Genomic DNA, 71,927 nt, shown 5'->3' on the forward strand with positions numbered 1-71,927 from the left:
TCATCCCTTCCCTGACAGCGCCATTTAGGTGTCCTACCGAGATGTGGGACAGTTACTGCGTCTTTTATTTTCGCTCAAAGCCAAATTTCAAATTTGCTAAGGAAAGGCCTGTCCCTCACACCGTCGGGAACTCGGCTTCTAACAGCGCAACCTGAGTTCAAATGGACATCAGCGGACTTGTAGCACAGGTGCAGCTGATAGGCCGCCTTCCAAGCCACAAAACCCTCCACAGTGCATGCACAAGTTCGGACAGCGTCATGTATACCATGCCCGCTGCAAGAAAGGAAAAGCAGCACAGAGCACCAGCCCGTTTTAGTGAGCCTCAAGTACTCGGACCTGCAAGTTCGACCGCAAGCGGCGCTTTACGCTGTCTCGCGAAATCCGTGCTGCGTTGTGGACGCTGGAGCCGGCGTCACCGAATCAGAGACCAGGTTCGCGAAGCGGTGCGCACGGGACAACGGCTCGCATCTGCCTCGCACCTTAGCCGCCTTATCATCGCCCAACGTGATTGGCCAACGCACGGGAACCTAACAGTCACACTTCGTCGACTCGGTCTCTGATTCGCAGACACCTGTTTGGCTCCCCACACCACTGCACCGACTTGTGTGGAGCACAGCCACAAGACAGGTGTATGACTGCGGCGCACAGAAAAACGGAGGCAGACAGAACGGTTTCCTCTCTGGGGGACCTCGCTCGCTTAGCGGCTATGAGCCATCCGACGACGACACAGCCTTGCTCGTCGCGAACGCGTGTGGCGGCGTTTAATCAAACGATTGACTTTATCTCCGGGCCCGCTGCTCTTGAGCAGCGGACGGCGGCGCAGCTCGGGGAGACGCCGGGAAGGCCGCAAAGCTCATTACACAGCCGGCGCCGCACAACGACTCTCAAGGCGGCGATAAAGCACGCGCTCATAAAGCTCGCTGTCATCGGAGACGCCGCCGTGATTGCGGCCGCGTGTCTCTGGGCCTACGTGGCTATAGGCCGCCCAAAACGGCCTGCTCCTGTGGTCTCTGTCCCGACCACACTTGGCGCGGAGGATCTCGAACGACGAGGCGTCGGGAATGTCTCGAGGCGTTCGAGAATCGTTCAGCGTAGAAGCTGCGGTTCAACTTTCCCACTTCCCTACGGCTTGTAGGCACTGGCATCTTACGAAGTGTCACGGTTTGCCATTTCTCGCTTGCTCGTCGGGCAACGCCGCCTTACCCTTTTTCTGAGCGGAAGGTTCTTCTTAGGTGCAGCGAGAGCCGTGATTGCAGTTCCCCTTGACAACAGTGCTGCCAATAAGGCAGAATAAGCGAGCTTTTGTTTCATTATTTTATGCCGCCTGCTCAAGCACTGGTCGATCAGTATGAGCACAAGCAAGTCGAGACAGCGGTTCAGATGTAATGCGAAACGCAAAAAAGGCCCGTGTACTCTGCTGGTCGAAATTTATGGTTGGTTGGTTGGCCTCAAATACAAATGGCACATACCCACTACGGGGGAGCGGCCAAGACAAAGGCGGTGAATAGCTGAAAGCAGAAGCGTTTAGAGGGGGAAAAAAGTATTAATAGGGTACAGGCTGCCAGATTGGACGACGCAACGACAGGGGACCTGCTGTTGATGATGATGATGATGAACTCAGGGGACCTGTTAGCTAGGAGCCCTCCTTCACGGCCCCTCTTCGTCTTCTCCATTCGCTCCATTTTTCATCCACTGCCTAAATCACTATACAATAATCACTGCTGGCCTACTAAGCAGTGCTGAACTTCCCTTTTCTCAAAACACATGCTTTCGCATTCCTCCACGTAAGCAGACTTAAGTACCCTCAGAATTTTTTACAATTACTTCAGTTTGAGCCTCCCCTTCCGTCGTTTAAGTGTGTGCACACTAGAAATATATTGAAAACAAAGTATTTTCATAATGTGACAGTCAATGCAGCAGCCCACTTTTGTGCTTTGCTGGCACAGGTGCAGCAGGGGACCAATTACTGTAACTCTGTCATTCTATATTTACATTTCGTTGTCGGTTCATCAGCTTGTCATCTTTGTGATGGCCCGCACTAAATGCAAGAGGGGTGGGGAATAGTTGGCTAGGACCTAATTTGGCGGGAAGACCAAGGAATGTGTGCGTTGAAAGAGGATGGTGTTTCTTTTGCCCTGTTTACTAATAAGTAATTTAAATGTAATGGCATTGCTTTTCGGAAGTACCTGTAATGTAATTCCATTACTTTATGCAAGCGGTAATTGGTAATGTAATTTAATTGCATTTCAAAAGTAATTTTCCTCTGTATGATCCACATGGCGATTCACAGCCGACGGCAACGATAAAAGGTAACGTCTCCAACATAATCTGCCAAAGCAAATGCACTGAAAGTGGTGGTAAACGTAGTCACTACTCATTGGTCCCAACTACAGAAATCATACCGGCAATACAAGATCATTTTACACGACCTAAAGGGATACGTGTGTGTCAATTCTGAGAAGCAGGCTATTTTGGTCTGCGCCTACTTCACTACCTGCTGCAAACTGAGGATACCATTTTCCAGTAAATCATAAGCATCATCAGATATTGTGTTATTTTTTTTCCACAGTGCTGATACTACTGAGCACCAAGCTGGAACTCAAAATCAAGGCAGTGCGTTTGATTGCAAATGCGTAATCACATGAACAAATTTGTGGAGCATAACGCGACCAATCGGCCCCTTCAACAGGCTGCACGGAACAAGCTCAGGCCACTGCGATAAAGAGCGAATCTGTAAGAAAGCTTGCACTCAAGACTTAATGTGCGTAGTTCGTCACCAAAAGCGAATAGTTGGGCACGAGCCGTCACCGAGTGGTGCCCTGTGGCGTTAGACGGATGTCGAAGATTGATGAAAATAAGATCTGTGGTTTTTTAGGAGCGACTGCAGTATTACCTTGTGGAGTTTTTTTTTTTTTTGTTTCATATTTCCACGAAGGTTTTTAATGCTTAATCTAAAGCCAATTGGACAGAGCACGGTGCAAACCGAAAGAGAGATTTGTTTCGATAGCGGAATGCGGCAAAGGATGGGCATTCTTTCGAAGGGCGGTTCGCTACTTCCAACATCCAGAATATTGTTGCACAGAAATACGCGGTGCGCACGGTAAAACACAAAAAGGCACGTCAGCCCAAAACAGGACCGAACAAAAGAGGACTCGTCAAGCAGAGCAAGGGGACGGGTAGTAAATGAAAGAGGGAAAGGTCACAATTCACCTGAGACGCGAGCTGCTCCACAGAAGCGCGTCGAGCGGAGGGAAAGGGTTGCCAGCCCGATTCCAGTGCCGCGCGTGCCACGCGTGCCTACAGCCCTGCGCAGACCGCGCCGAGGTTCGGAGGGGAGGCGACGCATCGCGGCTATAAATCTCCGGGGGCCTTTTCCTAATCCCCCAATCTGGAGAGCGCTCTCCCAATCAATAGGGCATGCCTAATGGGGAAATGAAAGCTCCGTTCGCCCGCGGGAACCTCTTTTGGCGAGGTCTGCCCAGAGGTCCCAAATCGGGTTAGGTGCCGCGGTTGGCCGGACTCGGCGGCGTCTTCGGACAGATTGCGAAACGCCGGTTAACGGAGTTAGCGCGCACACGCATTTGCATGGCGGGTCTTTGTGGCCTGCGCTACACTTACGCTGCCCAAGTATGCCCAGCGCAGGCAGATAACGGGGCAACTTGGCGGCCTGAGGAAGATGTCAAGGACGGTGGCCTCAAGCGAGCACGCGCAGCCAGCGTAATGCGATGTTTTCAGAGCACGAGACAAATCGCCTCAGGCGGAATGGTGTCCGCAGTAATGTTAATTGCGTTTATCCATGGCCACCCTACATAGCAGCGGCCAAGGGCAGAGTGTCGCATGTCAGCAGATGAGCCAGAAGACAATCCAGAAGACATCGCTCTGGAATCGAGGCTTCGAAGACAAGCTTCGCTTTTCGTGTGCTTGTCTCCTTAAGCGCTGTCATCAGCACCCTATACTTCCTTTAGTTCGACCTTCACACAGGTGAGGTATTTTTCTTTGAGCGAACTATATTCCCAGGCGTTAATTTTTCGCAACAAGGAGGTTCGATCAGCCAACGTTGTGCCGTAGAATATTTGCTCATAGCACACACGGTTACCTGGTGGCTCATTAGATAAATGTTTTACCCACACAAAATACTCGTACGTGGGCACCCCAGATGGGTGGTTGACGGGATAAAACTGGGAATTTACACCAACAGATTCTCAATCGTTATTTGCAAGAAGTGGGTCCCCAAGCTCTCTCTGAATGAGGCAATGACAACGACACTGCCACAGAAGTAATCGTTGATATATGGGCTGTACACGTGCCGCTCCACGTTTCACATCGAAAGTGGCCCATACAATTCACGTTAACGAGCGACGCGTCCTTATGGTCGAGTGCCTGTCACTCGGGTTTCTGTCACATTTTTCGGTGCTTTTTATATTATGTCTTTTTATGCGCCCTTCCTATCGGTGGGCCACAAGCTCCCGGGTGGAGGTAAGGATGGTCCTGCAAAGAGAGTCAGCGTTCTTTTTTCTGCCTCTTGTTAAAAGTTGTGGTGAAAAAGACCGCAAATTATAAGTGGGAAGGTGCAGGGAGCCAAATATGCAACTGCGTGCACCACTTCCCAGCGAGCACATCACCGAGGAGCGAGACGTAATGCAACGGTTGTCAAGCCGAATCACAGCCGCGTGCCACTCAGGGGCACGAACGATTCTGGCATCGCTTCACGTCTCGGCGCCTCCGGAGATGAAGTACAGCATTCCGCCTAAACACAATAGGGTTTACGTGGCGCTGCAAGAGAAGAGAAGAGAAGGAATAAGGAAAGGCAGGCACGCTAAACCGTCACAATGCCCGGCAGGCAACCCTACCCTACGCAGAGATATAAAAGAGCGACTAGTTGAGTCCGTCGTGTTAATGATATCGATTCGTAAAAACAAATCGGAGAAAAGTCGAAATTTGAGCATGGAGGCAGCTTGCGTTTCATTAAGATGTCGCAGCATCTGTGATTTTCCCACGAATCAAGATTAGCTCGGTAGCCATGGCGTTATTCTAGGCTTTGGAGAGCTGGAAGATTGGGTAAGTCCACGACTTGTAGAGCGCTTCTAACTGCTGTGGTCTGAAGTTTATCTATAATAATGCACGAATGGAAATAAGCAGCGACCTCAACATCAACCCTAGAGGAGAGTAGTTTTAAAACACGTTATCATCATCAACCTGACTGCGCCCACTGCAGGGCGAAGGCCTCTCCCATCTCTCTCCAGTTAACCCGGACCTGTGCCAGCTGTGGTCACCTCATCGACGCAAACTTCCTAATCTCATCCGACCACCTAACTTTCTTCGGCCCCCTGCTACGCTTTCCTTCGCTTGGAATCCAGTCCGTTATCCTTAAGGACCATCGATTATCTTGCTTTCGCATTCCATGCCCTGCCCATGCTCATTTCTTCTTGATTTCGACTAGGATGCCATACCCGCGTTTGTTCCCTCACCCACTCTGCTCTCTGCCTGTCTCGTAATGTTACACCTATCTTTTTCCTTTACATTGCTCCCTGCGTTGTCCTCATTTTAAGTGTAACCCTTTTCGTTGGCCTCCACGTTTCTGCCTCATACGTGTGTACCGGTAATATACAGCTGTTGTACACTTTTCTCTTGAAACATGCAGGTAAACTTCAATTCATGATCTGAGAGAACCTGCCATATGCGCTCCGCCCCATTCTTATCCTTCTAGTTATTTCCCTCTCATGATCCAGATCAGCTGTCACTACCTGCCCTAAGTAGACGTATTCCTTTACCACTTCCAGCACTTCGATGCCAATTGTGAACTGCTGTTCCTTTGCTAGACTGTTGAACATTACTTTTGTTTTCTGCATGTTAATTTTTAGACCCAGCATTCTGCTCTGCCTGTCTAACTCATTGATCATGATTTGCAACTCACCTCCTGAGTGACTCAGCAAGGCAATGTCATCAGCGAATCGCGGATTATTTAGGTATTCCCCATTTACTCTTATCCCCAACTGTTCCCAATTCAGGCCTCGCAATACCTCCTGTAAACAGGCGGAGAAAAGCATTGGCGAGATCGTGTCCCCTTGCCTGACGCCTTTCCTTATTAGAATTTTATTGCTGACTTTATGGAGGACTATGGTAGCTGTGCAGTTGCTATATATATCTTCCGGTACTTCTACGTAAGGCTCTTCTGCACCCCGATTCCGCAACACCTGCATGGCTGCTGAGGTTTCGACTGAGTCAAATGTTTTCTAGTAACATATGAAGGATATATACGTATATGTTTTTATATTCTGCGCATTTTTCTATCACCTGCAGCCTGACGGTGTGAATATGGTCTATTGTCGAGTAACCTTTAGGGAAGTCAGCCTGGTCCTTTATTTGATTGAAGTCTATGGCTGTCCTCATTCTGATCATGATTACCATTGTACATACCGTGTAAGAAAGGGACATTATACTGATCGGTATGTAATTGTTCAAGTCCTTGAAGTCCTCCTTTCTGACAGACTCAGATAATGTAAGCGTCCTTCCAAGCTTCTGGTACGCTAGCTCCAAGTCTTAAGGCATTGGGTATACATGTACAGGATGTTTAAATCAAATATGCACTGCTGCGCAATTCCCCTATTAAAGGGCAGCACTATTTGTCGAAGTAGACGACAGAAACACGAGCAAACTAAGACGAAGGCTCTGCATCTAATTTGTAAGAAGACGTTGCATGTAAAGAGACCTTACAATCCTACCAACATCGTGGAGCTTTCTTTGTAGAGTTAGTCAACCCTGCACTGTCTACGGCGCGTACACAGGGGGACGACGCCGTCAGACTGCGCGGCTGTGGGCAGCCCCAAGCTTCCGCAGCGCACGTGCTATAGGCGCGGTTCTGATTGGTAGCGCCCAGTATAATCACTGGGTGAGTGAAATGGGAGAGTGAAACGCGTTTTCGTCTCATCTTTTAATTTTGAATTATCTGAGTGGAATAACCTTTATTTGCATCTGCATGCTTCTATTTCAATAATAATTTTGCACTTGTCTCTGGAACGCATGTGGAATTTATTAAATCAAATTGACTGGCACTGCGGAAAACATCGTGGTGCCCCCCTTTAATGTCCACTCCAATTTTTTTTATGAAAAGCAATGCCTCAGAGGCAAAATGCCTACCCAACATGTATTATGTGCTTTAAAATGGCACCAAGTTCGTTCTGCTGGCAAAATGCAGAATCCAGGCGCCGAGCTGATCGGCCCACCGCAACTTCTCCTCGTTTACAAGAATTCTACAACTGGCGCATAGTATTGCATCAACTTTCTAGCGCATCGAATTCACGTAACGTCGAAAATGCACTAGGAAAGCTCGTCGCGGTGGATTGAGAAGAAAAAGCCGACTTTCGCCGCGCATGTAAATGCGATCGCATCGCATTATAGGAATTGTCAGAGGGGAATTTCCTGCGGGTTCGGTGCGCTCGCCGAGCTCCGAGACAGCAAAACCGGTGAAAAAATTGCGATTTCGATGGCGGCGCCGGATCCCTCCACAATGTGCGCTATACATACACGGGTGTACTTTTCTCCAACGACACGCTTGGCCTCGCGAAGACTTTGAGAATCTTTACAATGCATTTTCTTCGTGGCTCTACGAGCGCTAATCGTATGTTCTCACCCTGTAAAACAGCCCAATTTTTGATGGCCGAACTTGCCGCTAGTGTGGTTGGATGCAGACGTTCTTTGCGGTAAGCTAGCCATATCTGGCGGCGACGCTGCTGGTGCTGTGAAAGTCAGTCAACGTCGACAAAACCATCACAACGTACAAACGCAATGTTCCATTCAAGACCACGTGTGACAGAATCGGGATCATGACGCCACAGCGGTTGACGAGTTAGGCAGGAAGGATTTAAAAAAAAAAACGGAAACCGGTTTCGCCGCTGCTTTGCCTTCAATATGCGACAACGTGTGTCGCCGCCATTGCGCCAGAAATTATGCGCAACATGTAAACGCTGGCGCATCGCATAACCGTGATGAGCTAGGAAATGCGATGCGCTACTGTCGCATTCGGTCGAATCCACATAACCACGGCTGCCCGGCGCCCGGTGGCACCTCGCCCAAACAAGCTCGGACGTGCCCGGAGCCGGCGCGGACCGCCGCCGATGAGTCACCCTCCTGACGGAATGTATGCTGCAACCATTGGTCAGCAACCGATGGTTTAAAAAGCGAGCCCTAAGGTCGGAGAAAGAGCAGAGAGCGAGGCGCAGCGATCGAGTTCCATCGCTCGAGCGAGCCCGTCTCGAGAAGCCACTTTGTTGTCGGCCTCCATGCCGTACTGGCACGTGAATATTGTATATAAATCCCTTTGCATTTGCTCCTACGTCGACCTTCCTCGGCTGGCCTGCCCTTGCTTGGGCGCCATGCCGACTGCCCAGAAATTCGTCCACTGTATCGTGACGACCACAACGTCGCATCAAATAAGTCGAAGGTGGCGCCAATGGCCGACCGCGTCTCCTTTTTCCACGGATGCCGCATGAGCAACCTGCGGAGCGCTTCACAGCCTTTTGAGTGCATGCAATGTGCCTCAAAGGCTAGAAGATTCATGTTAAGCAATTCCCACACTCTAAGAAAAAAAGGAGTGGTCTTACTCCTTTAAGGGGGTAAATCCACTGACGCTGTGGCGACCCCCTTTGGGTGCAAAGTTACTCCTTCGTCGGGGGAGTAAGTGCGTACGGAGTAATGTTTAGGCTGTTATCGGGGTAATGTTACTCCGTTTGGTCAAGTGTAAGTATACGCCTTTGATGACTAACGTTACCCTTCCTCAGAAAGAGTAACGCTTAGGCCATGAAGGTGCAAACATACGTTTTATTTTCTGGTGCATATTTGCACCCACTCGGAATAAGCTTATGCTCAATCTCAGAGCGTAAACTTATCCTTGCAAGGGTTATGGTTAAGCCTATCTAATGAGCTTACTACAACACTGCTAGAGTACAACTTTGCACCTTATCAATGGGTGTAACATTGCTCGGCGAAAGCATATGGTTTTGCTCTTTTAGGTGCACCTTTACGCCGTGTAAGGAAGGGTAACCTTAAGCGTAAACTTACCCTCGCAAGGGCTATAGTCAAAACCTACCTAATGAGTTTATTACAACGCTTCTAAGGTACAACTTTGCACCGTGTCAATGGGCATAACATTGCTCTGCAAGTGTGCATGTTTTGCTCTTTTAGGTGCATCCTTACGTCTCTTTTGGAAGGGTAACCTTAAGCGTAAACTTACCCTTCCAAGGACTGTAGTTAAATTTATCTAACGAGCTTATTACAACGCTTCTAAGGTGCAAATTTGCACCGCATGAGAGGGCATAACACTACTCCGCAAGCGTGTATATTTTGCTCTTTTATATGTATCTTTACTACGACTCTTGCAGAAGGGTAACGTTACCGTCCAGAGGAATGTACTAAACCCTTATTACAGTGTATTGTTACATATTCTCGAAAGAGACGCACAGGCACGTTCACTGTGATGCGAGGCACCCATTGTTGTTAAAAGCAAGGTCGTTTCTGGGCCTGTTAAGGAAACCACTTCACTTTGTAGGTGCGCGCTAATGGTGCATCTACTGCAATGTATAACTCACATTGCAACTAAACTTAGCATTATCATACACCTGTAGAACGAAGCTGCTTGCCGAAAAGGCATAACCACCTCGATGGCCGGCAGTTCAGAGATGTTTTTCTCTCCCACATTCCTGGTTATGTTAGTGTTAGTGCGATAATCTGTGGCGTGCCGCGTAGCACTTCAGTGTGCACTTCTGCACGCCAGTGATAGAACATCAGTGCGCACGACAGGGTTTATTTTTTTAATGAATTTAAAATTGCAACATAACACAGAAGTCTTCTGCCAACGCCATGATGGCATCCATGCTCCAAGTGAACCTGTGTGAAAAAAAAAAAAGATCGTTGAAACATGACGGACAGTGCACACATTTAACGCATGAATTCACCATTAGCGGAAACCTGTCAGTCATCCTCTCTGTAAGGCTTGTTTTCCAACCAAAAGATCTCCAGCCCAAACGACACACTCTCATTCTTCGAGCGAATGAAAACTGCGGATGGTCGCAATCTGCCTGCAGCAGTCTAGGAAGGAAAAGGAGGGAGACCGTATTTTGTCATAGTGCTGTGGGGAGTAGGTTGTTCCTTGTTCTGGCCACGGGTGTAGTGGGGTAAAGGGAAGTTAGCGCGAGGGTGTTGTTCAGCAGGAAGTTTTAAGAAAGTGTAGTATGAGGTAGCTCAATACTGCTGGCACAGGAACAAAGGCCCAGTTTCTTCTAGTTCCTGCCTAGCCTCTACTGCAGTGCTACAGAAGGTTGACCTTGAAGTAAACTGGAGACATTCCTGAGTTTACTCAGAAGGGGGAACTTGACTATTTTCTTTTCCTCAAACAATGCGAGAGCGTCGTCTGGAAACGAGACCGTTTGGTTGGAAAACAAGCCTTGCGGAGAAGCAGATTTACAGATTTCTGCAAATGATCTGTTTCATTTATGAAATCAAAATTTAAGCTTCGGCAGTTTTGGCCAAAAGCGTGAAGGTGTATGTGTGGCGTTTTCGAATCGAGCATACTGTAAGGCGTAATAAACAAAAAAAAATGAACCCCCTTTGGACACCAAATCATCGCAGTGGCTCAGTGGTTATGGTGCTCGGCTGCTGACCCGAAAAACGCGGGTTTTATCCCGGCCGTGGCGGCCGAATTTTCCATGGAGGTGAAATGCTAGAGACCCATGTACTGTGCGATGTCGGTGCACGTGGAAGACCCGCAGGTGGTCGAAATTATCCGGAGCTCTTCACTACGGCATCCGTCATAGCCTGAGTCGCTTTGGGATGGCAAACTTCCATAGAACCAAACATATCTGAAATGCAGTGGAAGTTGGGCGCAGCTCCCACTTCGAAATGGCCTAGTTCTTTATCTACAGTGTTTTTCTGGCTTTGATTCAAAAGGGCATACTATGACCCTGGAACATTTTTACTAACAAAAACAAGCTGAAATAAACATTGTTCAGCTGATGAGCAGTAATGCTTTTGGCACAAGCAAAATACAACTTGCGTAACATCAAGCACCCTCTACAATTTTCCAACCGAAAACCCTCAATCACAGACGGAAATCTGACATTCTTCTTCGAATAGGGAGGGGAGATGTCCCTTTATCTGTTTGAGAGGGAAGTTGTTGGAAGGACACAATAGAGCAGGGCTGCGAACTTGAGGAGCGGGCTAGACAGGTACTCGTCAAGGAATGTATTATTAGACGCCTTTAGCATACCGGGAACACACCGGTTTACCCGACCCCTCCTGCGCACGCGCAGTGGTTCCCCCTAATTCCAACAATGCCACTGCGCGTGCTCAGGAGGGGTCGGGTAAACCGGTATACGTCTCAATTATGCTAAAAATGTCTATAACCTTTCGACGACTTCCGTTTATATCTACAAAGATGGTGATGAGCATCGACTTCAGGTTCTCCCACACTAGGGGGCAGTCCCCTTCACATTTTGGAAAAAGAATACAATGGAGGGCGACTTACTCATCTCCCCTCGCGCTAACTCTTTCATTCAGCAGAGCAGGAAGTGAAAACGCGGTTTGAACTAAAACATCTATGGTCCGCCTGGTCGGGTTCTTGAGATAGTTAAGAGAAAACTGACGCCAACCATCCGACTAATGAATTCAGAATCCAACCCCCTCGCCGACCACTCCGATCACCGGATAGCCTTCGAGAAGGTGAGCGTCTTGCACCATGGAACCAAACATGTTCAAGAGGCGACATGTTGAGTCATGGCACATCCGGCTCACAAAAGAGGCGATGAATAGGACTCCAAGAACGCTCCCCTCCGCGTACGTTAGTGGACTGTGCCACGTGCTAACAAAGGGAGAGCGAAGGCAGCAACCCGCTGCTGCGGCTGGCACAGAGTTTTTTTTATATAGTCACCCCTGAAGAAGGGACCGAGTAGGTCCAGAAACGTTGGGCAAAAATAAAAATATTGGTTGGCGTCAGTTTTCTCTCAACTTTGAAAACGTGGTCTGTGAACAAGGATTTTTGGTTAGAAAACAACTTCCCGTAAGTCAGCTTGCAATTTTGCAAGTTGTCCATATAAAAGGTTCAACTGCCTGCGTGCAACAAAATCGCATGCGCACTGATTCGTGAGTTTCTTTCTGCAACAACTTGCAAAAGTATATGTTAGCTTCTGCAGCAGGATATTTTCCGACTGAAACCTCTCGTATACAGACAGCAGTCCCGCATTCTTTTTAGAAAATGAAGGTGGGAGAAGTCCCTTATTGCATCTGGTGACCGACTGACGCATTTTGCATTTTGTGGGCAGGGGGAAGTAAGTGAAAACGCAGACTGCGAAAAATGTCGTCTTTGTTGGAAAATATCTTCTAAGCCAGGGGCAAATTTTGCAAGTTGCCAACTGTCATGAGGACTTAGTGACGTGAAACGGCGATAGAAAATTGTTTGCGGGTGAAGCTGAAGCAAGCCCTTAGGGCTTGGAGGGAATGCTAGAGTACGGGGGGAAAAATACGCCGTATTTTTGCATTAAAAGTGAAAATAATCCTGCGCGCGTATCTCAGCTTCATCTGGAACAAAGGCACCAAATGGATTTAGGCCTCACAAAAAGAGGCCTGCACTACAGTTCAATTAATTTACATTTAAACTATTCCGAACAATCATCAGGGTTCCGAAAAGAAAGTAGGACTCACCATTTGAAGCACAAAGTCAATATTAGCTGCGCTCATGCTGGAGGTTGCATGCATTTTGCAACGTACACCCGCCGTAAAGAGTTTATGAAAGGCGACTCTGTCGAAATTAAACATCTAATCGTTTTGCGTTCAAAACTTACTGCTGGAGATATAAGGGTGCACTGCGCAATTTTCACCGTGAAAATTAGTCTGCGTACGGTGGGCACAGCTGGCAAAGGAAAGGGTTAATTGGAGAGACAGGGGAGATGCCTTTGCCCTGCAGTGGACGTAGTCAGGCTGATGATGATGATGATCTATTCTAATGCATGGGAAGACGATGACAAAATTGAATCATTTTACTAAAAGTGCTAATAAAGTTTGACGACGGGTGTACGTGAGCATAAGTAATTTTTCACCCCCGCCCTACTACCAAATACGAGCAGATAAACGTTTGAAAGTACTTACCAAGATTGATGGCGTCATTGCGACCTATGTTAGCCTGTGGCAGGCTATCAAAACGCGTTATTCGCTCGGCGACTGCGCACCACAGATACAGAATCTGACAGCAGATAGTATGACGCATCGTCCAGAGACGCGAAGTGCAAAGCATAGCTGCCAGTACCAGTCAGTGCTCTCTTGTGGCTACATGGCCATGGGGGGAATGTGCTTGGCTTCTGCCAGGTGCCTCGATGCGCGCCCTCTCCCCACTGAGGGTGGTGCCACTCTTGGAAGGGGTCGTAGCTGCCAAAACCGGTTCTCGGGAGGTGCCGCCGCCATTTTCTTGCATTCCGCTCCCACCGTCCCGCCGACTCCCACGCTAGACACGGAAGGCGGCATTCTTCAAGGATGCTCTCATGGGAACAGCAAGCAATGAATATGCCTCTTTTGACAATTCTCAAGTAGTGTGTGAGTGATGGACGGAACTTGATTTATCCGAGCAGTGAAGTGATCCGCACTCTCAAGAACTAGGAGGAATACTTTACAGGCGCTGCCGCGTGGTGTACAATCAATATACACACGATGAAGTCCCCGATGAAATTGCTTACAGAATACTTTTCGAAGGTAGACCGGCCATGCGCAGATCACAAGGAAGCAATAGGCAAAATGCTGATAGCCACCTACACAAAATTGCGGCTGCGCATCCATCTGCGTCAGTCCCCAGCCACACGTGCTGGTGGTCATGGAAGCAAAACTTGTGCTGGTGTTAGTCTCCTGTAATCTGTGTAATCAGACGCTGTAATCAGTGCGAACTTTTCGTCTACATGCACAAAAGCATGAGACAAATTTAAGCGTCAGAATCATAAGCTGCATTATGCTTGCAGTGAATCGTCGTTCGTAATCGTTTTGAAGACATTGCATTTGTGCATTACGGTATTAAATCATTGTTCTTGCTTGCGCCTAAGTCTGTATTTTGATTGCATAGTGTATGCATGACACAGTTTTCCGCCATTGCATAATAGTGTAAGTGGACGTAAGCATGCCATGCGTTCGAACTTGAATATGCAGCTGTTCATTTGGCGTACTTCACTTTCTTTCCGCTATATCACACGTAAGCGCAATGATAGCAAGTTCATGGCGCCGGCATGACAACGACGGCGAGCAGTTGCCCGCCGTGATGGCCTATTGCAAAACAAAGAAAGATATCCACTATACTCTCGCTAATCGTCTCGAAATATCTACTGCATCACCGACTCTTTACTCTTACTTTTCATCTAAACTAGAAAAGGAATGATTATCAACGGTAAAGTCCAATTCAAGCTCTCACTGCAGGGGGGGGGGGGGGGGGGGGCACCTCATTCTAGGCGCGTCACGCAGCAAACGCGCACCTTGCGACCAGCGTATGCAAGAAAATGGCGGTCGCGCTAGCAGACGACGCGGTTGTCTGGCGGAAGGACGAAGGAGCGAACCCACGTGTCCCCTGCACCCTCTCTTCACCACCTCTCACCCTTCGGACCTTGTGCAAGCCGATTCTTTATTCTCTCCGTTTCCTTCTCCGAACCGATGTTGCTGGTTCTAGTAACATTGCCCGTGTATGCTTTCTTGGTATTTACTCACCTCTAACGTTTTACGTACCCTTAAAACAGACAAAATGAGGAAAGACAGATGAATTTGTAAAAATATCTTTCCCTTTTTTCCCCACCTTTTTCGTAATGAGCATAGGTACAAACCGCATTGCGTGGTTAACTATCGGCATTAAAAATCGCCTGTTTTCTTTACTTGCTGAGTGCTAAAAATAGTGAGAAGTAGGCAATATTAGAAATGTACACATGCTCTGCGCTTGTCGTCCCTAACATGGCACCACCTTGCACGCTTGCACCACCATGAAGGTGGTTCAAGAGTGCTTTAACATAAGTTTTCGGAGATATTGCACATAAATTAGAAAATGAGCTAGTCACGCACCTGTAGGGACAAGGCATGTTCTCGGATTGTGTTTCTGCCGCTTCTTACGTGTACCTCAATTGCTTTTACTACTGCTAGAAAGAAAACTAAAAGGTGACATAGCTCCATTAAATATTAGATTTGCACACGTTATAGAAAATAAGCAACCGATTACATTTAAAATGACTCCATCTGAAATGAAACTGATTATCGTGGCGAAGTACGGTCCCAGGAAAGTAACTTGGCAATTACAGAAAGGTAATCGACTACTGTTGCGTCACTTTCTTCCCGACATTTATATTACCATAAAGGGCCAACTCAAAGGGCCCTTCCTGGGCGTACGCGCTCAGCATTGGCGCTCTTGGCGTACGCCAGAATCGGTCTGCGCATGCGCACTGCAGGAGACGCCAGCAAACCTCATCTGACCATGCTAGATATCGGCGCCAGCGCACGGGCGCTCGCGTACGCGTCGAAAGCGGGGTCTGGTTTACAACAATAGGAGAGTCGCGGGGCTCTCGGTGGCTCTTTTCTTCATGGCTTTAAGCTTTTCAGGCCCAGCCCCCCCCCCCCCCCCCCCACACACACACACACACTTTTCTTCGCGGTTTAAGCTGTCCTTTCATCGCCCCCCAACCCCTTCTCTTCACGGCTTGAAATTTTCTCCGTCGGCTCGAGAGGGGAAGAGAGCCTGCGCCACGAAAATGGAGATGCATGCCTCTTTTCGACGCCCGTTCGGCGTACCCCAAGAGCGCCGACGCTGGGCGCGTACTTCCAGGAAGGGCCCTTGTAGTTTGCACTTAACACAAATTTACTGAGACTGGAGTGAACTACAGCGGCCTGCTTGATAATCTGTCCTACGCTGTTAATTTCCGAGAGTAGTTGTTTGTCGAAGCTGCGGTCGATAACCTTCCGATGTTTCCTTGTGAAGCGGTCAGCTGCTGCACTGAACACGCCCTCAATTCATGCGCTACACGGAAAAGCCGTACTATAAGTTAACATATGAACACCTTGCGCCGGTGTTGGGTGTAAGGGGGGGGTGTACAGGGCGGTCACATGATATTCTCGGGTGGAGAACTCCCGTCGACGGCGGTGGTAACCCGGATGTGGTCCGGACATGATCGTGCGCAATGCTTCTCTGCAGCCGGTTCGTTGTCACTCGATCACAAAGAAAACACGTCCCCTAGCACCAGTGCCGTCAGGAAAGCTGCACCGTTGGTTACAACTAATTTTTGAAAAAAAAAATAGCTGATTACGTGTGATGAACTGCAGAAAAAGTAACTGAATTACCTGAAACATCGTTTGAAAGAAGCAATCGATGCACACAAGTTGGGCTTCTACCGCACGAGCCGGATTTAGGGTTGCTGGACGGCGGAACTTAGCTCTGATCCGCCTTATCTCTGATCCGTCAAGACAGCGGTTTGGCCCAAGACCCTTTTCCCAAGCATCTCACCCTATAAGAGCCGAGCACAAGGCCGGGGAAAATCTTATAGCCATCAAAAAACAGGCGGGTACCCGGTGGCACTGCGGATCGAACCCAGTACACCCCGAATGTTAGGCTGATGCTCTACCACAAGGGCACCGCTTCGGTACGAAGAAAGCACATTCCAAAGTAACACGAAAATGCAACTGCTTACAAGTAATCAATTACATGTAACGCGTTACGTACAACTTTGGTACGTATCATCAGTTCTTCCATACTTTACGTAGTCTTCTAAGCGCGATTAATTAACGTCCAAGAGAATGTGACAGATGTCAAAAGAAAGCAAATCTCAGGACAGCGAATCAAGCCAAATGTATTAAAAATGCAGGTACTTGTTTACTCTCAGACACGAAGACTTAAGCACACATACATATATTCGAAAAAAGATGTATGAAGAGATGGTCTAATGGACCACAGGATGTGAGACACACAGAGATATGTGCGCTTATATGGACGCATTGAAATTTGCTCAATCAAATCATATATACATTTATGTCAATACATCCTAGCGGCAACTGCATTTGACGTCATCCTCGCGGAGCAACATGTAATTAGCAAGAACATAGATATAAAACATAAAACAGTTTCACAACGTCTATTTCATGCATTGTTTGCACATGATCTAGTATCCACACTGACTTGCGCTAGCATTACCACATCAGTCAAAAAGTTCGTAATGCGGGATAACTTCAAACCCCTGACTGTACTCGTACATGTCCAACGCATGATTGTCTAGTTCTTGTCCTGGACGCAAAAGCAAGTCTGTTCCAGACGGCGACACACCATAGCTTTGACGATGACGTGAAAATCCTTTTGTATGAAATTTCTCCAAGCAAAGAAAAAGGCAATTTCGAAAAATCAGCAACTTTTTCACTTCAGCAAAGACAGGAGCTTCATTTTCCCAGCCTATGTGTAGAACATCTGAACACCTGTACGAGCAAGCGTCGACGCTGGCATTTGCCACAGAGAACATTTTCACTTCCTGATCTGTGATGCCAAGTTCAATGCGCACGAACTCTGGTACATCTGCTGGCTTGACCAAGGACGCATGAGAAGTGCTCAAACTGTCACTGACGACCATAGCTGACTGTTCGTAGCATGCTCGCAGCTGATGCCTTTCGCACAAAGTACGACAGATGTTCCTGAAGTTCCTGCTGCGCGTGCCGATAGTCTTGAAGTAAGCATGCTTTGCTTCAAACCGCATGCTCCAGTACCGGCGTGGAGGACCGAACAATGAAATGAATCTTGGGTAATGGATTAAGTAGTGAATCTTGGGAATGATATGCACATTTGGATATCTGGTTCCAAAATTCTTTAAAAAATAAGAAATTCGGACCTCCAAATAACTGCAGCAATCTTCAGGAATTTCTTCTGCTAAGACTATATTAACTATCTCCCGGAACTGAAGATATATCTCCCAGTCAGGGTCACCTTCTGGCACTATGTCGGCGAAAAACTGCGGCAGTAAACGGAATAAGCACTGCTTCTGGCTTGCTGTGCCTTTGAGCACGATGCCCTTCCGAGAAATGCTGATTGCTACTGGGCGATTTCTCTTATCATTTTGTTGGAAACTATAGTTACAAATGTTCTTCAACTGCTCGGTCTTTAGCCCACCAGAAGACAATAAGCCCTGGAGCACATGTTTAACCACGAATCCTATTCCTCCCTCCAGAATATCGTGCATACAGTCGGGAAGCAACTGTTGTGTGACGTCGAAGTCAGGGATTTTCAGGAGGGAAGACTCCTCATTAACGCCATACAGTTGCGCATTGTCTCTGTCAAGCGTTACAGCCGTGAGGTGGCTGCTGTGTGCAGCTGCTGTTCGCACAGTTACATCTGCTTCCGACAGTAGTGTGTTCAACTTCCTTTTGTGAGCAAGGCAAAATCGGCAGACCCTGCCGTTTGCAAAAGATGCGCGGAACCCCCCTATCTTATGCAGTGACAGGTTGTCTCCGGTAAAACCAACTACAAAAACACGGAGTGCAATCTCGGAACTGTTGAAAAGAAATGTTAAGCCCTCCTCTTAAAGACGCTTTATGTCATTCACTAGCGGAGCGATTACTTGACATATGCCAAATCTTCGCACATCGGTGTATTTGGCAAGGAGCAGCAGGTGAATAGAGCTCAATTTGCTCCTGTATTTTGGGTGGAGATTCAGGATCGAAAAATACACTGCCAATATTTTGTGCGATCCGGCAGCCGAGCCGAGAGGATTGCAGATTTCGAATTCGTCAGTATACAATAACAGAAGTACTGATTTCGCTGAGCCTTCTATGAGTAAAGCGTGCTCTTTAACAAAAGCTCCGTCAAAAAAATTCCGAAGCTTTTGGCTGGAATCAATTCTTGCCTGATGCAAAACTGCTTCAACTACTTCATGAGACGTCAGCAGAGCTTTAAGGGAACGTTCCAAGGGTACATAAAAGCACACACCACAGACTCTCGGGTCAGTTTCTCCTGAAAGTTTAACTTCCTCTAGCTGAACATAATGAAGCCTTTTCTGCACGTATGCCAGAACGGCATGATCACTTTGAAGGTCAGCCCACAGAAAATCGACAATGTCAACTCCAAAAGTTTCCACTTCATCACACAGACTAGTGCGGCCGTTCTGCCCGGCCTTCAAAGTGCGCCGCAGAACTGCAGATAACAAAAGTTGCACAAACACCTTAATATCATCAAATATGTCATGCGCAACACTCCGTGGCTAACAGCGCGTCTCTGTCGTCTTCAAAAAAAAGAGCATCAAATGGCGCTTAACTTCGTCGAGCTCATATTCAGGGCTGTCGTCAGTAGGTGGATTTCCATTTGCTCGCCGAGTCTCGTCGGACGTGGTCTCGATGGAGTGAGGTGATGGGCCTTCGTCCACGCCGGTATCCGATGCTACGTTGTCACTGCCGCTGCATGGCTTGTAAACTTCGGCGGTCTTGATAAATTCAGAGTGCTTTCTGTTGAGGTGCTGGCGGTATGACTTGTAGGAGCCGTAGACGTTAGGACAGCCTTCTATCCCGCACACTACTTTAAAGTTCGGCTCTTGAGAGTGAACCTTCCCTATGTGGTTCACTACGCTCGCGTAGCTTGACGCATAGTAGGGACATCTCTCACAGCTGAAAACCATGACTACTTTAGCATTCCACAGTGCTCGACTTGTACATGCCTGTATTGACCAAAATGATCGTCTCAGCGAAGGAGAAATACGTTCTCATGAGCAGGGAGTCAGCACAGTGCACGGGCAGCAAGGTAATCGCACGGAGAGTGGAGAGCACGTAGCGGGTATGGGGGGTGAAACTAAAAGGCTCTGATGAACAAGAGGGGTTAGCATGGCTCCCGAGCTGCGCGTCCGCGTCTCTTTCCCTCCTGTGCTATTCTTTAGCGATAGAGTGCTTTGAATATTCGTTCGTTCTTTATTCGCCCCATCTTTATCGCTCGTCTTTTCTGGGAGATTTTCGGTGTCACTGAAAACTGCTGTTCCAAATGTGTTTTCTCTGGAAAATGTGTAAAGATTGTGGGAAGTCCTTCATCGTGGCGACCAGTTGTATGTAAGTGATTATTTATTTAAAATAACAAAAGGAAGGTAAAAGATGTTTGCTCACCCCGGCATCTGCCATCACTAATCGGTGGCACCTGAGCTGGGGTAGCGGAAATAAAGGATAGCAGGTAGTTTGAAGAAGTGAAACGAAAGAGGTGAGGGGATAGTAGGAAAGAGATAGGGGTGAGGGCGCCAATGAACATTGCGACCAGTTCTGGGAACAGAAATTTGGCCCGTTTTGTTCTTTTTCCTGCCTAGCCTTGGCTGCAGAGCCACAAAAAGCTGTCCAGGAGTACAATGGACAACTCGCAAAACTGCAGGAATGCTGACTTACAGGCAGATATTTTCCAGCCAAAAACCATTGTTCAATTACCGCGTTTTCACTTCCTGCTCTGCTGACTGAAAGAGTTAGCGCGAGGGCAGATGAGTCACCCAGTCGCCCTCCACTGTATTCTTCGTCCAACAGGGAGGGGATAAACGGAGGAGAGAATCTGAAGCACGACGCTCGCCGCCAGATTTGGAAATAGAGTGTAAAAGCATATGCCAGAACAGGCGTCGAAAAGGGGTATGCATCTCCATGTTCTTGGTGCTGGCTTGCTTCGGCTCTCGAGCAGACGGAGAGGATTTCAAGCCGGGGAGAGAAGGGTTTGGGGGCATTGAAAGGACAACTTAAACCGCGAAGTTCGTGGAACCTGAAAGAGCTTCAAACTGTGACGAAAAGAGTCATCGAGAGCCTCGCGATCCTTCCATTGCTGTAAACAGGACCCCGCTTCAGTCGCGCTGGCGGTGCGTGTCCCCAGGGAGCGATTAACATTCTTTCGTGTCTATTGAATGTGCCACGCCTCGAGTAGAAGCCTTCTGCGCGGGTTATACCTGTGCTACACGGGCGTTTCGAATGCCTCGAATGCCTTCCAAACGAATGTCATTCGACTCGACTGCCATAGCTGCGCTGCTACACGACGTCTTTTAACGGCATTCGGTTCACATGAAATTCGAGTCGACGGAGCTCCGCGGAGACATTCGAAATTTTGGAATGCCTTCGAGGCGCAAGCGCGACTACTCTCCACCGCAGCGTCTTCGCGCCATAGGTGGCAGCATAAGTTTTGAAGAGCAAATACGTTCGTTAAACAATGAAATTCTAAATACTATTTATATACACTACACGGATCTTTTCCAGACGTTGTGTTAGCAAGCAAATATTTTCCGCATATTCTCGTCGCAGCGTTTTGTTCAGTCTATCATGTCTTATCTTAATGTCACGAAGGCATTATAACCCTCCCCTCTCTCTACTTCTTTGCATCAGCTCACTGCGAATATCCTGGCGCCAAACCTATCTTCTGTGCGTCAGTAAGCAAAGAAGTCGTGGCTGCGTGACGCCAACAAAAGGCGGATTTTTCTCCAGTAATGGTTTATTTGCGTTCCTTTTCGTATCGTTTAAAAAGAATCTACAACTGGAGAAAAAGGCTCTTTTCATTTCCGTCATGCAGCCACATCAGCAAAATTCGTCACACTTGTTTCTGGGACACAATGTCGTATAGATTACTCTTTTTTTCCCCTCAGCTTTCGATGCAGTGGGGATGAGAGCTTGTCAGTCATGTTCACTAGCCAGCGTCTTCCTGCGCGCTTTACCTCAAACGTGGTTTTCCTACTAGCCCAGACCCATCTACAGCCCTGCCCGACGACTAACCGAGTTCGGCAGTAAGCCAGCGTCTTTTAGCAACTGGAGCAGACGGCTCCGCGGAAGCGAGTAAGGCGGCCTGTGTTGCGTCGGCTTCTCTTTGTTAGTGTAGCCTGGCGGGGACAACGGTATTCAAAATAAGTAGTTATCAGAAGCTGATTTGGGAAGTGTCTTTGTGAATCAGTCGATTTGAATGATTTTTCTTCGTGTTTTCGAATGAAAAAAAAATTGTTTAGTTAAATTTCCCTCGAATAAAGCGACTTAGTCGCTTCGAATTACGAAGACGTCGTCGCATCGCATCATGAGTCTACTTGTAGTCAACACCATCCAAAGGGAAACGCAACCATCTGAATTATTTTGTTGCGGTACAAGCCGCTAAGAGAAGCAGTTAAGAAGATATGGTCATTTGGTTTGAGACGCGTCCTCAGTTTGAATTCACTCCAGAGCAGTGCCACGACGGACCACTTGGAAGAGAAACTTGACATTGTTACGTGGAATACTTTTCACATACAGTGCAGTAATAAGACAAATGCACTTCAGATAAATCTGGAAAAGTGGGTGTTAACTACGCAAAAGTATTACATTTGGCAGGTCATCCTCCGCGTTGCTTGTATAAACGAGAAACTCGGGGCTTTGCGAAAAGTCCGTACGTTCAAAACAACAAAAGCCGCATAATTTAATGGAATTTGGGGACCCTAATATAGTCTATTTTATCACTATCAATGAAGAACAAATAACTGCCGTCGATTTTCAATGCAGCCATTAAAGAAACACAGCAATCCGTCATATCTTGTCGATTGTCATGTAGTCGGAGCGAGTGCAACATGCATAAAATACACTCAAAAGTGCTAAAACGCTACTGCCACTAGTGAAACAATTGTGTGCTATTTCCAGTTAAGTCGCATTATTGAAGTCGCCATACGCATAGCGCGCAGTACGCGACCTGCGAGTGGGAAACATGCCGCGGCGATGGGGGAACGGCGGCGCGGGGTGGTACAAAGCGCGTCCTCACCCTAAAAGCGGAGGTGAGCGGGCGTCCAGGCACCCTACACAAAATGCTCTACGAGCGCCCCGTCGTGACATACGAGCAAACTAATCTTCCCGCTGTTTTAGGGGCGGGAACGGACGCGCAGTTATCAACACTGGTAGGGAGGGTAAGTAGAGAGTAAGTTTTCTAAAAGGGGGTAAGTGATCAGGAGCATGCTATTGACGGGTGCAAAGTTACTCCTAGGGTCCTCTAAAGGGTGTAAAAGTCTTTTTTACCCCCTTCTCACACCCTTTTTTCTTAGAGTGCACCAGCCGATCAATAATCACTTTTTTAAGCCGGCTAATTAGCCAAGGTCACGTCATTAAAATTAGCCACGGCTGTGGATGCGCCCTCTTAATACTGTGAGCGCCTTTTGACGAAGGATATTGTTTTGATTTATTTCCACAAACAAGGAGGTACAAGGTTGTGGCGGAAAACAAGTGGAAAAGGCTGTCGCAACAGTCGTCAAATGCGATCACTGCCTCGCATACGCCGACCTCGCACTTAAACTGCAGTTTTCGTCAACGCAGCAGAGTGGACGGGTCGAAGTACAACGGCGGCGAGCGCAGCACTCTTCGATGTGGGAACAGTGATTTGCGACAGCAGCGGGAGCGACAAGCAAAGCAGCAATTTGGGCTGGTCGGTTGCAAACATGGAGCTCAATTAGCGCGCTACCACTGAGACACCACACGACGGTTAAGGGGACTGCAACGAAGGCAGCACAGAGACTGACTTCGCAAGCGAAGCAGCTGTGTACTCCAGCCTAAAATATCTGGAGAAGAAAATGAAAGCGTTCTATAATTTGCGGGTGACTGTGGTATATGCATCCCAATTCCACAATGCCGACTGCACGACAGACAAGACCCCCACTAAATACGAAACCTATAGCAATATTTATTTTTAAATTAAAAGCATATAAAACGACAGACTCAACTAATCGATTAAGGTCTCTTAGCCGGATTCAAAACTTCCACCGACGCTCAGCTTTACGCGCTCCCCTGCCAGCACATCGACATCCCAGGTAGCGCATGACAGCGGGCCAATATTAGAAAGCCACTGGAAAAGCGTGGCCCTAAGTAGGCCCAGAGTTGCCAATGAGCATCTGATATTGGCTGTGCCATCATCAAATTATGGCTATCATGGGCCATGTTAGCCAGAGTTCTCCCACTCTTTGCCAGAATTGGCTATGCCATTTTCGAAATCTGGCTATCGTGGGCCATGTTAGCCAGAGTTCTCCCAGTCTTTGCCAGAATTGGCTAAGCCATTTTTCGAAACCTGGCTATATTCGCCATGGCTTGCCACCCCTTATCCAGTGTTAAAAGTTTACTGGCAGATGTTGGTGAGCATTGTACCATCCATTATACTGGGTAGAAGATTGATTTTATTGTCGAGTACCATCTCGGCAGTTTATAATTTTCGAACGCGCTAAAACTCGTTTGAGCTCCTGGGCTGAGCTTGTGCGAGTTCAAAAATTTGAAGTTTATTCATCTTTTTCTTACCGAATACTTTCGCAGTATATGCGTGAGGTTGGATAAACAACGAATATTTTCCGACTGCGCAGTCGGAGATAGAGGAAAGTTATGAAAAAAAAACCAATGAAACCGAAGCTGTCAGCGTCTGCCGCGGGGTCCGTCGCTGATCAGTTGAGTTCTTCAACAATTTCCAAACGCATTCGGAAGCATTCTAAACGCATTCGCTCGCTGTATAGCAATGATGATGTCATCGACATTTGTTCTGTCCGTTCGCTGCAACTAATTATAGCATGCATGCGCAGAGCATGCATATATATATATATATATATATATATATATATATATATATATATATATATATATATATATATATATATATATATATATATATATATATATTAAAGAACCCAACAATCACCGAAACGAAGGTGCATAGGGGAATGTTTCTATTTTTTTTATATTTAGTGCCAATCAATTAGTTTTTATAGAAAATTACTCATAAAGCAGCAGAAAAAACAACCATGCCGCCGGTGGGATCCGAACCCACGACCTCCGAATATCGCGTCCGGTGCTCTTACCAACTGAGCTACGGCGACGGCTGTCCAATCTGCTGCTTTCGCCGACAGCCGTCGCCGTAGCTCGGTTGGTAAGAGCACCGGACGCGATATTCGGAGGTCGTGGGTTCGAATCCCACCGGCGGCATGGTTGTTTTTTCTGCTGATTTATAAGTAATGTTCTTTAAAAACTAATTGATTGGCACTAGATATAAAAAATAGAAACATTCCCCTATGCACCTTCGTTTCGGTGATTGTTGGCTTCTTTAATATGTTTGTCAAACGAGCCCCTCACTTCATATATATATATATATATATATATATATATATATATATATATATATATATATATATATATATATATATATATATATATATATATATATATCGAAAACGGTGTCTTTCAAACCGACGAACAATGTATTTAATAATGCAACGGAACTACATCGGCCTTCCGCCTTGTCATTGAACTCTGCCCTCACTGCGGGAAAATAGGCGGTGGTAGTGGTGATGCATAAAAAAAAATTGGATGTAAGTTTTGTAACTGAGTCAGCTCATAAAACCTGCAAACTCCAAACGATAATGCGGGAAAACACTGGGAAAAAAATCACCCACGGATTCGAAGGAACCGAATAACCAAGAGTGAAACTGGAATATGTACATAGGCGAGAACCATGTCGCCCCTTCTGCGACGGAGTACAGCGGGGAACAAAACGATAAACTCGACGCCCCCATCACGTGCGGAGAGGTCTTATGCAGCGGTTAGACGATTCCCAAGAAACGCGGCACGAGGAGGGGACCAAATCAGCAACCCGATTATCAGGAACCTCGGATCCGGACACCTAAAAGAACTCACAGAATTTATAATTATTCACTGGGAAGGAAGAGGAAAAATTTCATTCATCGGCAAGGGTTGGGAGGTGGCGGGCTGCTGGTCGCACTAGGCGGCCGCAAGCCCCTGGCTCTCAGGGACCTCTTTGGCCCGCTCGACGGCCCGGAGTTGTACCCTCGGCTCGGAGCTTAGCAGCAAGGCCTCCCACTGCTCAGAAGCAAGGAGCTGACCCAGGTCCGGAGGAAACGCGTGTCTTACGGACAGTTGTTATCTAATGTGGCTTTATCGCCAGCACTGGGAACTGGGCTGTCCCAGAGACGTGATAGCATGAAGAGATGGTCGCGATACCCAAGCCAGGCAATGAAACCTATAGTCTACTATATATGCAATCTAAGGCCCATATCACTAACCTCAAGCTTAGGAAAGCTCTTCGAAATGGGCCAGGCTGTATAGCTTCTTACGGAACTATGACTGCATATACCCAATACCATGTTTGGCTTTAGGTCAAAGCTATCAACACAAGATGTACTATTAGGATTAAAATGATAAATTTTGGACAGAGCCTGGAGCCACAACGAGAGCATAGTCCTGGCCATAGACTTAAAAGAAAGCTTTCAACAATATCAATCTCAAGGATATATCTTCGAGGGCCTGGTTTGGTTTGGTTTATAGGGGTTTAACGTCCAAAAGCAACTCAGGCTGAGAGACGCCATAGAGAAGGGCTCCGGAAATTGCGACCACCTGGGGTTCTGTGCAATGACATCGCACAGTACACGGGCCTCCAGAATTTCGCCTCCATCGAAATTCGACCGCCGCGGCCGGGATCGAACCCGCGTCTTTCGGGCCGGAAGCCGAGCGCCGTAACCACTCAGCCACCGCGGCGGCCACCTCTGCGAGGGGCGGTCAATAACTAATTGCGGGACAAAAACATTCAACGATGTAAAATCCTTCCTCACGAGCAACATCCGATCTGAACGGAAAAACCCACCAAACAAGGGAACGACGAAAAGCTCCATCATATCGCCATTATACTACTCAGCATCCCTATGATGTCTCTGGCAGAAAAGCTAAGAAACATCCTGCACGTAAATGACGCCCTTCATACGAACTGTATCACGGTGCGGGCCACTAAGGGGCCCACCGGAGAGAAAGAACGCAGCTTACTTGAGGTGGCAGACTGCACCGCGGATTTGGCACGAAACAGCGGTATGAAATGCTCATCTATCTGAGAAGTCGGCATTGATCCGAATTTAGTCGAGAAGGTTTCAACCTGCGAAGGTAACGCTAATAATGGATGGGCAAACAATAAAGGAAACGGATAAATTCCGGGCCCTAGGAATGTGGCTGCAGAACTATGCAGAAAAGACCACATGGTCAAAACAATGAACGAAACAACGAACCAAAAATGCGGAACGATCCGTAGAATAACAAATAAAAGAAGAGGCCTAAAGGAGGCTGATGATCAGTCCTAGACCAAAACAGCCCACGACAAAGTCGGACACAATGAGATAATGGGTGCTCTAATGTTAACGCATTAAAAACGGAATCCGTGACTGAAGTACAGTTCTTTTGCCATACTAGATGGCGTCACTTGTCAACAAGCGGCCCTCATCGCACAGAATGGGCCACTTTGCGCCAGCGTTCAAATTGAAAGACATGAATAGACACGGCAAGGGAAGAGTAAAAACGTACCTTTAGCACGAGTGGCCGCTCCCTGCACAGCATTCGTATGCGGAGCTCACGCTCGAAGCGACGGCGATACGTCGCACAGAAACGCAACGCCTTCTTGATTGTGGTGACGGTAGTAAAAAAAAAAACAGCTGGAAAAGCTTCTAAAAGAAACTTTATTGGGCAGACCTGCGTCCACAAAGAACTGAATGGCTTGGCGGCTGCGTAGTAACAAGCGCGCTCGACGGTCGTCGAACAGTTCTTGGCCGCGCTCAATTTAAAGCTGGCAAGGTACTCTCGAGATAAGGAACCAAAAGAAACAACACTGGAAAAATGTGGAAGCAGTGCGCGTGGCCGCAATCAATCGAGATAAGCCATGGCCGCATCTCGCGCCACAAACTGAATGAAAGCCGCATGCCGGCGGCTGTGAGCGTGGACATACAGAACGAAGATTCGCGGCACTATGATTTGGGGACTGGCGATTGCGTGCCGGAGCTTTGTGTTCCACTTTCTCCAGTTCTACGAGCAGGAGTTCGCAGCCGTTTTCAGTGCAGCATTCAATATGCGGCGGCCCTTAATTAGGACCACTTGGCATACTGCCTTCGACACTTGAAAACTCCAGCTGCGACAGCTCCTTTTGACATGATGGCATCGGGCGTGCACGTCCACATTCGTGCCCAGGCCGCAACAGGCAAGCGACAGTCGCATCTGACACAATGAGTGAACCGATGAAGGGTGGTGATTTTGGCTTGTTGGTTCATCACCTATTCTGTGACAATCGGTGTACTATAGTTGCACGGCAGCTGCCTTCAGCTAGGCGGCTTCACACTGCCGTTTAAGCGGATTCGTTACGCTCTATGCCCGCTTTCCTTCCGATCCACGACCACACTAAGTGATCGAAATCGGACGCACGACTACGACTCGCCGATGTGAATGTGCCCTTCCGCCAAGCCCCGGAGGCATGCAATGCAACTGACTCAACCTTTCATTTTCGCGGCATCCTTCTGACGTCATCTAATGGAGAAAAAAATATTGAAAGCCAACCGTGCCGCGTACGTGATGTGGCAAATCTGCATAGAACGTTCGCTTTCGCTTTTGCATTTTCGCCTTCTCCTATAGCGGCTTTCGCAAACATACTAGACGCAGAATGAAGTGGATTAAAGGTGATGAGGTCGACGATATCCAAAGAACAGAGAGGAAGGCTGCCTGTAAGAGAAACTGCGGCGAGGTCTCTTGTCTAAACAGGAAATAAAATAAAAAAAGCAGTGGTTTAGAGCAGCGGCAGGCGAAGCCGATCCGTATGCGCCGCCGTCGGTTTGTGCTCCCTCCCGTTTCTTATCCTGTCATTCCTTCGCCCAGACTTTGGCTTCAAACACACGTTGCCGGAATTCAGGGAAATACGAGAGACACCATGAGCCCTGCGCTCGTATGTCTAAATTTCCCCGTCCGTCAGCACTAAGCAGGTCGTGAAACGATTGCGCCGTGGTCTGTGTCCGAAACCTCGATCCACTCTCCAGGAGCTCAATTCACCTCCATGCTTCACCCACATCAACCCTCTGCAAACTTTCACCAGCCAAAAGCCCAGGCAACAGGGAAACAGAAAAGCAACAGCAAAACCAAATTCAAAAACGCAAAGGAAAGGCAACCATTGTAAAAGTGAAGCGAAATGTAAAACCAACGTGAAATCAATTTTTCTGCCTAATCTTTTCTTCAGGAAAATGCACTTGAAAACTAATTAAAATAGTTCCAAAGCCTTCGAACAGTTTCAATGCGTGAACATCCTTTGTAATCGCTATACCTGCGGAAACCTTCTAAGCTGAACTGAAATGAACTGCCACAGGTGACACGGCAATTTCAAGAATTCCAGTTTTCAGTCTATCAGTGCACTAATTTTGAAGACATAGGGCATGAGGGGAATTCCACAACTGGCATTATTTCCGCTATTCAACCTAGTAGTATATGACATCTCACTGAGCACCTGACTTCAGTCAATCGAGGTACGACTGTTCAGTAGAAGCTTCTAAACAAAAGTGCCCACAGCACATTCCAAAATTTCCTAAAATGCTCTACAATTGCAGCAAAAAGTCATTAATTCTGACTTCAAGGGAGCACGAAAAATATCCAAACATTACCTGAAGGTCCCAACTAACGAATGCTCCCCCCCCTCCCCCCCCTCCAGGAAAACTGCTAGAAATCATTCGCTCCAGAGTAAATTTATTTTGTGAAAACCTTCTCTCACTCCCACCTTCCTCCCTTACCTTATGGTGTGGTTCGGGTGTCCACTGAAATGTGATACAGTTACTGCGCAATTTCCTTTCCTCAAAAACCATAACACATGGCCAATGGTTGTCTGCTTGAGCTGAAAACTGTACAGTAATGATGATTTGGTAATGATGATTTCTTGCAGTTTCTGCATAATTTCAGTTCACAGAAAAAACGGAAGTAACACAGGGATGGAAATGAGCAACATGCATCGATACGCCTTCTGGTGAAAATGAAAAGGCCAGCAACGTGATAATCGCTGTCCAGAACTGTACTACTAGCTGTGTAGAACTGTACTAGAGCCACGGTCTAGAACGAAACTCGGAAAACTGAAACTGAACACAGAAAACAAACTACTGGGGGTGCACGGGCACCCCTGTTACGCGATATTTGACATGAAGGATATTTGGGTGATCACTCGCTGTGCCGTCCATACCACGGCATGGGCGTTGGCCAGGATCGCGTCAGCAGTCCGAATCATTCGGATTTCCGAATTAACAGGAGCCGAAATGGCTAGCTTTCACTAACTCTTCATATTTTATACAAAAATAAGCCTACCTTTGAAACACTGCTGATGTTGCTGCTATTTGTGTTTACAACTAGAAAAGAAACAATTGTCCATTTCTTGTACCTGCAGACCATAAATAAATATTACTATTTTAGACATTCAATTCAGCATTGTTTTCAACAACTTTAGGACTATTTGGCGGAGCGGATGAGCTCTCACTATTAGCCTGATGCAAACGCACGTGACACAAACACACGCATAAACATTTTCCAGTGCCATCCTGAAAAGTACATGCCAAGGAATCATGTAAGTATTAATTGCCTTTTCTTGAGAAGTGCTGCCAGCAGCTTCAGTTGTTTTCTGTAATGTTCACAGAAATGCATGATGTTCTGTTTCTAATTCAGAATAAACAAGTTTACCACATCTGAGATTTCATTCCGTGATATTCACTGCGCCTTTTAAAACGGTCAAAAATGTACAATGATATGTAGCGTAAACAGCAGCACAGTGAGAACTACAAATCCCAATTCGATGACAACACACATTTTTTGTTAGTAGCACAGCCACTAAGTTTATTCATTTCTCCAAGCACAAGCTCAACCAATGAAGTTTACATTCACTTGACCATGATTCTGTGTGTGCTATCACAGCACGTGACACTGTAAAGCTTCTTTGTCAATTATGGACTGGGCTGCCTGGTGGTCAAGCCCAGTTTTGGAAAAGCTGACAAATAGCGCAAACAAAGCAGTAACCTCTAACTAATGTACACAATTTCATATTTTCATGTTCATTGCTCACCGGCTACTTTACACTGAGGCTATTTACAAAAAAGTTGAACATGACAGCAATGTCAGTCTGTCCAGCACATTCATTGTCCAGTTCAAAGCACTTCCAAATCCACATGGCGAACTTCAGGGTGCCGCTTCTGCAATCAGAGATGCACCAACCCTGAACACACTGTTCCGAGCACTAGTAAGCATGCTAGAGCACTGTGAAGAGACCCCTCTTATGCTCCCCTACTTGAAAAATATTAGTTAAAGGATCCTGAACTGCAAATTGAGCATGGCGGATTAGCAGAAAAAACTTTAAAAGACAAATGTTCCTCATTTAATTCTTTGCTCTTTAGCACGTTCAGAAAAAATACTTTCAAAACGGCACTGCTTACAAAGCATGTTACCAATACAGTAAAAGCTCATTAATTCGAACTCTGTTAATTCAAACTTACGGTTAATTCGAACTGACGCCCGGGTCCCGGCACAGCCCAGTATATTTCAATGGGGAAAAACTTCCAATTCGAACAAGTCGGCATCCGCTACGGTTAATTCGAACTAGGAGCCGCTGGATGACACCGCTCCTCGTTGATAGAAGCTGTCCCATAGCAAGTAAAACATGCTCTAAATTTACCAGAGATGTAAAACAATGGAAAAGAAAAAAGCAGGGTGCACGAGGTACACGGAGCCAGCGTTCCGGTGCATGCCGTAGCAGGTTGTTGCTGCTGGAGCACTCGCCGGCGCCGCAGATGATTCTGTGCGAGCCGTTCCAGGTTTTCGTTGTGCCGCGGTCGCAGGGTCGCGGTCACGTGGTGTAAAAAACGTAGTATGGCGGTTTGGGCGATGACGGCTTTAGCGGCTTTAGTTGGTGCCGCGAGCGCGAGCTACATGGACAGCAGCGTGGAGACGTTGGGGCACTTGAATGAGGCCGATAATTGAGGCTGCATGCTTCCAGCAGACGTCGCAGGGCTCGCGTGTGGTGAGAACAGCCGACAGTGATGAGTCCGAAGGCGGCAACGAGACTATGCCACCGCCAAGTGCACATGAAGTAGCGTCGGCGCTCGATGTTGCAGCATGCCACTTCTTTGTCAATGAGAACTCTCACGTTGCACAGGAACTTTGGGCAAGCTGCAGTGATGCTGATGGAGTCTCGGCAGAAGAAACGCAAGCAAATGCCTTTCGCGGATTGCTTTTAATTTTGACAATCCTTCCCCGTAAATAAACATGTTTTGGAGCATAAATAGCATTATATATTCCAGCACTAAAGCTCGCTGATTACACGAATGCATTCCAGTACTTGTTTCTGGTGCATAACCGGCCGATCAATTTATTTCATTTGCCATTAGGACCGGATGAATTTAATTCTCAGAATATGCAAACCACAAGCGTATAGTAGCGCCTAGCTCGCGATAACGAGTCCGGATGTGACTGCTTCAGGTTCTGCCTGCGCAGCGGGGCGCTATAACCACTCATTCTAGCGCCCGTTCGATAATTCGAACTTCGCTTAATTCGAAGAATTTTCCGGTCCCCTTTGAGTTCGAATTAACGAGGTTTTACTGTATAAATAAATTTCAGTCAACAAACAACATGTTTCAGGGCCCTTTGAAAGCCTAACCATGTCAAGAGACAAAGCACTCAGTAAAAACTGCCTCAAACATGACAGTAGCTACAGAAATGTTCACACGATTACACAACGCCAAAACTTTTCAGTCAGCCCTTAACTAATACCATGATAACTCCTGCTGCTGCTGACAGTACTCACCTTTAAGTTGCTTTCAATTCTGTCCACCTGTGCCCCTAAGAGGTCCACAATGTTCTCACCATGTTTCAACATGAAAGCTTCCAACTGTTCAATGGTCTCTATGTTCATAACTTCCTGCAAGGACAACATTGAGTGGCATACTCTACTATTTCAACTGCAGTGTGCAATGAAAGCCTTGCTGTCAATATTCAAGAATGGGCAAAGGATAAACTTACTTCCAGAAGAAGCTCCATATCCTGTGTGTCTAGGTAAGACCTTGTGAGCTCACGCCCATCTATGTCAATTTCAGCTTTGTAGCGCACAACATAGTTTCCCATGTCTGTGGCTTTCACATCATGAATGGCCCTGCAAAAGATAAGCACAGGGGTGACAAAGAACCAAGCAAGTATATGCAGGTACTAGAAACAGCACAAAATGAAGGTACATGGCAGGAAAGCCATGGCAACCCACACTGTCCAGGCTGTATAAAATTAAAAAAGAAACACTGGCACTAACTTTCCCTCATTACAGTAAAACACTGTTAATATAGAATTTGCAGAACCTGAAAAAATGTTCAAATTAATTGGTTGTTGAATTATCAGGGGCTCCAAAAAAAAAAAACATAAAGTGTCTCACATCAACATATTTTAGTTCTTGCAAAAAATCCATAATTGTCGATTGTTCTGCCGATGAAATTTGTGGAAAACTATTTTTTTCAGTTTCACCAACCGGAGCAGTGCACACACTATCAGATGAACCAATACCTATCATCATCATCACCATAATCTATTTACTCTTAAAGGCCCCTGATGGGACATCACATAAGGGGATGAGAGCAGAAGGCTGCTCAGGAAATGAAGTGCCTCCCACACACGTGCACACACACTAACACACCTTGCAGAAAACTAACATGCTGCATACACACACACGATATATAATGTAAATGACTACAGTCCCGGGATAACACAAAGCATGCTGACAGCATGGTCTGCAATGCGTTTGCAGTGAAATACAAAGAACAAAATGGCAGAGCATAGCATAGGACAAAAGAGCATCTCGTAGTATTTTTTTTCAACTTACTGTGTTATGTTTCTGAGTTCCTACATTTGTTTCATCAATGCTCTGAGGAATTAGTGAGTGATGCGTATATATAATGCTGCATATGTATGTATATGAATGTACTATATGAAGGTGTATATATGCCTGTGTGATGCTGCCTCTCCCACAAGATTGTAGACCTGTCAAGCTGTCCAAGGACAGAATTTTTTCTACAGAACCCCCCCATCTGCAATTTTTTTTATAAGATGGCAAATAAACAATTTATTATTACTGCAAGATGCCAAGTCAATGTGCCAGCATCTGTAGTCCAAGCTGAAGCAGACTAGCAATAGGGCAGAGACGTACATAAGGCAAACACGGAGATGTGGCAAAGCAAACGCACACCCCTTCTAACAGCGCTTAGTAGACAGTGTTGCCATTTCTACAAGTGGCAAAATGCCTGCCACAACACCAATGATAGTACACTGCTTTTTCTGCTGGGAAGGCACTCCTGTCTACCTTACTTCACAACTTGTTCACTAATTCTTGCTTAGCAAGAGTCATGACAAAGATCTACAAATGCCAAGACACTGCCACCTTTTCTATACAAATGGCTCATGTTTGCTCAAAAGGAAACATGCAAACTGGAGAACTGAAACTCACTGCTCTTAAGTACCATATAAAGCAACATCGGGTCCTCCCTATTATATAGCCATCAATTCTAAATGTTGTGGAAGCATAGATCCACTGAAACGAAAGTGCACAGGGGAGCTGCAGGGGACTCGCACCTGATCATGACATCGTTCTCAAGCTCCTTGTTGATCTGCTGCATGGCATCGAAAGGAATGGAACGCCCGACCAGTGCAACCGAGTTGGAGTAGACAATGAAGGCAGCGACCGAGCCCAGCAGCGTGCCGATGATGAGCGAGCCAATGGCGTCATACATGGGGTCCCCGAGGTGAGTGGCCAGTCCCATGCAGGCAGCTGCTACAGTGACCCCCAGCACGGCTGCCATGTCCTCCAGCAGCACCACATTAACACTGGGGTCACGGCTACGGCGCACTGCGAGGCAAGAGACAGGGCACCAGTCACCCTCAACCTCTGCTATAACGAACCCTAACCAAGCATACATCGCTAACAGCATGGAATCCCTAAAAATCTATGCCGTTCACTTCACCTTTTCCGGTGACTTAAGTTTCACCAGCATCATAACATAAAAAAACATGCCAGGTTAGAACCATTATTGTGTTGTTGGTAGTTTGCTGTTCGACATTTCACGATGACTTTTTTCTACCATCTCCAGCTACCTTCTTTCACAGTGGCCATGACAACAAAGTGAAAAACAAGGTGCCGCTCATCACTTTATACAAGATCCTTCCCACCCTAGCTGCACAATAACAGACCCTGCCATCATAACATCTCAACTGAATTAAAACTTATTTCAAGATTTATGTAAGGATAACACGAGCAAGCCAGTTTTGCATTATGAACCGTCACATTACAGCCAAGCCTGCTTATAAAAAATAGGACCACCATACGCCGTTCGTTATATCTTGATGTTTGCAGTAAGTGAACTAGACACAACAGATTGGACTTGAGTAAGGTGGAGCTCCGCAGCATGCTTTTATGCAATATGCGGGAGCGATCATCGGCTTGATAAAGTTTTGGCACAGACTGGAGTGATTTTGCATTGCTGCCCATTTTTGCCTTGGCTAGAAGCAATACAAGCAGTGCACATATTTTTATTTATTTATTTTATTTATCAGAAGCAACATACTGATTGCCACCCTTAATAACAAGAACAAACTCAAGGATTATGCAAATGTCACTGAGGTGAGTGAGAGCCATTTACACAGCCTAATTTGAGCAGTTTTTTGTGCACTCATTACACATATTCAAAATTATGTGAGGTGGCACACCTTGTTTACTGTGACAGCCAAGTATGAAAGTCTCGCCAAAATAAACAGAGGCCTTGCTGTCAGTCTCGCTGTACATTGTAAAAAAAAAAAGAACTCCAGCATTTATTTTTTAAAGGGACACTGAGGAGAAATTGAAGTTGGCTTGTATCGATAGAATAGCAGGTCCTGATCACAAAAACGCCACTCTTACTGAAAACAAAGCTCTTGTAATGTAGAAAATACCAAGAACCAAAATACAGGTGTCGCCGCCACAGGCCAATCTCGCAAGTACAAGCGTGATGACTTCCTAGGACAAGAGGCGCCACCATGGAGGAATTTTCCTTACTTCATGGAAGCCACGAATCTCTGAGGCTGGCAAAGGAAGGTTGCGCACCGCACCGCTAGCCTTCAGAAATCACGGAGTCTGCGTTTACGTCACGTATCACGTCACTCCGTTCTGTGACGTCATAAGAGTTCTCCGTGTCGTCATAAGAGTTCTCGAGTTTGAATCGGAGCGGCGGGAAAAACTTTCTCAACTTCGAATAAAAATTTCTTTGAAATAAATGAATATTTCGCGCCCGGACAAGCGGCAACAAAGCCATGAAATGCCGAACTATCAGATTTTGCTAACAACAAAAAAATGGCAGAGTTCTCCTCAGTGTCCCTTTAATGGAAAGAGAAGCTACCGTGGCCAGACATAAGGCACAGTAAAGCAGGAACCTTAAGCCTATCAAGCCATTATCAAATAACACAACTTGGTAGTAATGCATTCCCGGCCAAGCACATTTTAGTGTAACACTAAAGCAAAGTACGCTTGCAAAAGGCAATTCCATGCACAGAAGCACACTGTTATCATTTTACAGATTAGCAGCTCAGCTACACCTACCATATTCCAGCATGGTCATCTTCTCCCGCCGGGCACCTTTCTTCACTTCATTGAAGGCCACCAGAAATGTCCCTGTGAAGTGTTACATATTCCAATAGAGAACTTAAATCCAATTCTTATAGTAGGAAAGCAACTTGTTCTTGCATGCTTGTCTGTTATTATAAAGCATATAATACAAATATCACACGCCTAAAACAAATGGTAACGGTGCTAACTCGAAACTGCCCTTGCACAAGAAAAAAAAAATGCACCGATTAGAATCCAAACACCACCTCGGCTAAGTAAAGCAGAAGGCAAAAAAAAGAAATCTGAAAGAAAGAAAAAGAAAAGTAAAACAGTACAAATTGGTGCTGCATATGGTAGAATAAAACCACATATTAAAACTTGCTGCTGTAGAGAAAAAAATCTGCCTACTGTTGATACCTTCTTGCACTTATTTTGAAGGGAGCTTCCCTGAACTGACACGCATCAACATTGCGCCTAATACTAATCAGACCTCAAGCAAACATCTGCACTCCCTAGCTCGCTTACCAACTTTTTCATAGCACAGTTACTCGAGGTTTGGGTTTCTAACCTGACGCTCGTAAGCAACAGAGACAGGCACTTTATGATATCCCAAAAGCTGCTCAACTATTAGCAGAATATATACACAAGAAATGAATGTTATGAACACAAGAAATGGTTTTGTTACAAAGCAGGTGCAGTAAGGTTCTCTAAAAAACTGAAGACCCCTTACACTTATCTCACGGACATCAGGATTTCAGTATGTGGGCATCTAAAAGTGTTGTCCATCAGAACACAATAACTGCAGTTGAAAGTGGCCCCTGTTTTCAGTCTCAACTGCACTAGCCAAGAAGGCAACATGATGCTAAAGAAAGCAAACAAATTTTATTATGTTCTTTTAAATACAGCACTGCCAAGCAGATAACTGCATCGCTTGACTAATGGTTGCAACCAAAATAACCCAACAAAATTCAACACAGGTTCAGCGAAAACCACAACGCAGTTACAGCTACGCCACCTTCCAAAGCCACTGCCTCACTGTAAGAGAGATTAGAAAGGGAGAAGTACCTCCTTCTGAGATGAGCGAGCCACCAAGAATAAAGAAGGCCTGGAAAACGAAGTGGAGGGACAGGTTGAGAACTTGGAGTTATTTTGTTGATGAGAACGGTGGCACATAGGGCTGGTCTGAGAAGCACAGTGCTGCGCCACTCACTCAACAAACCTCGGTGCTGAATCAATATATTTCCAGGTTTGGCTTGGGGTGGATTTAAAAATTCTGGTCAAACATAACCTCAAACCAAAGTAAAGAGGTACAGAGCTATTTTAACCCATAAAGCATAAATAAATAAAGGGCAACAAGCATCCCTTAACTTACATTTCCTTTTCCATCCATTTTTTTTTACACGCACTTCAAAAAGGAATTTCTGGGTGATCGAAATCAAACTTGATACACTAATGTGAACAGAAATAATGGGTACAGCTTTTATTTATAAAATGAGCAATCTTCAATCCAAAACCTGATAAAGAACATGCCAAGCAACCAGTTCCATATTTGTGAGATAAAACAGTTCCTTTCCTGTGCTTTTCTATAAAAAGAAACTTGCTCCATTACATTCAATTACACCTTCCAGGCTGCATGGTACTCCCTAGTTCAATTTCAATGATGCTTGAAGCATAAGGTATGCAAAAAATTAGTTACAAAGCTAACAGCCATGCTCGAGATGTTTGGTAAATGAGCAGCCCAGATAAAAACCTGAAGGTGTGCTTTTTGTTCAACTGCTTCAAGCATTCAATGCTACTTTTACACTACAGAATTGTAACTCTACATAGCTTCACCATTTATACATTGTAACATGTATTCCATATGAATGGCACATAATGCATCCCATAAAACTCAAGCCATAGCAGTTTGAAGCAGTTACTGTCATCAATTTTTTTTCACATTCAGTTTCAAGATGGCAGGGAAACTTCAGTTCTGTACCAGAGCTTTAACTGGGAGTTGAGTTCTAGCTGGATTCAACAATCCAAGACAGGTATGTGCACTTCAGCATGTTACATGTCATCCATGCTTAATTAAGCAAAAGTTCTGACTAACAAGTATGGGGCAACACAGCTCACACATACCCAGTAGAGCGACTCAAGCTGCTCAGGGTGTAGCAGCCCCTTGATGCCATGGTACCACGCAAGGCCAGCCCCAAAGAAAAACACGCCCACTCCACTGATGAGCGATGAAACATACCGCATGTTGTGGTAGCCATAACTGCACCCAAGCAGAGTAGCAACATACTGTTACTGTTGCACTTTTATACTGAAAATATAAGCATCGTTTCACAGTGCCGTACCAAACTGTGTTCTTGCGAGCTAAATTCACAACCCCTCAGCCCAATAATGTCCCCTTTTCCCTTCTGTTTGTGGCTTATGAGGTGTAAACCATGTGCATAAATAAACAAAAATAATATTGGCAATGTCCAGTGCACCATGTGCGATACATGACAGGCTTCCAGCGTGCTTGCTCTTCACACAATCTGCCCAGAACAGAGGCTCCCACAACTGCCCTCGAGCCCATCAGAGGCCATGTGACAGTACAATGGTTCAGTCTCATTCCTTTACTGCATGCACGTGAGGGTCACCAGATACTTCTCGCATAACCATTCACAATGCCACCTAATCATTTGTGATTGAGCACTATTGACACTGTCTGCAATTAAACGTATGAGATCAATCAAACGATGACAAAATTCAAATTGGAATTTTACTTTCGAAGTCATCACTATGATGGTCCAGCCCTTGCTCTGGGCACAAGGCCTTGGAGTGAGAGGATTGTGCTGCATAAGCATGCGTTCTTTGTTCTGCATTCACTCGGACCATGCACACTGCCCGATTGCTTCTAACAGTACTGCATCTTAATGAAGAAGCTGTCTGGTGGAAATCTGCATAGGGCATACTGGTGCACCTTGGAACCAGGTCATCAATGATTTTATGTGAACCACAGAGCATTTTCTTACTCCCATCTTTTCTGAACCCCTTTTATAAATGAGGCCGGGTTGCCAAGCTTTGAACAGCTGCTTTAAAGGGACGCTAAAGGGGAGAGTATTAAGTCTAGCTTGATTAAGATTGCGGTCCCAAGATCGCAAATAAGCCATAAGAACGGAGCTTGGATATGATAGAAAATTCTGTAAAACCGAAAGACTGTAGTCAGGCCCCTCAAGAACGCTGGCAAATGCATCTGGTCAAGTGAACTGTTCACTGACCACGACTGGCTCACCACACGTGATATTATTTCAATGGGAAACACTCCGAAATAGAAAAGTGGAGCAGCAAGTGCTGTCAAGAGAGAAAAATGTGAAGCATCGCTCACTTTTTGTGCCATTCAGTCAACCTGCATGAACCTGTCATGTGTAGAGACTTCAGAACCTCAAGCCAAGACCAATCTCTCAGGAATGTTCACTATCTTTCTGAATAGTGAGATTGCAATAGTATCTTGAAAGGATGGCTTATAGCATGAAGGGTGGTAAAGTGGGCATCATGGTAAATGGTATATGTAGTGGTACCCTCAGCTGACATACATTGTGACATTGGGCAATCGAACTGATAAACCAAGCAGTTTTGTTTTCATTACAAAGAGCTCGAAGCAATATACGTTACAAGAATGGCTCAACACCACCATGTTCCAGGGAAGGTGGTAAATGGGGGACAAAAGTGAAGACTTTATTTGTGATTTTTTCAGTAATGTATTCCCCTTTTTGTGCAGAAAAAAATGCTAGTAGTGGTATCAAAAGGCAATTCATCAGTCTAGTGTAGCTTTTTGTTTATGTTAACTTATCCCTTTAGCGTCTAATGAACCTAAAAGCAGTGTTACTTTCCAAGAGAGGTCCTCACTCACGGGTGATCTGGATTGGCTTGCTGGATGGACTTGTGTATTCCAAAAGCCAGGAGCAGCTGTAAGCCGTAACAAATCTCATGTGATCTCCATCAAAACAAGAAAAAGCAGCCAAAAGAAGCGCCAAGGAAACTATGCCAGCAAACAACAGTACACTACATGCCGAATAATGTAATGTTCAAGCCAGGCACCTGTGGCATAGTACAAATCCTGAGACTCCGCTCATGAAAAAATTATTTTCGAGTAGTCATTATGAAACAGATGCCACTGCTAGTGTTTGTACTCGTAACTGCAAAAATAAATCATTTCATCCACAATCACTAACAAAATTTATCAGCCATTCTTAACAAAATTAATTTAATCACTGCTCTAGACTGCCATTGGAGGAGGTAGTAACCCCCCCCCCCCCCCAAAAAAAAAACTTCCGTTTCATGCAAAATTGAAATTCCATTCTTGAAAGATCAGTGCTTTTTTGCACTGTGCAATTCTTGCATGCCGCTTGAAATGCATAAATTATAGCCAATAAAATAGCATCGCCAGGCGATGCTAAAAGCCGGCATCATGATTTCGGCTGACTGTGTGCCTCCGCTGGCGACTGATGGGTGGAAGGATAGACGACACTCGCAAAAAAAAAAAAAGGTTTTCGCACGTAATTTATAGCGCCCGTCCGAAGTCATAGCCTTTCATGGGCGTTGGCTGGGACTGCGCCACCAGTACTTATCCGTATTTCCGAATTAACAGGGCTCGAATTAACGAGTATTTTGTTGAGAGTATCGGAGGCTGCGCGGAAATGAGGTAGGTAGCCCCCACCGCGGACGCCAATCCCTACCCTCCGGCGCCGCCGGCCGCGGCGGCGGTGATGGCGCCATTTAGGCTTTACCCCCTCCTCCACGGTTTTATCTGGTTCCATCTTCTGTCCCCGTTTAGGACGTGCGCAGCATCTAACTATGCGGAGGTGCTTTTTTTTGGCCACGTGCTGCATGCCAAGCCGCCGTGACGCGGCGGCGTGTAGTTCGAATTATCCGTAGTGGAATCGATGCGCTTTCGAATTAACGGGCTTTTTTATACACAGACCTCTATGGAGCTTGGCCAGACCAAGTGTTGTAGTTCGAATTATCAGAAAATTCGAATTATCGAGGTTCGAATTAACGAGCTTTCACAGTATATTTTATTTTTTGACCCGATTTCCAACACACACTGCTGCCAAACAGCCAAGCTCTGTCTGTAGACCTTCAGCTACCACAAAAAGCTGCGTATAGTACGAGGCTTTTTTCCGGATTTTAGCATGTTAATTTCCGCCTCGCATTATGTGTGGATCCATACAATTTCCAGCCATAATCCGCAGTTACGGTTTCGTTATTATTGAGCACCGTTACTGCCACGGTTCCAACAAAAGGAGGCACTATCTAGCGATGGCATACGTCAGCAGTTTCGATTTCGACGACAGGTCACTATGCTGACCTGACCTTGCGGCGCCCAACACGTTCGCACCTCCCATGGTAACAGGATCGCGAAAGCAGTCCTTGGCTGTTTCTAAAAGGGAAGTAATCATCATGGCTGCCAAAAGCATTGGTACTGCATCAAGCACTGCTACATGATCTGGATGAGGTAGGGAGAGCCTGCAATTACTGCTGCTGGACATGGGCCTCTCCAGCCACACTGTGCAGTTGGATGGCGGATGCTTGGGCTAGCATTCCCGAGGAACTCACCGGTTGCAATTTCAAGAAATGTGGGATATCAAATGTGCTCGACGGTACCGAAGACGTGTTTCAGTGGAACGATATCTCTGACAAGGGCTTTTTGGCAGACAGTACACCTGACGACGACGATCACTAAAGCACCGACTACGGACACTTCCGAAGCGTGCACGCCTGCACACCCGTGCATACGCCGGAGCCGGTCTGCGCATGCTCACATCAAAGGGCATGAGTAGGTGCGAGAGCGGCACCTGATTTGTATCTGCCAGTATTTGGCGCCCGCGCTACACGCGTCGTGTCCGGCACACCAGCGTACACAAATAATCGAAGGATGTTCAGCTTCTGCAACTTCCGAAACATCTTCCAGCTGATTGCTTTACTCGCATTATGCGCAGATGAAAACTTTTTTTCTGTCTAAACCTTGCATTATTGCGGGTACGCATTAAACGCGGGTTTTTGCGGTAATTTATATTGCAGGACCCCTAGAACAGCACTGCTCGACTCTTTGCTGCTATGCAGGCACTACTGAAGTGACAGACACATCTGCAGCCCCAGTTTTTATTGCAATTTTCACACTAAACATGAGAATAGTAAGGAGAAGTGAAGGGCTTGTTAACTGAACACAATAATAAAGTTAGCAAGTCAGCCCTGTTGTGAGCTAACGCCATGACAGACACTAGGCAAGAATGTGGGAAACCAATACTCTTTGAAGCCACGCACTCGAGTAGTGTGCTGTCTCTACATATTAAAGAGGCCAACAGTCATCGGAACCAAGGAAAGCATAGGGGATTTTTTTTTAAATTCGTGGTGTTTATTAATGGGAAATTAGTACTGTAATCACTTCATGGCTGAAAAGAAATTGATAAGTAAGCAGAAGAAAAAACAACCACATGCCACCAGTAGAATCCGAACCCACGACCTCCATATGTCGTGTACTGTGTTCTACGAATTGACCTACGGTGGTGGCTGTTCAGTCTTCTACTTTCAAGGGTATTTATATTGCATGCAACCTAACCTTGGGTGTGTTCACCAGCGGCACCCTCAGCCATAGCGGCTGACATAGAAGTTATTCTTGCAAATAATTTATTGCAGTTTATGAAATTAATGCAGATTACAAAACTACAGGATTACAAAATGAATGGGAGCCTTTATAGAGCACATGGTGTTGACGGGACCTAAGCTTCAGTTCAAACAAACCCGTAGTTTGAATTGAAGGTGCACTAAAGAGGATTCTGAGCTTGTCTTTTTAGTGTGGGAACTCGATCTATACGCTCCAAGCATTCTTAGAAACTTCAAAGTTATTGTCCTGTGCGGCCGATTTCCCTATTCAATCAAATAAAACGTCCCAGCTCCCGCCTTTTTCTTTAACTCACCTACAAAAGTATGAGGAGTAAACCAACGCGTGGAGTGCCGTTGCAGCTTGCTACTCTGCCATCAGCGGAGTGATACGTAAAACAAAGAGTCAACGTGTATTTTTATTTCCGTGGACCTAATTTGCAGCTATGTTGAGTGCAAGTGAAACTATTTATTCCAGAAAACTTAAAAAACAAAATAAAAGCGAAATCGACTGACTGAAAGTCACTCCACACGTTTGACTCCTACTTTCATAGGTGAGTTAAAGAAAAAGGCAGAAGCCGGGACATTTAATTCGATTTAATAAAGAAATAGGTCGCAGAGGACAATTCGAAGTTTCTAAGAATGCTCGGAGCATGTAGATCGAGCTCCTGCGTTAAAAATACCAGCTTGGAATCATCTTTAGTGCGCTTTTAATAGGGCTCAAACTAACGAGGGTTCACTGAATCTGTACGAATTAATAACTGACCTCAACAGTATTACCCAGCCCAGTTAATGATCATCACATCATTAAAATATTTTGGTACAAAGATATAACCTGTTTTTATTTTTTTAGCGAGCTCAGAAAATTTTTTTCTTGACGCAGTGAAAGGCACACCATTAGTTGTGTCCTGAGCAACAAGCAAGGAAACTGTACATGAACTATGTGTCACTACAACCAAACAAACACAGCCAAATGAGCCTCTACCATATACTTGCAACTCTAGTTGAGTGAATGCATTACCTGGTTGCACGTGTCTGACAAAGAGTGGATGGCTTCAGCGAACATGCTGTGTGACCCTGTGTACAGCCAGGCTATGCTTTTGAAGGCAAAATTTAGGCCATTTCTGGAATAGAAATCAGAGGCTGTGCTCAATCAGCAGAAAATGACATGCAAAAAGGTTTACCCACATCACCACAGCTGTGTGCACCACTCGTCCTGAACCTTGAAGGATTTGTTCTCTCCTCTGCACAGAGAAAGAAATTTTAATGAATAAGTAGAACACCACAGCTCTACCACACCAACTGTATATTATAATGCAGACAAAGAAAACCTAAAGTAGTATTGCACACAAAGCAAAGCAGCTGAAACATTTTATGCATTTTAGGCATTTAAACTAGCTTATTTTCCTCTTTTCAATTAGACTAGACCTGGAAGCACCTAAACATTTACTCTCTGTGGTGTGACATCTAAATTTGTGCAAGCGACTTTTCAAAATTTTTTTTGCAAAGTGTCCAGCATTGTTTTCGCAAAGTTGGAGGTGCTGGCTACATCTGGAATTCTTGCTGGACAGAATGTCAGGGCCATTTCATGTCTAGGGAAAAAAAAACATTTTTACAAAGCAAGAAATTGAGATAGACATTGCGAAGTTCTACGGCGCACCTAGGAAGTACTATTGAACGCTGTCACTTTTTCTTCTCTGAAGAAGTGGAATGTTTTACTAAGGAACATTGTAACTGAGTTTTCACTGCGGAAACAGCTTCAGACGAAAAAAATGATTAATTGGCCATATATGTGCTTCACAAAAGAAAAAGGCAGCAAATCGACGAGAGTGGAAATGGCGTGCATGAATTCCTGAAGTTTTTTACGCCATTGAAGTCCTTTTTGTGAAATAGAGGGTTTTAAGTGTATAAACACATACAAATTTTGATTTTTCTCGATAGTAGAACATAATGGTCAAGTGTTTAGGGGAATCTCCCAAGATGGAGTAGATTGTAATAAGGCAGTAACTATTCATTGGTATCCACCCAATTGCAGCCGTCTGGCTGCAAAGGAAAGCTATACAGCTGCCACAGAAACTTCGCAGTTAAAGAAAAATGCCCAGAGAAAAACTCATCCTGCTCTGGGGTTTAAACCCAGGACCACCGCTACACCGGAGCAGTTGTTTTACCAGCTGCGCTAACCAGGATAGCTAACATATGGCAGGGCGAGAGCGCACTGATCAATACCTTGAAGTGGGAGAGTTGGTAAAGCGACTGCACCGGTGAAGCAGTGGTTCCGGGTTTGAACCCCAGACCTGGACGAATTTTTCTTTAACCACGAAGTTTTTGAGGAAGCTTTATTGCTTTCCTTTGTAGGGCTGCGCTTGGGTGGATGCCAATGAGCAATTACTCCATTCTTGCAAAATCTACTCCACCTTGGTAGATTCCCCTAAACATCTGACCGACACTGTTCCCACTTCCGAGTTATAGATCAATTCGCTCTCGCCCTTGCGTATGCTAGCTGTACCAGTTAGTTCAGTTGGTGGACCAACTGCTCGAGGAAAACTATGGCGCCAGATTCGAACCCCAGACGAGGATGGTGGTGGTAAAACTTTATAGGATGCACTGGGACGGGTTTTAGACGAGAGTGGAAGGTTTCACCGCTCCCTTGCCAGGGTGGTAGTCCTCATTCTGGGAAACCATTGGCGGTAGCCGCTGCCCGCGCTCTTTGAACCACAGTCCTCTGGGACTCCAGGTCCAAGCAGCTGGACAAGGTCGCCTCCTAGCCTTCTCTCGTTGGCTGATTTACTCTATTTTGCGGATTTTTCTGGCAGGCCCATACCATACGATATGCGTCTGCCCACATCTCACAAAATTTACACTACCCCGAAAAGTTGGGTCTATGTGTTTTAGAATCGCAGGGCTTAAAAACGACCCCGTTTGCAGCCTTCCGAGGTGTTTCTCAGTTCTATCCAGGCCCTTGGCGGGCTTTGAGACGTCTGCCTACTGAGGCGCAGGTATGTTGTAATGTGGTAAGCGGATTCGGTACAGGAGTCCCGACAGAGTCTGGGAATTCGGTGGAACTCCGGGGGAGAGATGCTCAGGTGGCTGTATGAGCAGCCTCGTTCCCTTTTATTCCCTGGCATTTTTTTTTTATTTTTTAACTATAAAGTGTTTGTGGAAGCTATATAGCTTTTCTTCGCAGCTGTATAGCTGAGCTTGGGTGGATGCCAGCACAACATAATGTGTGTATGAAAGGGTTAAGCACAGCTCGATAAATTTCTTAGCCCAATTCGCAACACCGCCAATGATGTGACAAGCAAAATGCCAGTCTTTACAGATGAGCAGCCACACCACATCACTATAAACAAATTGACATCATTCTCAATTTAAAGTAAGAACTGCAAAACCTGACTCCTGCACAGCACTACATAAAAGATGTACTGTTTGCAACATACAGTCACAGCAGCAGGCACTTCTGGGATTTGAAAAAAGGACACAATAAAATGAAGACATTTCAGGTGATGCCATTTCACACCTTGCTTCAATAAATTTAATCAGTTCGGAAGAGCTTTTATATTATCCTCCATTTAAAAGCAAGTAACTCACAACAGCATAATAATAATAAATAATAATAAATAATAAATGGCATGTTAGCATCAATGAGTTTTTCAGAAAACTCTCTTTGGTCCAGACCATAAAAACATTAGCGAAACTCCAGCCTAACCAATCACTGCGGATGAAATTTCTCAATGATGTAACACGAAAGTATGTGCATATTTATTAATTTATAACTCAAAGAAATAAAGTTAATTTGTGCCCATCTAACTAAGCAATAATTACAATTAAACCTAAAATGAGATTTTTAACATTTATACAACAAAGGAAAATCATTGAGCTCAGCGCTGGAAACTGATAACTTCTGTACAATATTTCCAATTTTTCATAGCCCACCCATTAGAGAGTTAAGGACAAAAATAAAGGTGATGCAGGATGAGCGATGCACTATTTGGCTTATCTAATTTCATGTGCTGTTAAGCCACTAGAGGTGCCAAAACAGTCTAAAAGACATCAGTGTTGCTTAGCAGTTAAAACAATAATTCTAGCCTGCAGTTAGATGATGCTTTGTGCTCAATAATATATCTTACCCACTGCATAAGCAAGTTACTAGGAATGCTTCATGTACCCTCAACCTGCTCAGCCTTTCCCTTAGCGTCACTGACACTGAAAGTGCATGCCAGGCCTTGCACAGTTACGGCCCTGGCAAAAGGGCAAAACTAGAACTGAAGCTATTCTTGTGTGGTCTGGCAACTCAATCCCTGCTCGACTAAAATGCAGTGCCTTACCTTAGCCTCCTGACTTGCTCTTTCAGCTCGTTGGTACTCCTTCAAAATGCTCTTGACATTGGACATGCCTGAAAAGCATTGCCTGAACATATCATCAGTTAGCAGTGTTCAGTGCCCTAGCCTAGCATGCCAAGGCATCACAAGGCCTAGCAAAAGAATACATCAACACTTACTCTCTCGGTATTTCTGTTCTTCCCTACGCCTTTTTTCATGCTCCTTCTGCAAGCCTTCGTATGATCCCCAGACTTCTAATGCCCTGAAGGTGAACGGAGGCAAACAACATGTGAGATAACTATCATGATAAACCAAATCCTATGCTCCACCTCACAAGTGGTTCGCAGTGGAGTAGAAGCTTGTATTGCAAGGCAACAGCTCCCACAAGTCTGCTGACCGTGGAAGCTCACAAGCTTACCTGACGAGGCCGGAAGCCATCATCTCGTGCTCGCAGCTTCCACTACACTGTGAACCACTTGTGAGATGGAGTTAGGTAAAACATTCAATGAACCCTTTAGCTTCAAATTTTCCAGTGAACTACCAGACTTTAAGTGTATTCTCACCTAGGCTTGCACAGGATCGTTAGCAGCTTAACTGTGCAGCCAGTTTTCATCAAAGCAGTCACAATTAACGTGGCGAATTGGGCATGTTGGTACATATCTGAAGAAACAGCAGAACAAAAAAGACAAGGATGAAAACAAGACGACAGGAACGGAGCCAGGCGAAACGGGTCAGTGCTAAACCTATCGTCTCGTCTCCGTCCCCATCTTTATTGCGCTGCCATTTTTTCAAAAGCAGTCACAGCCATTGTGACTGTGACAGTCACAGCAGTAACAATGCACCCATCCTAATTTCTGCATTCACTGCGTTTAGAGGACGAATTGGTGCACGATAGTTCATTACAACAGCGTAATGCAAGCAGAAGATAGCACATTTCTTGAATTTTCAACTTAGAAGCAGAGCCCGAAGGACATTGTGCCAGCTCGTAAATCAGATCAGCAAGCTATATGCAACTCTACTTAACTCTGCTTTTAATCAAGGGAAAGAAAAGCAACCTCAAACAAAGATTTAGTCTGAAAGTGCCTGCTGAATTTTTGAAAACTAAAGGCTACTTTAGACAAAATACCCAATTAATATACACAATTAAAAACTCCTCAAAAAAAAAAGGAAAGGACAGTACAGTACTTCAGTGTATTAGATTCTATATTCAAATAAGTATGTAGATGCCAAATTCCCAGCTGCCTATTTTCTGTTTTGCATTTGTGCACAAGCATTAGCACAAATTCATCAATTACCAGATGGAATTTGCCTATGGCTAGCAAATAATCTATAACTGCATTTCTTCTCTCATGTTGTATTGGTTTTCTTTTGAACAGATGAATTGTGACTGTTACATCTGAGTTCAATTCAGGTCACATGAGGCATGAAAAAAAGCTTGATTCTTCATTTTCATACACTACAACACTTGCACCAACCTGCCCCAAGAGCCAGAATGACAATGAATGAAAAGAGCAGCTACATTATCACTGTTCTTCCATCCCAACATTTAATTCATGCCACTCTGACTGTTGAAACTGAAACAACAGGAGAAAAAAAGAAATTCAGTTATAAACTAATTACTGGGAGCACGTCAATTCCATGTAATGATTTTCGTTTAATAGTGTCTTGAGCATCAATACAAAGAAAGAACACAAAACCAAAATTTGGCAAAAAAGCAACCGTGATTCCATGAAACAAGACACCACTACAACCTCAGTTGAAGACAAATCTGAAAACAGCTCTTGCAAATGCTTGAGCATTCAAATTTGATCTTGTAATCCAATATTCACTTTGCAATACTCAGCACATTAACCTGCACAAGGTTTTCAGAATGAGTAAAGACATACTAAGACAAATGCTTCTCACTTAGTTTCAACGTCACGGCGCAAGTACACAGTCAGTGGTGGCGCGTCTTCATATGGACTCCTCCGCTTAACCATGCGCAGTCCTTCCAAGTCACTGCACGTCAAGCAAAGGCACACTGAGAAAAATGCTATGTGCAAAGCATGCACAGGTTTCACTAAGCCCCACTGTTGTGCACATTGCTTTTGTTGCAGCCACGACACTGGAAGAGTTCACCCCTAAACTGCATGAGACAGACAGACTACATTGTCGAAAGAGTGTCAGTGAGAGCTGGAACAAATAAAAAAATGTCTGTTACACACATTTTCTGGTTTGATCCTGTTTTCTGGCTGTTAGTGTCTGTGGTAGCAAAGGTTGCCCTATTATCTTCCTTTTTTTTTTCCATGCACACAAAGACAATAGTTGCGTTGTGTGAACAAATATGTAGCCTTCACTTCAGTTTCAAATGAATAACCTGCACTTATTTCACTGATTCACTAAACCAATTTGCTGTACTTCAAGCCAGCTATGAAACTACTCTCCTCAGCACTGGCTGACAGGTGATGATAACATTTCTTCTTGTCCCTTACGTCAGCACAAAAAAAAGAGGAAAATGCAAGAGGCATCACTGCTCAAGAAACTAAGTACAAACATGCAACCTTCACTTATACTACCATTTCTGTGGCATTCTTCAAGCAGAAGAGGCATGCTGAACACTCGTGCAGATATTATCCTGATGACTGGTTGAGAGCAAACCCTGAACAACACACTTTAGTTAAGCTAACTCTACCAGACTGCCAGAAAAACTGCTGTGCCTAGTCATAATAAAATAGTGTATCTTTACATTAAAAGACTGCCTAGAAATTTCACTGAAACAAGGAAATGTTTACACCAGCTGAACAGAAAAATAGAGGATATGTTTCTATTTAGAAACTATTTAGAAAAAAAAAACTCAGGGCTTACGACATTTTCTTGTGATTCCATGCACAGCCTTCACAGTATGACTGCCCCACAGTGCACAGATCAAATTTATTTTTTGGCATCTAGGAATGACTGGCTAACAAATATCTTGACCAGTAGTTCCTCTGTTTATGCCCAGCAACGCTTCTGATGTCTCATACAAGCAAAAATTTCCTGGCTATGATGAACTGGCATACTCTCAGAAGTCAAAAGCAATACACAAAAAATAAAATTCTCAAGCAGAACTTTTTCTGACACATATCGCCACTTCTTTGAAGGGTCACAACAGAATGAAATCTTGCTCTACATGCTATTAGCAGGGAGACAACACTTCTCTTAAGCATAAAGTGTCTTCAATCAATGAAAATGACATTTTGCAGTGTTACCTTGGTTTCAACAGATAATCACTCATAGCACGTACTGGTGTCACAAAGTTGCGCTCCGTGTAGTCCTTCGTCACATCCACTTTTCGACGATGGCCACTGACAGCTGCAAACAGAAAAATTCTAGGCTGTCACAAACGACATTCTCTAAACATTGTCTCAAACTATTACTGCAGCAGGAATGGACCTCTTCTAAGGCTGCAGCCGACAAAAAATACAAACACCGTCGAAGAGAAAAGCGCATGAATGACCACAGCAATAACTCAAACCAGAGTACTGAACAGGATGTACGTTCCACCCTTTGGCTGTTATCACAGTGGGTTACCCATAAAAACCCAGCCCAATCACACTAATGCCTGCTCCTGGCAAAAATGATGATGATGATAATTTTTACTACGCAAGGGCATCTGTGGCCAAAAAGCACCATGGCACAAGGTTTTTTTCTTCTACTCAAGGTGGGGTGAAAGACCCATTTCTCAAGCATTTCACCCTAAAGAAGCCGAACACCAGGCAGGGGAAAGCCTGCACCCATTGTATCACCGGTGGGTACCCGACGGCACGGGGGATCGAACCCCGCACCTCCCGCATGCAAGCCGGGTGCCCAAACCACTAGGCCACCGCTGCGGTCATCCTGGCAAAAATGAAAATGACCCACTCCAACCACATCAGCTATAGCAACAAACACCGAGTTCAGGCCTACTCATAGGTTTAATGACTATGGTGACAATGAAAGTTAGCACTCCTCAGAGCTTTGGTAAGCACAGTGAGCTCACACCACTGATGCACCATAAGCCCTGGTAACCATCTGAGCTAGAGGGATAGTGCATTAAAAATTCAGTGCTGCATTTATTTATTCCATTGAAAAGATGGTGCAGTAAAATAAGCCAAAAACGAAACTGTATCTTAGAAAAATAAAGAAACTCACAGGATGGTTACTATTGTGTATCATGAGAACCAGCAACAGCTGTTCAGGTATTTTCATTTTGTGATATTTTGAGCTAAAGAATTTGGGAACAACATGCATATACGTATAATTATATGGCATTCTTTTTAGTTTTCTACACATATTTGCTCTTCGACTAGCATTCCTCTCCAGTCTGCCGCTCTAGGCACATGGCACTACCACCGCTGAGCCTCTCCTTGGGCAATACGTTTCACAGCAGCCATCGCAGACGATGCATGCCACATTCCTCCACTTTTGCCATACTCTCACTCCTGTTTCCACTGTAACTGCTTACCAGTAATGCATATTTGCGCTCTCGCCATACCCTCCTCCTTACACAGTTACCACCATCTACGCAGTTGCCCTGATAAACACTCTCCCGTTGCACATCGACCCGCTCTCGTCATACCCTCCTCGCTGAACGTAAAAACGCAAAAAACAAGGACGTAGAATAAGAAAGACAACACGAGCGCTCGTGTTGTCTGTCTTATTCGCTCGTGTTGTCTGTCTTATTCTACGTCTTTGTTTTTTGCGCTTTTACGTTCAGCATGGAAAACCAACTCGCCCAAACTCGGCCTTTATTGAATTATACCCTCCTCCTTCCATGGTAATGCTCAACCCTCATACTGATTGGGAAAGACTCATCGTGTCATTCTTTTTTGAGATATGAAAAGCTCACTTTTGTCACTCTAGACCAGGTCTCCACAATAACGAATATAAGGATGCCTATTGAATGAAATGTTTATAACAGGCTGAATAAAAAAAAAGGGTTTGAGTATAGCGCTACCAAATGGTAGACACAAGAAAGTCAGGAGGTGGCAGTGATTATGTGTTAATGGAATAGCATTTCAAAGCGAAGAAACATGGCAAGCAGCACTAAATATTAGACAAAAGAACAAGATAAACAAAGAACCAGCAGCAACAACTGCCGATATATCCAATGCCCACAGAATATATAACCAGGCAATGGAAAGGATGACATAAAAATGCAGAAAGAAGATCAAGACATCATAAAGGTGGTCTCTCTTATGCTTGTCCTGGGCTCTCAGTAATCCCAAGCACATACAGCATATATACGGGTAAGGGCCACACGACACCAGATTTACGGCCATATTGCGTGGCGCAATAAAGTAGTTTCTCATGATGTTTTCGACTGGTCGCTCCCGTGATGCAGTTAGGATTTGGTAGAGTGGGAGCCTCTCTTGCTCCGAGCGCGTAGTGAGACTACACTCCATTTCATACATAGCAGGCAACGCTGCTAAAGCAAGCATGCCTGTTCGTGCAGGCTAAGTCCTCGCCCAAAAAATAGTTCGCCCTATGATCAAAGTGAACACAAGCATATCTCGTTTAATCAGATATTAAGTGTCGTGAATGGCAATCTCCTACACTTCGTTTTACCTCTTGCCACATTTTTGTTTTCCAACTCGAGACTTCGAAAAGTATGAATGACTTTGGCGGTCTGATACGCGGCTGGTAGGGCGAATCGCCCTTACCCCATTCGCGCCTAAAAGGTAGTTCACACTCAGTGAAAATTATAGCAAGAGGGTTCAAGTACTGAGCGCCTCACAGCTTTGGCCATAATTTTCAGTACTACCGCTTCGTTTTATACTGCTCTTTGTTTTCGTCCAAACACTCATCGAGGCTTCGAGAAGGACGAATGATACGTGGAAGAGTAATATGGTTTTGTGGACGCACTACTTCCGCAGCCTTCGCAGCATTGCCTGCTTTGTATGAAATGGAGTATAGTCAAGCGAATGGCCAGGTAGTTTTTAAGAGCGGAAGCGCAGGAAGCAGAAGGAGGACGTAACTTCCGGAACCATGACGCAGCACCACTGCTGGTGAAAACAGTAGCTGCACATGGTCGCACACAGACTGCATCAGGGTTGCTGCCTAGCCTGTATCGATCGCTACCCTGGCTCACCGTCTCCGGCAAAAATGAGCACCCCGTGGGACGCTCACTTTTTGAACATCGTCTTGTAGATAGCACTGTCATCCTCGTCTGAGCTGCTGCTGGAATCGCTGCTGTCATGTGACAGCAACACAGACCGCGTTCCTAGCATAGTTATCCGGCTCCTCTTGGACATTTTGCCTCACACAGCGCATCACACGCAAAACACAACACTGCAAGAAGGACGCTACAACTGCGTGACTGCGTCAAAAGCCTACACTTGCTTCTGCCTACGCATAAGCGACGCCGAGGCCTCGCAAAGCTTTTGCGAAATGGCGGATTTGGCTGTCACGTGAACTCACCTCGGAGCATGTCAGAGCGCTCTGAGCTGTAGGCGAGCACTCAGAAAGAACCAGCTGAATGTAGTCGGAGCGTCCTGTTTCGACCAGCCGAATGTGCGGTCGCCTCTCAGAGTGCTCTAGAGTGATCTAACGCGACCAGTCGAAGGCACCATCAGAATATAGCTAGAAAATGAAACTGAAAGATGCCACTTTTTGGAAAGGACTGCACTCGACCAAAATTGAGAAAAAAAAAAATGGCCCTTACTCGCATATATACGGTACGTAGGGACAGCTTTCTGTGGCACAGCAGTGAAAGCTACGAGTGCAAGGCAAAGGCTTCCACAAGTGTGCAGTTCTCATGCGCTCCCCAGCCAACCACACAAGACTGGAAAATCATGGCTCGTGATCGTAGCTTCCACAGAAGTGCCGCAGGGAGTTGTGCTCAAGTAGAGTTCAAATACTTGAGGTGTAAAGGACAAAAATGAAACGCCCCATGTGCATGATTACAGAGCAGTAGCAGGCCACAAAATCAGAGGTCAACCTGACACCTCTGCCTTTGTTTGTAACCAAACCTCTCTCCCTCCTTAAATGATACAGTTAGCCAAAAAGTATGCAAATAACTAGTTGGTTGGTTTGGGTTTGAGGGGTTTAACATCCCAAAGCGACTCGGACTAAGAGGGAAGCCGTAGTGAAGGGCTCTGGAAATTTTAACCACCTGGGGTTCTTTAACGTGCATTGACATCGCACAGTACACAGGCCTCTAGAATTTCGCCTCCATTGAAATTCGACTGCCACGGCCGAGATCGAACCCACGTCTTTCGGGTCAGCAACCGAGCGCCATAACCACTGAGCTACCACGGTGGCTGTGCAAATAACTGGCGTAGTTGTAACAGACATGGAAGCTAGTCATTAAGTGGGTACAAAATGCATCCAGTGCCATGTTCCTTCAAAAATTTCCTTTTTTAAGTGTTTTTGTTTCCATGCACAGTTCCATAGGCTCAGCTCTGTTCAAATCACGCACTCTGCACTCCTTTCCCTGTTAAGTACACTGCAATTGGAACTTACATCTCAATGTATGCTAACTGAAATGATTTATTGATTTGTGGATTTTTATAACCCAATGTATGGCTATGAGGCATGCCATCGTGGAAAACGATTGTTTTCGGTCACCCGGGTTCTTTAACGTGCACCGAAATCTCACTACACGAGGGGTTTCACATTCCGCCCACCGAAATGCGGTCGTCGCGGCATGGAATCAACCCCGCGGCATTGAGCTCAGGCAGCATATGCAGGACAAGGCCGCATGTCAACGACAACAGCAAAACACTTCAAAAGTAATCACATGCACTGCACTCGCGACATTTGAAAGCCACATGAAAAAAAAAAAAGGGACGGACAAGAGCGTACCCTTAACTATGGTCGCTTGAACTTCGGACATCGGCGGTTGTTCCTTGCCATCGTCAGTGGAGTTTCCCAAGCAGCGGGCGTGCTGAACAAGCAGTGGCCTCATGAAGTTGTCACACATCCGTCTATTTGGTCGCGCTTTTCTGCTTCCGCAAAAGAACAGAACACCTGCGATTTGAGTTTCAAAGTGCCACATTTATACGAGAGGCGAATTATAACGCAATGAATGAAAAGAACGACTTGAGTGTTGATAAAGTGGCCGCCCGCCTGGAGCAACCTCGTTGAGAAAGTCGTGATATAGCCAGTTTCGTACAGCTAAAGACGACTGTTCTCCGGACTCCTTAGAGCCGACACTCCATGATAATTCTTTTGGGCCGCAGCAGGTCATGGCACAGGGTGTGATATCATACATATAATCCGTCTTAGCAAGCTGCAGAATACTTATATCTAGACACAGAAGTTGTATGATTAGAAAGTGTACCGTTTCTGTCAAGGCTTGGCCGGACGTGGAGAAACCTCATTTGTCTTGACAGCCTAGAGATGTGCCTTGTTTCTTTAAAGCAGCAACAGCTCCGAGGAGCACAGATGGAAGCCCACGGAATGACCATACTCGAGTGCAGTCTTTATCACAAGCTTGGATATTTAAAGAAAGGGCATCTAGAGCAGCTGACCAAATATGCTGTTCCTCTTGAGAGTCGGGACACTCAAATTAAGTTTTTCTTTCATAATTTCAGAGCGGATACCTCAGGCGTTTCGACTATGTCGTTTCACTTACAACCAATACAACGCTCACTGTGGCGCCATGTTTGGTACTGTTGCCAAGAGCACCAAGAGCGCCTAGCAAAACACCGTCAATAATAGCTCTAATAGCACGCTCAGCACTGTAAAGAGCTTTCAACCAATTTTAAAGTGAAAATGCTTAAAATAATTTCAAAAATAAACGTTTTGAGAAGGACACAGGTAATTCCGACTGAGAAAGCGCACGCGGCTTTCGGTTTAGTACAGGTACGTACAGTACATCCTAAACCTCCATGCCAAACCGAAAGCCGCGCGTGCGCAGACGCTCCATTTCAAGCTGCCCAAGCTACCCAAGGGTGGTGCTGTGTCACTCTGCTAACTCGCCAATCTAGGATGCCCAGCTAAGATGTGCCAGATTGGTACCCTTCGCCGCATTTCCTCTGTGATGACAAGGAAGAGTCGGTCTGCAAACGTGACCTCAGCTTATGCATGCTTAGGCACAGCTGTTCCGCCGTACAAAACGTCATGCTGGAATCCAATCAGCACCTATGCTTAACTTTTATTAATGTCGTGAAATTCAAGCCTTCCCTCTGCTTTCTGCGCATGTCTTTGAAAAATGTCAGCCAAATTCATTAGTCCTCTCACCCTTGTTCGCAATCCACCAGTGTAGAAGTGCCAAGTCTGGATGCCAACTACCTTCTTGGCTGTGCTGAAGCGAAATACCGTTTTCATTACCTTTTTTTTTTTAACCTTGACACTGCAATGGAATTTTTCTTGAATTCCAGTTAGGTGCGAATGACTGATTCCAGATTGCAGTGATATGGGCTACCTATACAATGGTGCATTAAGATTTTATAGCCAAATGAAAGAAATATGAAAAAGCAGATCATGTCGTAGTTGAAAGTAGGCACAAAGCAAGCACAGCTCTTGATTACATGGTTATGGTAAGACTCGAAATAAACAGGGGCCACAGATATGCATGCGCACACGATTTATTCAGTTTCAAAGAATTCTTTTGCACCTCACATGCATCTGGACCACGCTGTAAAAATAGCACAATTAAAGAAAAAAAAAGGCTCTAAACTGACTTGCCCTTTTATTATGATAGCACAATGCCAAGTAACAATTCCCACATTAAAAGGGCGGCATATTACCATAGGCATATTACCATAAATCAAAACGCTGTGATGATAATAAAACAACACAAAGAGCCAACAGCATGAACACATGTGTCAAGTGAGAATATGGTATATGGCACACAGAAATATGTTCATTGCGAGAGAGTATAATGCACAGCCAACAACTACAATCACTGCTGAGCAGAACGAGCTGAATGAGTTCTAGCTCAATCACAGTCTTCTAACAACAGCTTGAGTACAGACATCTAAACAGGCACACCGCATGCATACCAAAACGCGTAAAGAACAAAATAAATGCCTCTAATTATAGTGCCACTGCAAACATCATTCAAAACACGCATGTACAGCCAAAAGCTGTGCAACCAGCTCAAGAACAGCTGCAGACATGCTCAGGACACATCACCAAGAAAACAGCAACAAAAATTCAAACTGGCTCTTTTACATGCCCACCTGCAAAAACAAAAATTGCAAATCTGCCAAGCCTTTACAGTTCGCACCAATTGCTTCAGATATGTGCAAATGACTGCCCTCAACAAACAATGGAAACGTCATGGATAATATGCAACAAACGAAGATCAAAACTGCACTTTCTTGTAGCTGCGTGCACCTGATGCAAAGTGACTGCCAAAGTAGAGGCTCTGTTAAGCTGTCAGTGAAACAGTTTTTATTTAGGGCCCCACAGTCGCCTAAGTCTCGACAGAAATAAACGGTATTACATATCCCACGTATCAGGTAACCTGCTACAGTAATATTCGTTGCATGCATTAATAGTAAATGCAAAAAAATATGAGATTCAAAACATATCTCATTTCATTTGCAAAGCACCAGCAACAACCATAGTTCACTGAACAGAGCACACAGACATTGTCCAAAAAAGCAACAAAGTGTGAGTGCCATAGGAAAAACTTGGTGTCGCACAGGGATAGACTTGCTTTCAGTTTGACTTCAACTTGCTGCAAGTCACCGGGTTCCATATTTATAACTGACAAGGCATGTGCACTTAGTTTCACATGAAGAGCACCATTTTTGTATCTAAACTAAACTCAACCTCTTTTCTTAGTGGTCCTTGTCCATAATTTTCTCCAGCTGACTTTTAACAGATCGAAAGGCAGGTCTTGCATCTGGTTTCTGAAAAAGGGTGAGAAAAAATACTCAGAAGGCAGACATAAATGAAGAACAGTGAAATGTCACAAATCCACATGAAGCCTGTATCACAGCATATGCACACTAGTACATAAGAAAATGTCAGTGCACACTGTTACCTTTAGACCTTTCTGAATTTTTTCTGTTGTGTATTCAGTTTATGCAACATTCTGAGATCAAAAAATAGCCTCACACAAGTTTAACTAACAATCAATGCACAAAAACGTGACATTTCTCTTTTATAAATCCAACATGCTAACCTCTCCCATAAGAGACCTCATTCCCACAAGTTGACATGGCCAAGCTCGACATGGATCACATGAACACGGATGGTGCATTCACACTGGCCACCTTTCACACTGGTCAGACTAGACACTACTACTACAACAATGACAACTATGCCGTAAGCACCAGGAAACCTCCCCGATAAATATCTCACTCTAAATGCACCTGTTTCCCTTCAATAGCTGAGCATACTACCGAAATGCAGGCACATCCTTCAGATAGGCCTCCCACACTGACCATGCATTCTCCTAGCTGTCTTCACATAGACTAGTATTTTTTTGGCCCCACCGCCCCAAGAGAATTCCCACGAACCACTCAATTTTATAGGATTGAAATATTGTTGCAGTAATCATGGGCTGATTTTATTTACGTGAACTCCAGTTGTAGACTAGATTTATTTAAGAAATTAAAGGCACACCTTCTCACTGGCTATTTACAACCTTCAATCTGCTTGATTACATTATTCACCGCAAGGCAGCAGATAGTGCAGTGAGCAATAGGCCCTTGACCCACCCAACCACTATGTCATAAGGCAGTCGTTGCAATGAAGCAATGCCAAAGCTGAGAGCTCAGAAAGTGCTACAGAAGATAAGTTCGAGCAGACCAAGGCAGTTCTCGTACATTTTTCACTTGTCGAAACGGTCCTACACACTGAGTACAAAATCGACAAATGACAAAATTCCATGTCAGCACCCTCCTCTAATAAAAACCTTAAAACACAAAGGCAAGAAATTGGCTAATGTAATGGTGCAAACAAATAACAACAACCACACTGACGTAAATGCTGTGCCTATGCAAAGGGGCCGTCACAGAAGACCTATCTGGGGTCACCTTTTCCCAACAGGAGCGCATGACCTGGTACACATCCGAGGGGCAGGCAGGGGGCCTGGGCAACCGCTGGCCATGCTGAACCTGCTCCACCACCTCAGCATTGGCTGCCCGCCCATAAGGGATCTTGCCACACGTGAACACTTCCCACATGAGTACACCTGCAATCAAAATGGTAGCATCTTGCACTGTAGAGCAGAACAGAGTCAGCATTTTGACCCACTTGACATGGACAAGGTACTACTATGGCAAAAAAACACTGAGAAGCAGGCCCAGAATGTTGAATGCAAAAACAAAAAACGTATGCGGCAAACAAGCACTTCACAGCTTGGCGCACTTTTGCCATGCTGGCCTCAATACTCAGGTTTTATTACAATGAAGTCTGCAACACAGAGTAAAAGCATGTCACGAAAGCCACTAGGCATATGAGGAAATCCGTATCCGTGCTTTAAAAAAATGGGCAACACATCTCTGACTTAAACGATACCGCAGCAGAAATAAGTACGAGCTCCAGGCATCCAGCATCTCGCTACTTCAGCTCCACACTATACGCCATGAGTGGCAAGACAAGGCTACCCACCGTATGCCCAGACATCCGACTTGCTACTGAAGCGAGTATAGCCAAGCACCTCAGGCGGAGCCCACTTGATTGGGAACTTTGCTCCTCCAGAGCTGGTGTACTCATCATCAATCACATATCTGAAAAAAAATTTAAAGGTCGAAAGAATAAAGAGAATAAAAGGCTAGGAATAGTGCATATTAAGTCATCACTAGAAGTCATGGGATACACTGGAGCTGGCAACAAGTTTTTTATTTCTTTTTTTTTTTTTCAGTTCGAAGTAACTGTCTCAAAGCTGCAGTTGTTTTCTACCAACAATGGTACAAATTACCATTACGTAAGTACTGCACACAAAAACACACTGCCATCAAGGTTCTGGAGATCAGCATCTGCAGCTCACATCTAAATGTACTTACTGCCGTTATTGCTTTTCTCAAAGCAAGGTCTCCTTTATTGTACACCATACTCCATCAGTAGAATTAGTTACTCTGCACACATACTGAAGTGCTGATGTCTCAACTGGTGAAATGTTTGTTCCACGATCGACAGGACAGACTTTGACACTTAACTCAACCAGCCATACATGGTTCTCTTTTTTTTTCTCCCCTTTATTGCTTTAGTGCACGGCAACATTAGGCAAGCAGTGTTTATGTGAGACACTACGAGAAATGCGAGACCGCTGGGCAGAGTACCTCACTAATGCACGCTGTGAGCATTTCATGCTGATATCAGTTGGGCTACCAGCCCACGAAGAAGGATATTAGGAACGAGAAGTGAATAGGCACAGCTCTCTTGCGAATGAACATCTTCAAAACACGCTTTGATCTAAGCACTGAGCTTGCAACACTTCCACAAACCATGTGATTAGCTTTGCACACCAGTAAATTTGAAGCTCGTTACCATAACAAAGAATGCACATCCTTGAAAGGTTCAATGTACATGCTGTAACAGCATGAAGTGTTGCCTTGAGAGGCTACATGCGTGTGAGTACAATGCATGATGCATTACGCATACAAAAATATGTAATGACATCAGGCAAAAAGAAAAAAACGTGCATGGGCCATTGCTGTCCTCCTGAAGCTATTGCTGCACAGGTTCACGAGCATCAGCAAATGTACAAAACAGGGCTGTTCCTAAAGGAGACAAAGAAAGTATACAAGCGAAACCAAGGACGAGTGCGTCAGTCAAAGCATGAGCGAACTAGAAGGAAAACAAGCCCAAGCCCACACATGGCCAAATACATGAGAACTGGAAAGGCCATCACACTGGTTGGAATTTTTGCGTCGCAGCAGAAATGTGCCACATGTGGCGAATCAGCTACTTATCGTAGGCCGCGTCACCGTGTGTTATGCAGCAATTTGCAAAACGTAGCCCCAAGGCTGATTTCTTGAGCACCAGGGGTAGACTGAACAGGAGGCTAGAGGAAGGGATGACTGCTTTTTCCACAAACGAGAAATTTTTCACGGAGAAACCAAACTGGTCCTCACAAGCTTTTTTTTTTTCAGTGATGGACGTTCAAGAAACTTATTGTGCAAATAGCACTACACCACCAAACTGCCCCTTCCAACAATTTCCCACAGATCTGTCCCTGCAGTCAGCGTCAGTGGCAGGCTCACCTTGCGAGGCCAAAGTCAGCCACCTTGACGACATAGTTTTCACCTACGAGGCAGTTGCGTGCAGCTAGGTCCCGGTGGATGTAGTTGTGCAGCTCCAGGTAGGCCATGCCACTGGCCACCTGCAGGCACACGTCAAGCAGCAGCACGGGGCCCTTTTCAGTCAGGGCACGCTCGTGGCGCCGGAGGAACTGCAGCAGGGAGCCTGAAACACACACCACCAGAGACTACTTCTTTCCTCTGTCTGTTGCCCAGTTCAATAATCAGTGCCATGAAGCATGTCCCATGAAGTGTTCCAACTCTAGAATATTTACGCAAACATTTTGCCCACAGTACAATTTACAGAACGTTGGGGGGGGGGACATTTTGGACTACCTATACATGCAACATGCAGGGAATCTTAGCATTCAGAGCAGATGTGAAAAAAAGAAAGACCACATTTGCATGTTTTCATGAAGCATTGCAGGCAGGAAAGGTGGCATGAGAAAAAAAAAGCAGAAATGAGGAAACTGGAGGCAGTGAGCTAATGGCCCAATACATTAGAATCTGAACGATACGGATCTCACGAGGTCACAAAAAAAAATGTTCATATCAACCAAAATTTGCACCATCATAAAACAATTATCCACATGCAGGAGCACTGCTCAATGCCCAAGATGTACACTGCGTGGCTAGCAACCGCAGTGTCGGTGATGAGCAGGCCGCAGGCCGCTGCTCAGTGCTTGCAGTTCAACCCGTGGTGACTGGCAATTACGGTGCTTTCGATGCGTGAGCAGTGCCTGGTGCTTGCACTCTGCATTTTGCATCATCCATAACCATTCGGAAGATGTAAAATTCTGCCCACTGTACCCAATATGCCTTGGTCGGAGAATTTTAGAGCGAGAAGCTCAAAACTGCTTGACAATGACCTTCAACCAGAAGGAGGGGCGGAGGTGTGGCTGTGACATCAGATCACGTGCCTCGCTTGCCAACACGCCACAGCTGCGCTCGCTCCTCGCCGCTGCCTCCCTCACCTTGAGCAACACCTGTGCCACCGCTCGCCAAGTGGAGAGGGACAAAACAAAAAGTTGCTGTCCGGCAAAGACCAGGCGTAGCCGAGCGTTTCGCTCATCTTGCTACGTTCAGCCATGTTGAAACACAGCCAATTTTATCAATTCGTATCAGCCATGACCACATCATCGATGCTCTATCCTAATGCTCTTTATCCTATATCACAAGCATAACAGTCAGTTTTCTAGTTACACCGCTAAAACCACCAAGACATTCCAAAAAATAAGATGCTGTCAATGTTTTATGCTTAATCTAGACACCAGAAACTGAATAAAGCAAAATATATGTCGCATGCAGACACACATACCATGCTTCATATATTCTGCTACAATAAATATGGGGCGATGCTTGCTGCAGACACCGTAGAGCTGGACCAAGTTCGGGTGCTGTAGCTTCCTGAAATGACAGAAAGGGAAAATGTGTTGTTACCCAGGGCTACTTCCCATTCTTGCCCTCCTGTATTACTGACACATGCTATTCAGGGCAATAAAACACACCGCTAAAATGAAAGTTGTTCAACAGTGCTATGGGCATCTAACACATACTGTGCTTGTGGCATGAAATATAGAAACACAATAATCCATCTCCTCATACATGCTACAGTGAATGAATAACATGAAATGTGTTGTGTTTGGCTTTATGGTGCATAAGTGGCTAAGATTATCATGCACCAAACACAGGGCTAAAGCACAGGGCTAAAGTATCTGCATTTTGCAATAAAAGAAAAAAACTTTTGGAAGTTAAAGCTTGTTTAGGACACTTCCTTCCTTTACGAGCAACCTAGAGTGGAGACGAATATGTTAGTCTAAAACACAGTTCAATATGTTATAATCAAAATTTGCAGCTGCATGTTGAGTGCCTTTCATACAATACAGCAAGGCAGTGTCTTCCAAATACCACACCTCACTCAGTACTTACGTCATCAGCTTGGCCTCCTCAATGAAGTCATCCTCAGACATGGTGCCTTCTTTCATCATCTTGACGGCCACGTCTCTACAACCCCTCCACTTTCCTCGTCGCACCACCTGCACACACCCACGTACACTTTACTCGACGGCCATACAACCGTGAAAACTGTCGAATAATTTCTGGACTGCTCACATGTCCGAACCACCCCCTATTAGTCCCTGCCCCACATCAAATCTGAAATGGCTCTAGGTTGCAGCAAAGATAGCTCACTTCCCTAATCCTGCTTCTTCACACGCACCATAAGGCAACCATGGCAAACTTTGCATTGCATTAACAATGATATCTCTTTATCAAATGCGTAATATCTCTTTGTATACACTTAGTTCAGTACTCTGATACAATCGAGGCATTTCCCAGCAACGTAACTCATGAAACCAATGTGCAACATACTACACTCTGACAGAGCATGATGTAATAAAGTCATAATCAGTCACTTTCTGACTAGTTTTCAGTGCTGTGAACTAAACGAAAAAGTTAGCACCGAGCTAGCAAGCTTCTTTCTCCACAATCATTGATACACATCCCTAGCCTCTCGAATGTTCCACAAAAAAGTGAAAATGTTAGCAAAATATCAAAATGGCGCACCATTTGAGCAGAAAAAAAAAAACAGATTTACACCACAAGCTTCAAACAAGTGGCAAATAACAGAGCTCTCATATCTCACCATTCACACTCAAGCTGATTTAAAAAGGTAACTAAAAAAAATGCAAGCTCAATACAAAAAACACTTCACTTAGAGAAGGAAAAAATGTGGGGCTTACACCAAACTGCCCACTTCCCAGTTCTTCAAGAAGTGTGAGCTCAGAAGGGTCAATTTCCCATTTGTCTGCAGATAAAAGTAACAGTGCCAAACAACACATTAATCAGTTACAATTCAACTATATAACGCTTTATTTTACATATCAGCAAGCTCCAATAATTCACAATTTGATGTTTGTTTTTAGTAGGTACAGAAGTATTAACAAAAAAGATTTGTAGACAGCCAAAAAGCACAAGGCCTGTGGCATTAATGATAAGCATCTTCGTCTCCCACCAGGTATGGCCATAAACAAAAATAAAACCAGCATATCTGTACCACGCCAAAATGTTTGCCGGTACATGCAGCAATGTTGTTCATGCAGAGTGCTCTTTTATATGGCAAAAGATAGAAATTTCTGCACTAGAAACTTCATGTGGAGAGCTCTCAACATATATCCAGCTCATGATCATTCAAACTTAAATAATTTGTACTTCTGCTTGGTTCACACAAATATAAGAATAACAATTTGACCTGTTATGTCTCTCATGGGATTTCAAGCCACTTGATTAAAACAGTGCTTTCAGTTACAGCTGAACCCCAATTTTACAAAAAGTTGATTTTCAAAATTTTTCAATTTTATATAAAAGTAATGAATTGTTTGCACACAGCCAGAATTCAATGCTTTTGGATACTGAAAAGGATAAAATGGATTCAAGTCCTGTCTAACCATTTCTGTACTAAAAAAAAAAGAACAGGTCACTACAGATGTTGAAAGTTTTGCCAAATGTGTTACTACTGTGCAGTGTACCCCTTGCATTAAGGTAATCATACTAGTGTGCTTTTTTGTGAAACTACACATCACAACAAATGTTGGCAATCTGGGCTTTCAGGCAATTTTCCAGACACATTTGCTAATCAAACTTGCAGACTACGATAAGTGCACTATATGCAAGTTGTAGATACAGTCTACACAGGCAAAAATCACAATATTTTGCCCTACTGCAGCATCTTTGTCCCCACAGGTTTTTTGGTGTGCTGTTCAACCACACAAAGCCTGTTTCTTCTGTCTGTGCTCCATCATATTCCAGTTTGTCATGTTGGCATAACGTTTAACACACAAATCAGCCGTGGGCACAAGCTGACTGCGAAAGGAGAGAGAGCAAGGCAAGCAGACCAACCATGTCCCAGGCCGGCAGTGGGGGCTGTGCGGCGCAACTGTGCTGGCCAGTGGCGCAGTCTGGTAGCCAAACCGCCGCTGTCATGGCGGTGGTACCGCACCAGTTCCTCCAAAGAGGTGAAGCTTCGTCGCTCGGAGAGGTAGAGCTGACCATTGCCTCGGCTCTTGATATGGTAGTGCTTCACTTGGATCACGCCACTAGGACTACACAAAGGCCAGGGACACATTAGCCTCTAAGCTCAACTGAACTATTTTTGAAGTGCCTTGCTAACTATAAGGCTGCCTCGGAATAAAGCAATGGCAGAAGCCCACATCTACATCCTTCGTATGCAATAATCTTACAGCTTCAAAATGTTGCAGTTAAAACAACAGGACTGCTCTAAGTGCCACTGCCACAAAGAAAGCCTGCAAATAACAAATACAGAGCGGATTTGAAGATTTATAGGCTACCAAGACAACAGAATTTTTCTAGCAATGTACAATAAACTTGTGACCTACTGAAGCACAATCCTGTATGACATTTCTTGATAATACAGGTAAAACTAACAAAGACTACACATGTAGATACACTGCATTAAAATAAAAATAAACAAAAAGATGCAGAATTACTGAAAGAAGAAAAATCCCTGCAGCCTTGAGCAATTTTATTACTCCGTGGTTTATGCATATTTCCATAGCGTTTGTTTTGGTTTTGTGAACACTCGGCACTTTCCATATATGATGCAAGTGCAGAATATACGGTCAAACAGTGTATATTGCAGGTTATCGAACATGAGCATGGAGCAATCTTTGGCCACGGTGTACGAAATAAGACAGTAATGAATACATTCGAGAAGATTGGCTTCTATGTATTCGTCATTGCATGATTACCTGTTTGCTAAAAGTGACAGCGTAAATAGGCCTTGTGTGGATGAATTGCGGATCACAAATGCTCCTTCTTTTGTTTCTTGGCGCAGAATTTGTTCAGCTCGCTGCCTGGACATATCGCCTGCGTACCACCTACAAAGGGAGGAAAAAAGCACAGACACAATGGAAGAAGATACAAGGAAGATTTTTTTTCTAGTTTAGCATATGATCTGGAAGAATTCCAGCTACTACAGATGACAGCGCTATGATCGAACTGGGCATTTAGAAACAGCGTAACACACAAGAAAAAAAAAAGAGGATGATGACACAGACACACATGATGAGACAAAGCAGCCTATCGGCACTGCTTTACAAACAGTTTGTTAAAAAATACTTTGGAAACATTTATTCATTAAATCATCAGTTGAAAGTCAGTGCCATTGTGCTTCTTATCTTCGTCTTTGTTCCTCTGTGCTGCACTGTGTCTGCATGATACATACAGGCTGCGCAGATATCGAAGGAGACCTTAACATTTTTTTTTTGTATACACAGGCTAATTCTATATTCTAGTAAATATGTACTTCAAAAATCAGAAAAAGGTGCACTCACTCATGCTGCCAAAGGCCTGCTTTTTCCTCCACATAGTTGCTTGGTATAAAGCCAACAGCCCTAAAAAAACATAATGAAGGTGACCCACAGCATGAATCAGCATAACTTCGCATAAGGAAACAACATACTAGAAGGTTACAAGAAAATGGAAATCAAAAAAGCCTAAATTCCCAAGGGCAATTTAGAAACGAAGAGCAAGAAGGCACATAAGAAGACAAATGAGAGATTTTATATGTACCCTTTCTTTGTAATTTAGTGTTTTATTATAATAAATTACTCATATTGGGCATAAAATTTATGCCTTCTTAGACAAGCAGCATAACTGCTAGTAGAAACAATTCCTTGCTTCACATTCCTTTCTTTGTGCAAAATGTAAGCTTAGAAAAAAAGGCATTGCTAATAATGAGCCAGAAAATGTAACTTTACACTTACACATCCTGTTCTGCATAAAACAGAGTGAAAAGAGAAAGAGAGCGGTGCAAATGAGCGCTGAGCAACACTGACAAAGAAAGTGACATTTTTCGATAAAATGACGAAATAATCTCACCCATTCTTGTCCTTAACCTGCCACCAGTGCTCTCCAGTATCATCAAGTACTATATATTCTTGGCCCTGTAAAACCATTTTCCATGAGTTCAGGTAAAATTTTTTCACTGTTGCAGCAATACGCTAACAAGTAACTAACAGGTGATAAAAATTGCTGTGAATTTTTATCCAAGGACCACTCTATCAACCCATACAAGTGACAGAGCACGAGCAATTTCAATAGGTTACTTACAGCTTCTAGTGAAAGGTCCCCTTTCTCAATGGCTTGGAATGAATACAGAGCTGTCACTAGTTTTGTGGAAACGGCACCCTGCAAAGAAAAAAAAGAATGAGGATATTTAACAGTATACGTTCAACTTCCTGCTTAGAGTAAGCATGCAGGTGACTTCAAGTGTGTAAATACAGTTGAATTGCATTATTAAACTCAGTCAGGGCGGAAAAAAAATAGTTCTAATTACTGGAAGTTCAAACTGAAGTACGCATATGAAAATGTGCATCATGTAAACTTTAGTGAAACCATTTGTTTATGAAAGTACTCAGCACTGGTAACCTGTATCCACACTCAGTCTTATAAACAGTCTTTCAATATGAACACGCACACTGTGTTTGAATGTGAAGGACTGCTGTGCAAATCAAAGTGAAGCTTGCCCTTCGGCAACATAAAGTTGCACATGAAGGTCTCCCAACTTGTGTCTCAACCATGGAGCACAGTGGCGGCTAAAGGCTGCATCAGCTGATCAGGACCCCAGTCCGCAAACCTGTTCTTTGGTAAGAATGGTGTACCCCTGGTTTGGGCCTTGCGCTGGTCAAATCAATGATCTCAAAGCTTGGCCATCCACAAGACAAGCTGACGTGTAGGCAGCTCTGCGAGACAGGCTCCACAGTGAGGCCACAAAGTTTCAGTGATAGAAGGGATACATTGTCAGTTCTGCTCATGGCCCTAAGAACAACTACACAACTACATGCCTTGAGCACCTCACTGATTTAGACCTGAGGTGATTGAAGGCATAAATCCAAAGCCCTCCACTATGGAGTCTCTCACAGCCAATATGCCGCTTTGAAGTTTAAATCCTACAGAACAAGTCCCAACTCCCCGCCCCCGCCAGTGCCCTTGGAACCTGTGGTACTGTGTGTATGTATGTACATGTGCGCATGGCTGCATGTGTATATAGTATTACATTTTATGAGTAAATGGATACATTTTAGTTTTAAGTATTTCGATGTTACAATATCTGGAAACAGTCAAGTCCTGTGCATTCAATTAAGATTAAATTGTCTGATAAGATAAAAAAAGCCTTATCTGCAAAAAAAAACACACATTAACCTTAAGTAATAACATTTCATTCACAAAATAAAAATAAAAGCCAGATAAAACACTGTTAACAGAAATAAATAAATAAACTATGGCTGTTGGCGTCAGTCCCAATAAATTGAACATAAAATTTTTTGCTAGTGCCTTTTGTACTGGCAAATAATCAATTAACAGTTCTCTCTAATTCAAACAAGCTAATATTTTCCCTCACAGATAGAAAATAATCACTTTTTTCACTGTAAAAAAGCATTCGCAGCTATCAAGAATTTTAAACATGGCCAAAATAATGATAAAAGCAAATATGAAGTAGTATGAAATTGAAGTAAGCAGACTGTACAGTGTTTGTTGGAGGCCGAAATATATGCAAGTAAGACAAAGTTCATACCTTTACAGGCAGTATGTTCTTGGCCCTTGCAGGTGCTGGTTCTCCACAGGTAATGCTACCTGCACAGACATACATGAGTGCTTTTCGTATTAAATAATTGACAAAAATAAATATTTTTGGCATGCTCACTTCTAATTCTACCAATGACAGCCATTATAAATGATTCTGTGCATGTCTGGTTACGCATAATTTTCAATTCAGGCAGCATATTTACACAATTACAGTCTGAACAACCAGAAACCTACATGCATGCAGTGATGGACAACCAGTACAATAAATTGGTTTTTACATTTTTCACATAAAATAGGAGTTGCAAACAGGAGTTTCACATGTAGTTCACTTAATATGCTGTGACGCATACCATGAAAATTAAGAAATCTACATGAAGAGAAGCACACAGTCCACAGAACTAGACAGCAGCGGCAAAGGTGCAACAATGAAATGGAGTTTCAAAGAGCTGTGAAAATTAGGGAATACTAAAGAAATCCATAGCTGGCACCCAGCCGCTCTCGCAGCTGCTACAGGGGAAGTGTGAGACAAATTTGCAATGCCCTTTGGGATGCGACTATGTTCATGCAGTGCATGTTGCACAAGTTCGTAGCATGCACTGAAAAATTTTTCTCAACCTCTCACTCGCCCTTGTCATGGATACTAAATTAACAAACTTAGTTGCAACCAGAGGTAGAATGACGTTGTGGGGGGGGATAGGGGAGGGGGAAGCTATAGGTTGTGAAGCACAAGGCTCACCCCTGGAGTTGAGGGATTCAGCGCTGTGCGGGGAGGTGACCCAGGTGCTTTGGCAGCCAGGGGAGCCCCGAGAGCCTCGACCACAGCAGCCCCAGCGACCACCAGACCAGACACCCGAGTGAAACTTGTCTGCCAACTGCTCATTGTTTGCACACACTGAAAGAGCGACCATCAGTCAGAGACTCAGCACTATACAGACACTGTCGATATTTGCAGGGAACCACATACACATTTATCGTCGGGGGTATGGTTTAATGTCAGTAAGACTTCCAATTAAATACATCCATCATAAGCCTCATAACTTAATTTCACTCAAAAAAAGCTATAAAACAGGAAGCTAAGTTTACAAATGCCCCCTCAGTTACAACAATGACTGATCAATCCACAATTTCTATACAGCCCCCCTTTAACGCTACTATATGATGCCTAGTCAGTATGTACAGAGCAAGCGGTTTGCATCTGGCCTGTGTTGTACAGCTTGTTCTGCATCTTCAGCTTGTTCTCACCAACTCGCAGTTTAGAACTTCGAGAGGTGCCAAAAGATTGCCACTATGTGACTTAGAAACAGACACCTTGGGCTGCATTTTTGACAAATGCAAACTGTGAATGAGAAGCAGTTTATCATATTTACCTAATTATAACACGCACCTTTTTCTCTAAAGATCCATTTCAAAACAGAACATGCATAAGAACTTAATACAAAGCCTGAACCATGAAAGAAGTACTTTCTCCTTTGCTGACCACACAAACAGGGCATCTAGCAAGTGGGTAATCTAATGATCACCAGTTTCCTTCATCATTTCATGTACCGTATTGCTAACATACTGCTTCATTATATTTTACTACCCAATTTTAGTTCCCAATCATGTATTTTAGTTTCCAATAACAATGATTTGTGTATTTTAGTTCCCAATATTTCTCTGTTACGGTATTTGAAAAGTTGTGCAGTAAAGTTCTTGGCATTCAACTAAGATCAGACAGCAAGTAAAGGATTAAATACATCATCCAGCACAAAAGATAAATACTACCCTCAAACATATCAGAAGCACTTCCACTGAATGAGAATAAAACTAGCTACAGCTGAATTAACAGCTAGCTTCAGTGTAATCAGGACACCATCCACTGCGGCACAGGCCCCTATCCCGTACCTCAATAACTGAGCACAATTCCAACCATGCACACTCACATTTCCTCAAAGCACCGATCCACTCCTCTCGCTGTGCTTCAGAAGATGCCACAATGTACATAAGGCGATCTTTGTGGCCAATCTAAAGAGTAGAAGCATACAAAGTAAATTTCAAGCATGCATTCAAATTGCAGAATTCTTGGCAGCATGTGTAACACATAGACAAGAGAAAGACGTGCCTGCAGTGCCTTCTCTCGTTCAAGTGCTCCATCATCAACACGCTCTACAAGCCGTACAGTGCGCAGGTCCAGACGTCCTTTCTCCTTGCCCTGTCACAAACAAAAAGAAACGTCATGAAGTGAGACAGTACAAAACTGCTTTTTGTCGTCTACAACACAAGCTACAGCCTAGCTGTCATGTAAAGGCGATCAATGCTAACGATGCACGCCACAAGTGACAAGCTGAAAAAAGAAGCATTACACGGGCAGTTACTATCTTATTCATGATTATGGTTATACAATTGTCTTAAGTACCACAGGACATATGAACCGGAAGCTCTACGAAAGGCTCAATAACAGCAACTAAAAGGGAAATGGATGAGAAGTGCAAATGACTACTTGCATCCGGTTTTCCATCGTGATACCGCAGACAGCTTTTGGTGAGCACAAACCAACGTGACTTGTAGTTGACAGACTTGAGACGGCTATTGCTTTGGGAACGCTTGAGCATAGGCGCCTGCAGCACTGCTTCTTCATTTATGGATGCCATTTTCATCATAATAAAGAGCCTGTGGGCTGGAAGCAATGATATGACAAGTTTCAATCCCAGCGGTCAAACAGAAAGGCAGGCATCACTTATGACGAAAATTTGACAATGTGGGTATGATACGTTAGAAACAAAGCAACACAAAAATTATGCGGACACAAGGACATTAAAAAACGATGAGCAGAACGGCGAGAGGATAACAGCATCTATA

The 71,927-nt window shown here is 44.8% G+C and overlaps 2 protein-coding genes and 1 non-coding gene across 8 annotated transcripts in view; 1 reads left to right on the forward strand and 2 right to left on the reverse strand.

Annotated features, from left to right (window-relative positions):
- The first annotated feature begins 24,856 nt into the window (after positions 1-24,856).
- TRNAS-CGA (transfer RNA serine (anticodon CGA)) lies at positions 24,857-24,930 on the forward strand. Its single transcript has one exon. It is a non-coding gene; the product is annotated as a tRNA-Ser (tRNA).
- Positions 24,931-30,596: 5,666 nt separating this feature from the next.
- Positions 30,597-55,957, reverse strand: ZnT49B (solute carrier family 30 member 9). 4 transcript variants are annotated; one of them, XM_077662504.1, is made up of 16 exons: positions 55,622-55,957; positions 55,144-55,308; positions 50,568-50,670; positions 49,246-49,338; positions 47,520-47,602; positions 47,347-47,414; positions 44,210-44,265; positions 44,043-44,145; positions 40,272-40,327; positions 38,513-38,648; positions 37,457-37,496; positions 36,386-36,457; positions 34,390-34,663; positions 32,800-32,929; positions 32,585-32,698; positions 30,597-30,977 (listed from the first exon to the last, which is right to left on the reverse strand). In XM_077662504.1, exons 1-16 carry the CDS (start codon positions 55,746-55,748, stop codon positions 30,933-30,935), a joined length of 1,665 nt encoding a protein of 554 aa, XP_077518630.1. In that variant the 5' UTR covers positions 55,749-55,957; the 3' UTR covers positions 30,597-30,932. The 4 variants fall into 4 exon arrangements, with proteins under 4 accessions (XP_077518630.1, XP_077518631.1, XP_077518633.1 ...); XM_077662505.1 differs by having other exon boundaries at positions 55,144-55,283; positions 55,622-55,954; XM_077662507.1 differs by having other exon boundaries at positions 50,603-50,670; positions 55,622-55,936.
- An 889-nt stretch (positions 55,958-56,846) lies between these two features.
- Positions 56,847-71,927, reverse strand: part of Btk (tyrosine-protein kinase Btk29A) — a 16,030-nt gene continuing 949 nt past the window's right edge. For 2 of the 3 annotated variants that reach the window (XM_077662508.1, XM_077662509.1), the window contains exons 2-18: positions 71,573-71,745; positions 71,191-71,280; positions 71,012-71,093; positions 69,826-69,981; positions 69,079-69,137; positions 67,614-67,691; positions 67,383-67,447; positions 66,836-66,895; positions 66,251-66,379; positions 65,382-65,584; positions 64,226-64,290; positions 63,414-63,520; positions 62,803-62,891; positions 61,449-61,650; positions 59,854-59,972; positions 59,277-59,434; positions 56,847-58,145 (exon numbers count right to left, since the gene is read on the reverse strand). In XM_077662508.1, the coding sequence (XP_077518634.1) occupies positions 58,074-58,145; positions 59,277-59,434; positions 59,854-59,972; positions 61,449-61,650; positions 62,803-62,891; positions 63,414-63,520; positions 64,226-64,290; positions 65,382-65,584; positions 66,251-66,379; positions 66,836-66,895; positions 67,383-67,447; positions 67,614-67,691; positions 69,079-69,137; positions 69,826-69,981; positions 71,012-71,093; positions 71,191-71,280; positions 71,573-71,728 (1,890 nt within the window). In that variant the 5' untranslated portion in view covers positions 71,729-71,745 and the 3' untranslated portion in view covers positions 56,847-58,073. The remainder of the gene's footprint in view (positions 58,146-59,276; positions 59,435-59,853; positions 59,973-61,448; positions 61,651-62,802; positions 62,892-63,413; positions 63,521-64,225; positions 64,291-65,381; positions 65,585-66,250; positions 66,380-66,835; positions 66,896-67,382; positions 67,448-67,613; positions 67,692-69,078; positions 69,138-69,825; positions 69,982-71,011; positions 71,094-71,190; positions 71,281-71,572; positions 71,746-71,927) is intronic. The other variant, XM_077662510.1, reaches the window with a different exon arrangement.

Source organism: Amblyomma americanum, chromosome 4 (genome assembly GCF_052857255.1).
Source record: "Amblyomma americanum isolate KBUSLIRL-KWMA chromosome 4, ASM5285725v1, whole genome shotgun sequence".
NCBI classification, from domain to species: Eukaryota; Metazoa; Arthropoda; class Arachnida; order Ixodida; family Ixodidae; genus Amblyomma; species Amblyomma americanum.

Excerpts from the sequence above, each read along its gene's own strand:
- ZnT49B (XM_077662504.1), bottom strand. The coding sequence starts at position 55,748 with ATGGTCATTCCGTGGGCTTCCATCTGTGCTCCTCGGAGCTGTTGCTGC. Across the intron at positions 55,309-55,621 it reads GCCAAGCCTTGACAGAAACG|GTGTTCTGTTCTTTTGCGGA; the intron begins GTACACTTTCTA and ends CTCAAATCGCAG. Across the intron at positions 36,458-37,456 it reads CTCGCTCATCTCAGAAGGAG|GGACATTTCTGGTGGCCTTC; the intron begins GTACTTCTCCCT and ends AACACTTCACAG.